This window comes from Ranitomeya imitator, chromosome 3, assembly GCF_032444005.1.
Source record: "Ranitomeya imitator isolate aRanImi1 chromosome 3, aRanImi1.pri, whole genome shotgun sequence".
Taxonomy (NCBI): domain Eukaryota; kingdom Metazoa; phylum Chordata; class Amphibia; order Anura; family Dendrobatidae; genus Ranitomeya; species Ranitomeya imitator.
In genome coordinates this window covers 100,216,200-100,288,288 of record NC_091284.1, presented here as the reverse complement: position 1 = coordinate 100,288,288, position 72,089 = coordinate 100,216,200, and the positions used below count along the sequence as shown (strand labels likewise).

At 42.0% G+C, this 72,089-nt stretch overlaps 1 protein-coding gene across 1 annotated transcript; it reads left to right on the top strand.

Moving 5' to 3' along the window:
* The first annotated feature begins 13,346 nt into the window (after positions 1-13,346).
* On the top strand, positions 13,347-67,707 carry TRAF4 (TNF receptor associated factor 4). Its single transcript, XM_069761215.1, has 7 exons — positions 13,347-13,752; positions 53,848-53,899; positions 55,270-55,374; positions 58,454-58,615; positions 61,626-61,787; positions 63,600-63,755; positions 64,032-67,707. The coding sequence occupies exons 1-7, from the start codon at positions 13,610-13,612 to the stop codon at positions 64,662-64,664; spliced, it is 1,413 nt and encodes a 470-aa protein (XP_069617316.1). The 5' UTR covers positions 13,347-13,609; the 3' UTR covers positions 64,665-67,707.
* Positions 67,708-72,089: the final 4,382 nt, after the last annotated feature.

Below are 72,089 nucleotides of genomic sequence, written 5' to 3'. Positions count from 1 at the left end.
AGCTGGACAATGAGCAAAATGGCTCTCAACGAGATCACCAAGAGTTTTAGGAACAGATAACACAGTAACAAGCCAAAAGGGAAAACCTAGTCAAGCAGGTGGTGCCAGTTTTCTGGGGTAAAACTGCTTGAAATGTTTTATGGTTTTTTTTTTACACAATTTGTGGCTGCGCAAAATTGTTTTTCCCATGTTCATATCAGTCCCCGACAGCTACGACATCTTTTTTTTTTTTTTAAAGGGCTGAGCTTAGTCAGAAGGGGACGTGGTTGAGCACAACCCAAATTTTTTTTCATGATTTACACCACAAAGGTGGTAGAAATTATGACGGTGGTGTAAGCCAGTTTCTGGTAAGGGGGTCGCATGTGTCACAGGGTAACTGCGATAGTGTGGAGCTAGAAGACGGCAGCATCTGATTGCTCCTACTCCGGAGCTGAGAAGAAACACTTCTCCTTAATTTTAATGGGGTTTATTCCTTCTGGCAGAACAGGGGTTAATCAGCCATTTTGGAAATATCTGTGCTAGCAGCTGAGCTCAGTTAGCCACTCCTTTCCCCTTTATAATCTGGACTCTGATACAAAACTTGTCAGAGCTAGCATTTGCTGCATGGCTAATGAAGAGAGAGGTGTTCATAAGAGAAGGAGAGTTGGAGGCATTTTCTGTGACTGTTGCTTGGTTTGCATGTGTGGTAATTCCCTATTCTTCTTTATTTTGGTTTATTCCACTTCCTCCATGCCCCGATGCATTCCTCTGTTATGTGTGAGTGAATATTTTGTATGCCTGGAGTTTTCAGTTAACCCTTGTTTGTGTTGCCTTGTTTGTCAAGGTTAGTGTACTACGATGCACAGTAGCCCCCCTCTTCCCTGGGTGGGGGAAAAGAACAGCCGGAGGGCTAACTCAGGAGGTAAGGCAAGGGTGGAGGCCCCGGCATCATCACCTTCAGAAGTATACTGGGGAGTAGGGTGAGCTATGGCGCTCCCAGTGTGAGGGACATGGAAGGAGCCCCAGGTCTCGGGTCACTTGACAGCTGTGTCGTGACATTAGCTCTGACCATAACCATTTTTTCTGATCCATGATGGATCCAATCACTACTCTGATGGGGCAACTGTAGCAGCTCGGTCTGGAGGTGGCGGATTTACGGACGATTGTTTTGCAGCACCCAAATATATCTGGTGTGGGAATCTCATCTTTCAGGCAAACCATAGTGGAGCCCAAGATCGCTTTTGCCTGACAGGTTTGCTGGGAGCATGACAAGTTTGCTGTGTTTCAGAAGGCCTGTAAACTGTGCTTCAGGTTCCTTCTGGTTTCCTCAGGTACCGAAGAGCAATGTGTGGGGATAGTAATCTCATTCCTCCAGGGGGACCCCCAAGCGTGGTTGCTTTCTCTCCGGTCTGACTCTCAGTCGCTTCAGACGGTGGAGAGATTTTTTCTGGCACTGGGCCTTATATATCATGACCCCGATCGTGTCTCCTTAGCTGAGTCCAACTTCAGCAAGGAGACCGGCCGGCGGAGGTGGACCACGGACACCAAGTGGAATGACTCCGCACTCCGTAGTCAGTTCTGTGAGGAGCTTACAGTAAGGGTGAAGGATGCCTTAGCTCTGCATGAGACTCCTGACTCACTTGAGGCAGCCATGTCTCTGGCAATCTGGGTTCATTGTCATCTGTGCCAGAGTCATAGGGAGTCATCTCTGTGTGTGGTGGGTCCGGGGTGAAGGGAGGTCAGCACTAAGCCTGCTGAGGAACCCATGCAGGCGGGTGCGGCATCTCACTCTGGTAAATTGTCTGTGGTCCGGCGTAAAGGGGGAGTGTGTTTCTTCTGTGGTAAAAAGGGCCATTTCGTTGGCATGTGTCCTTCCCGACCACATAGTAAGCAACCGCTGGAAAACTAGATGACCTGGGTTGCGGGGAGGTTAGCAACCCGGGCGTACTTATCACCTCTGTGGGTAGGACACAGTTTTTTTCTACCAGCTATAGTCCACCTGGGTGGAATTAAGATGGACGTGTCTGCATTTCTGGACAGTGGGGCAGTTAATTTGATCGACGTTATGTTCGTCTAGATCCAAGGCCTCATTCCACGTACTCTGTCCAGACCCATACTCATAATCACCATCGACTCTGCCCCCTTGAGACAGGGGCATTTTACTCAAGTCGTCCGAGACTTACAGCTTCAGGTGGGGGCTATGCACACCGTTGTGTTAGACTGTTTTGTATGCCTGAAGTTTTCTGTTAACCCTTGTTTGTGTTGCATTGTTTGTCGGGTTGGTGTATTATAGTGCACAATCGTGCTCCTCTTCCATGGGTGGGAGAAGAGAACAGAAGGAGGCCTAACTCAGGAGATAAGGCAAGGGTGGAGGCGCCGGCATCTTCACCTTCAGAAGTATCCTGGGGAGTAGGGCGAACTAGGGCACCCCCTTGTGTTAGGGACAGGGAAGGAGCCCCTGGTCCCGGGTCACCCAACAGCTGTGTCGTGACAACATGACAGCTGAAAGATAAGCCAATATTTTTTATTATTAAGAGGCAGAAACTTCAAAGAATTTGGTGCAACTTACTCCAATAAACACTTTATCAAAACTGGCGAACATAAAGCCTGTCTTGACGAATTGGGGCCATAATTTTTCACCATAACTTGTTGACTAGCCACCCTGAGTGTCAAGACATTGTGAGGTAATGGAAATGTGAACCAATACTGACACCAAGGGAAAGGAACTACTGCCACCAGTCATGACAACTACAAAGGATCACTTAAAGGAGTTGTCCACTATTGGACATCCACTTATTAATGAGCCCTAGGAGGTGAAAATCATAAAATAATTTTGTGTAGGCTTTGTTGGATCAATAAAGCCATTGTTCAAAGAATTCACTTTTCACATATCCCATATTCAGCATACACCGTCTACGTCGCCAGAACACAGATTTCAATATATGCCTCTTACATAAAGAGCGCTGCATGACATGGGTTTCTCTCTTTAGATCCATATATCATTAAACCTGCATTAAGCATAACACAATGTATGAACAGTGCCTGGAACTGGAGTGTTGTTTTAAAGGGGTATTCCCATTTTATACATTTGTTCCATAGCCACGTAATATGCCATAAATGTACAGTAGGCTGGGGTCACGCCAATGAGGCCTGCATCTATCTCAAGGAACGTCATTGCTTTCAGTGGAGAGTTGGTCAAAATTCCCCTATAAATTACTAGGAATTTCAATCAGCGGTGCATGCCAGGGCCCCATTATTGAGATAGAAGCAGGTCCTACTGGTGGGATCTGCAGGTACTAACAAGTTATGGCATACCCAATGGATGGGAAGACCTTTTAGGCCGGCGTCACACTGGCGCTTTAAACGGCCGAGTGCAATGCAATAAAATATGGCATTGCACTCGGACCAATGATAAGTTATGGGGCAGCTCCCAGCAGCCGACTTTTTGTCGGCCGTTTTCCTCGGTCCGACCGAGGAAAACTCTCAGCTCACTCGCACCCATATAAGCCTATGGGTGCGAGTGAGACAGCGCACACCACTCGGATAACATCCGAGTGATGTGCGTTATAAGCGGACCCCGGCAATGGAGGAGATGGAGAAATTCATTTCTCCACCTCCTCCGCAGCTGTGCTCCGATCCTCCCTGTGCGAGAGAATCGGAGCACAGACGCATGACACTCGGCTCCTGCTCTGCTGCGAGCAGAAGCCGAGTGTCATTAGCATATCGCATCCGATGATCTCGCATCGGATGCAATATGCCAGTGTGACGCCGGCCTTAGGCCGGCCTCACACTAGCGAGTTTTACGGATGTATGAGCGCATTAAATACGTCCGTAAAACACGCATTCCACACGGCCCAATTATTCTCTATGCCCCAGCTCCTATCTGCCGTATTTTACTGATCCGTATTATACGGCTTTCTACAGCCGTAGAAAATCGCAGCATGCTGCGTCTGTCACCGTATTGCGCAAAAAAAAATCGCCAATGCAAGTCTATGGGGGCCCGAAAAATACGGATTACACACGGACCAGCAGTGTGACTTGCGAGAAATACGCAGCGGTGTTAGAGAGAAAAGCCGGCAATTCAGTGCGGTGTACAGTAAAATCACACTGACAGCTTACAATAGAATAGGTGGAATAAATGTGTACACATAGATTAGGTATATATATATATATATGTATATATATATATATATATACATATATATACAGTTAGGTCCATATATATTTGGACAGAGACAACATTTTTCTAATTTTGGTTATAGACATCACCACAATGAATTTTAAACAAAACAATTCAGATGCAGTTGAAGTTCAGACTTTCAGCTTTCATTTGAGGGTATCCACATTAAAATTGAATGAAGGGTTTAGGAGTTTCAGCTCCTTAACATGTGCCACCCTGTTTTTAAAGGGACCAAAAGTAATTGGACAGATTCAATAATTTTAAATAAAATGTTCATTTCTAGTACTTGGTTGAAAACCCTTTGTTGGCAATGACTGCCTGAAATCTTGAACACAAGGACATCACCAGACACTGTGTTTCCTCCTTTTTGATGCTCTGCCAGGCCTTCACTGTGGTGGTTTTTAGTTGCTGTTTGTTTCTGGGCCTTTCTGTCTGAAGTTTAGTCTTTAACAAGTGAAATGCATGCTCAATTGGGTGGAGATCAGGTGACTGACTTGGCCATTCAAGAATATTGCACTTCTTTGCTTTAATAAACTCCTGGGTTGCTTTGGCTTTATGTTTTGGGTCATTGTCCATCTGTAGTATGAAACGACGACCAATCAGTTTGGCTGCATTTGGCTGGATCTGAGCACACAGTATGTCTTTGAATACCTCAGAATTCATTCAGCTGCTTCTGACCTGTGTCACGCCATCAATAAACACTAGTGACCCAGTGCCACTGGCAGCCATGCATGCCCAAGCCATCACACTGCCTCCACCATGTTTTACAGATGATGTGGTATGCTTTGGATCATGAGCTGTACCACGCCTTCACCATACTTTTCTCTTTCCATCATTCTGGTAGAGGTTGATCTTGGTTTCATCTGTCCAAGGAATGTTCTTCCAGAACTCTGCTGGCTTTTTTAGATGTTTTTTAGCAAAGTCCAGTCTAGCCTTTTTCTTCTTGATGCTTATGAGTGGCTTGCACCGTGCAGTGAACCCTCTGTATTTACTTTCATGCAGTCTTCTCTTTATGGTAGATTTGGATATTGATACGCCGACCTCCTGGAGAGTGTTGTTCACTTGGTTGGCTGTTGTGAAGGGGTTTCTCTTCACCATGGAGATTATTCTGCCATCATCCACCACTGTTGCCTTCCGTGGGCGCCCAGGTCTTTTTGCATTGATGAGTTCCCCAGTGCTTTCTTTCTTTCTCAGGATGTATCAAACTAGATTTTGCCATTCCTAATATTGTAGCAATTTCTCGGGTTTTTTCTGTTTTCGCAGCTTAAGGATGGCTTGTTTCACCTACATGGAGAGCTCCTTTGACCTCATGTTTACTTCACAGCAAAACCTTCCAAATGCAAGCACCACACCAATCAACTCCAAGCCTTTTATCTGCTTAATTGAGAATGAAATAACGAAGGGATTGCCCACACGTGTCCATGAAATAGCCTTGGAGTCAATTGTCCAATTACTTTTGGTCCCTTTAAAAACAGGATGGCACGTGTTAAGGAGCTGATACTCCTAAACCCTTCATCCAATTTTAATGTGGATACCCTCAAATGAAAGCTGAACGTCTGAACTTCAACTGCATCTGAATTGTTTTGTTTAAAATTCATTGTGGTAATGTCTATAACCAAAATTAGAAAAATGTTGTCTCTGTCCAAATATATATGGACCTAACTGTACATATATATATATATATATACATATATATATAAAGAAAAAAAAGAAAAAAAACCAACCAGCACTCTCAATGTGAACACATGCAAGCTGCAAGCTGTATCAGTGAGACACATATACCGTATGTATATATATTAATATTTCATCCAGCGCTAGATAGCTTAAAAGCAGGTAATTCAATTGCCGGATTTTGCTATCTCCTTCCTAAACCCGACATGATATGAGACATGGTTTACATACCGTAAACCATATCATATCCCCCCTTTTTTTTGCATATTCCACACTACTGTTAGTAGTGTGTATGTGCAAAATTTGGCCGTTCTAGCCATTAAATTAAAGGGTTAAATGGCGGAAAAAAATGGCGTGGGCTCCCGCGCAATTTTCTCCGCCAGAGTAGTAAAGCCAGTGACTGAGGGCAGATATTAATAGCCTGGAGAGGTTCCACGGTTGTTGGCCCCCCTGGCTAAAAACATCTGCCCCCAGCCACTCCAGAAAAGGCACAGGAAGATGCGCCTATTCTGGCACTTGGCCACTCTCTTCCTATTCCCGTGTAGCGGTGGGATATGGGGTAATGAAGGGTTAATGTCACCTTGCTATTGTAAGGTGACATTAAGCCAGATTAATAATGGAGAGGCGTCAATTATGACACCTATCCATTATTAATCCAATTGTATGAAAGAGTTAAAAAAAACACACACATTATTAAAAAGTATTTTAATGAAATGAACACACCGTTTGTTGTAATATTTTATTGTACGCTCAATCCACTGGCTGAAGACCCTCGCTCTGTGACAAAGAAAAAATAATGGACCAACAATATCCATACCTTCCGAGGATCTGTCACGTCCCACGTTGTAAATCCATCTGAAGGGGTTAATTTTTTTTACAGCCAGGAGCTCTGCTATAATGCAGCTGTGCTGCTGGCTGTAAAACCCCAGAGAATGAATGGAAACTAGGTCAATGACCTGTAGTTACCTTCATTCGTGGTGAGGCGCCCTCTGCTGGTTGTCCTCATTTGAACTCGAGCCTGGGAACTTTTCTGATTTTTTCCCACGCTCGAAGGACATCCAGCAGAGGGCACCTCACCGCAAATGAAATTAACTACAGGTCATTGACCTAGTTTCCATTCATTCGCTGGGGTTTTACAGCCACGAGCAGCGCTGCATTATAGCAGAGCTCCTGGCTGTAAACATTTTTTAACCCCTTCAGATGGATTTACAACGTGGGACGTGACAGATCCTCGGAAGGTATGTATATTGTTGTTTTATTATTTTTTCTTTGTCACAGAGCGAGGGTCTTCAGCCAGTGGATTGAGCGTACAATAAAATATTACAACAAACGGTGTGTTTATTTCATTAAAATACTTTTTAATAATGTGTGTGTGTTTTTTTAACTCTTTCATACAATTGGATTAATAATGGATAGGTGTCATAATTGACGCCTCTCCATTATTAATCTGGCTTAATGTCACCTTACAATAGCAAGGTGGCATTAACCCTTCATTACCCCATATCCCATCGCTACCCGGGAATGGGAAGAGAGTGGCCAAGTGCCAGAATAGTCGCATCTTCCAGATGTGCCTTTTCTGGGGTGGCTGGGGGCAGATGTTTTTAGCCGGGGGGGGGGGGGGGGCAATAACCGTGGACCCTCTCTAGGCTATTAATATCTGCCCTCAGTCACTGGCTTTACTACTCTGGCGGAGAAAACTGCGCGGGAGCCCACGCCAATTTTTTCCGCCATTTAACCCTCTAATTTAATAGCTAGAACGGCCAAATTTTGCACATACACACTACTAACATTAGTAGTGTGGAATATGCAAAAAAAAGGGGGATATGACATGGTTTACTGTATGTAAACCATGTCTCATATCATGTCGGGTTTTTGAAGGAGATAGCAAAAGCCGGCAATTGAATTACCGGCTTTTAAGCTATCTCGCGCTGGATGAAATATAAATATATACAGTGGGGCAAAAAAGTATTTAGTCAGTCAGCAATAGTGCAAGTTCCACCACTTAAAAAGATGAGAGGCGTCTGTAATTTACATCATAGGTAGACCTCAACTATGGGAGACAAACTGAGAAAAAAAAATCCAGAAAATCACATTGTCTGTTTTTTTTAACATTTTATTTGCATATTATGGTGGAAAATAAGTATTTGGTCAGAAACAAAATTTCATCTCAATACTTTGTAATATATCCTTTGTTGGCAATGACAGAGGTCAAACGTTTTCTGTAAGTCTTCACAAGGTTGCCACACACTGTTGGTATGTTGGCCCATTCCTCCATGCAGATCTCCTCTAGAGCAGTGATGTTTTTGGCTTTTCGCTTGGCAACACGGACTTTCAACTCCCTCCAAAGGTTTTCTATAGGGTTGAGATCTGGAGACTGGCTAGGCCACTCCAAGACCTTGAAATGCTTCTTACGAAGCCACTCCTTCGTTGCCCTGGCGGTGTGCTTTGGATCATTGTCATGTTGAAAGACCCAGCCACGTTTCATCTTCAATGCCCTTGCTGATGGAAGGAGGTTTGCACTCAAAATCTCACGATACATGGCCCCATTCATTCTTTCATGTACCCGGATCAGTCGTCCTGGCCCCTTTGCAGAGAAACAGCCCCAAAGCATGATGTTTCCACCACCATGCTTTACAGTAGGTATGGTGTTTGATGGATGCAACTCAGTATTCTTTTTCCTCCAAACACGACAAGTTGTGTTTCTACCAAACAGTTCCAGTTTGGTTTCATCAGACCATAGGACATTCTCCCAAAACTCCTCTGGATCATCCAAATGCTCTCTAGCAAACTTCAGACGGGCCCGGACATGTACTGGCTTAAGCAGTGGGACACGTCTGGCACTGCAGGATCTGAGTCCATGGTGGCGTAGTGTGTTACTTATGGTAGGCCTTGTTACATTGGTCCCAGCTCTCTGCAGTTCATTCACTAGGTCCCCCCGCGTGGTTCTGGGATTTTTGCTCACCGTTCTTGTGATCATTCTGACCCCACGGGGTGGGATTTTGCGTGGAGCCCCAGATCGAGGGAGATTATCAGTGGTCTTGTATGTCTTCCATTTTCTAATTATTGCTCCCACTGTTGATTTCTTCACTCCAAGCTGGTTGGCTATTGCAGATTCAGTCTTCCCAGCCTGGTGCAGGGCTACAATTTTGTTTCTGGTGTCCTTTGACAGCTCTTTGGTCTTCACCATAGTGGAGTTTGGAGTCAGACTGTTTGAGGGTGTGCACAGGTGTCTTTTTATACTGATAACAAGTTTAAACAGGTGCCATTACTACAGGTAATGAGTGGAGGAAAGAGGAGACTCTTAAAGAAGAAGTTACAGGTCTGTGAGAGCCAGAAATCTTGATTGTTTGTTTCTGACCAAATACTTATTTTCCACCATAATATGCAAATAAAATGATAAAAAAACAGACAATGTGATTTTCTGGATTTTTTTTTCTCAGTTTGTCTCCCATAGTTGAGGTCTACCTATGATGTAAATTACAGACGCCTCTCATCTTTTTAAGTGGTGGAACTTGCACTATTGCTGACTGACTAAATACTTTTTTGCCCCACTGTATATATGTGTCTCACTAACATATATATATATATATATATATATATATATATATATATATATATATATATATATATATATATATATATATATAGACAGTATGTATGTTTTTATTATTTTTTGAGCACATGGATCCCTTGTATATCCGTATGTCGGTTTTGCAAGCCTGCAAGAAAATCTCGCAGTACGGATGCCATGCGGATTACATACGGAGGATGCCATGCGCAAAATACGCTGACACACCCTGCCTACGGAGGAGATACGGACCACTATTTTGGGGACTTTTCAGCGTATTATGGCCGTAAATTACGGACCGTATTTTTATACGCTGAGTGTGAGGCCGGCCTTAAAGTGGTTGTTGGATCAGAGATAACAGCTATCTGAATGTTGCCCCTGCAGTACTTCTCCCCGGGTAATTTTGCCAGAAGAAGCTGCTGACAACCGGACCAAGAAATATAGTAAGCCATGCTGGCCAGTCATGGGAATGGCCGTTCATGTAATATATGCATAGCTTCTGTCTGTCGGAATGGAAGCTGCTGTCATGGAGCCGCTCCCCATACTAGGTTCATACAACAGGGGTCCCTATAATGTCTATATGGCCTTACAGTGCATATGACAAAGCTTGGCTTCAGATGGTAATCTGTCTATAAGTCACCATGACCTGTCTTACCAAAAGAGCCTTGTGGAACCTCATAATGCATTTTATTGCTTTAAACTGGTCATTTTGGCAATTGAAAGGGCCTATTAATAGTCGTACAGTTACAGAGCCCCTCAGGCATCTGCTACTGAGGAGAAAATCAGTCACTCTGGATTTTTTCCCCATGCATTTCTTTTAGTTTAATTGATTAGCAATGCATAGCTCCTAAGTATTGATGGTCAAAGAGGGACACATGGTATATAAACATGGGGACTTTTCGTCTGCGAAATCTGCAGCGGCAAATCATATCAGATTTTATTTGTACTAAAACCTATTGCTATTTGGATCTTCTGCACATTTGCAACTAAAGGGTGAAGAGCGTGCGGCAGCATAGATTGACATAATTATGATTTCCAATCTGCAGCAGCGGCCAATTTTCATAAAATCTCATCATAGTATTGTCATATGAATGGATTTGTCACCCCAAAAATCTCATGCACACTAAACAGACCAGCGGTGTGAATTTAAAATCCGCAACCTGTCAAATTGTGCTGCAGATTTTCACAGCGGATCTGCATTGCAAAGGGAAAAGACAGCTATGGATTAGCAGCATTCGCATAGCAGATATTCCGCGGCAGAAATTCAGCAGCAAATGTGTCATTTGTGAACATACCCTTAGGTCAGGACTACATGGGAATTTTGGCCACGACACAGGTCTCCACTGCTCCATCCCAGAGTAATGCAAGTGAAAGGGGTTGTATTGTGACAAGCAAGAGGCAAAAGGTCAGAGCCCGCTGGATATCATGCAACTTAGGCTACTTTCACACATTAGGTTTTTGCCGTCAGGCACAATCTGGCAAGTTTTGAAAAAAACAGATCCGTTTTTTTTTCCGCCAGATCCGCTTTTTTCTCCTAGAGTTGTATTAGCGCCGGATTGTGCCTGATGGCCACACATTTCATCCGTTTTTTGCCGGATCCGTCTAAAATTATTTTTCCGGCGGCCGGAGAAAACATTCATAGTAACATTTTTTCTGTCCGGCAAAAAAACGCCGAGCGACGGTTCCAGCGATAAACGGATGAAACTGACATGTGAAATGATGAATCCAGTCTCCGAATCTGGCTTTCCATTCATTCTCCATACAATCATGCAAAATTTCTGTTCTGGGGTCTCTCTCTCTCTCTCTTCCTCCCTCTCCCCTCTCTCCCTCTCTTTCTCCCCGGGTTCATAAGGACTCTTTCACATTAGCATTTTTTGCAATCCGTCGCAATCCGTAGTTTTAGGATGCGTTTTTTGCCAATAAACTTGTATTAGCGACGGATCGCGATGGATTGCCACACGTCGCATCCATCGTGCAACGGATCCGTCGTGTTTTGGCAGACCCTTGTCACAAAAAACGTTCAATGTAACGTTTTTTTGTCCGTCGCGTCCGCCATTTTCGACCGCGCATGCGCGGCCGAAACTCCACCCCCTCCTCACTGGACTGCAGAATGGGCAGCGGATGCGTTGAAAAACTGCATCCGCTGCCCACGTCGTGCAAAACTTTCACAACGTCCGTTGGTACGTTGGCCTGACGCATTGCGACGGACCCGTACCGACGGAAGTGTGAAAGAGGCCTTAGAAAAAAATGGATCCAGCAAAAAAAACGGATCCATTGCATCAGTTTTTCACAATTTGGAACGGATCTGTTTTTTTTTTTTACAAATTTGCCGGATCCTGACTAACAGCAAAAACCTGATGTGTGAAAGTAGCCTTATGTGGCGAAGTTGTGGTACCTAGCGGATCACAAGGTGCGTCTATTTACCCGCAATATGCAACAATGTAGTAGAGGCTTGGAGTGTCATTTTTGGCAGAGCGAATTGTCTCGTGGCTGAAGTCGCCCTGTAGCCATCAGCTAGTGGCGCATTGTGTTAATTAGCCACTTTTTTGTCCCACACATCTCTACACAAGAATAGTCACTTATCCACATATCCTAGCAAATATCCAATCATACAGACGATTAATATCTAAATTACATGTAATAATTGAAAAGTTGGTCAAATTTACATATTAAAAAAATACAGTAAAAAATACAGTAGTCCAGCACTTTTTTTGGACTAACTTTTGCTGTAGACAAGAAAGGATCGTGCCCTAGACAATATTTTCTGGACCCCAATATAAAGCAATATGCACACGTTTATTATTTGCAGCAGATTTTTCTATAGGAAAAATGAGAGTGTTGGCTGGAAAAATGTAAAATAAATGTATTTTACATGCATTTTTGATGCGTTTTTACTTGCTTTTTTTCCCCATTAATTTGAATAGATAAAAAATGCTGTAAGAACACTGATAGAATTGACAAGCTGCAGAAAAACAAGGAGAAATAAGCAGCGTGTATGTGAGCTTTCCCAGAGCTCATTCACTTTGCTGGTGCTGTATAATGCTTTTCCGTGTCAAAAATGCAGCTTATGAACAAGCCCTCACAGAGCACATGATAAGCAGTGCGTTTCTTATTAGTTATCAAAATTACGTATTGTTTCCATGTATTTCTATGCAGCTGCACGCTCCGGTCCCGAGTGCCGGCGGTAGTGCCGGGTATTGAGGTGAGAGACTCAGATGAATTTCTCGCATTGCACTCGCAAGTGTGACCCCGGCCTTACACCGATGGCCGACCGCACAATACAATCACTTTTTACCTTTTAACTTTCATCTCCCTCCTATTTCCTCACAGATTGTAGCTTGCGATCAGCAGGACCCTCACTCCTCTCGGGATCTGTTGGACTCTGTGTTATTCTATGATGTCTTTACTTTGTCTGCACGAGTCTCCTCTGTAATGTAAAGCGCTGCGGAATATGTTGGCGCTATCGAAATAGAAAATATTATTATTAGCCGTTCGGAGTGACGTCAAATGTGCATCATGCCGCAATGATGACATCACGCCACAATGATGACATCACACCACAATGACATCACGCCGCAATGATGACATCACGCCGCAATGATGACATCACGCCAGGTTGAATAATCAAAAGAAGAGCTGCAGATGCCCGGAGGTAGGAGGTGGATCTGAGGGCCACCATCCAACAACTACAGGTTAGTAACATGGCCGATGAATGCCACCAGCTCCAGCCCCACAAGAGGGTAATTAGTCTCAATTACAGCAAGAAAGAGAATATTAGCAAGTGAGAGCAGAGTGACACTACTGCCGGGCGGGCAGGATGGGAGTTGTAGTGTGCGGAGCTCTCGCTCCGGCTGTCACTGTGCTGCTGGGGGCTCCGCAGCGCCACCTGTCGGGCACTTGCAGATCGCGCAGTCTCCTCCCTGCCGCCGTGCGGAGGAGGGGCGGACGGGCAGGGCTGGATGTACCTTGAGCAGCTGAGCTGGAGCAGACAGAGCTGCTAGTGCTGGGAGAGACAGCTGGAAGGAGCCGAGTCTGGGGAGACACGGACCCGCTCTGCTGCTCCTTGGACGCCCTGCGCTCCCGTCTGGGTGACATCTACTTTCTGCATGCCCCTAGTTCTGGGGAGAAGTGGCGAGTGACACGGGCGACCTTGGACGTGCTGCCGCCTCCCTCCGCTCCTGCGCCCGGTGTGCTGCTGCCGCTGGTACAAGATGCCGGGCTATGACTACAAGTTCCTGGAGAAGCTCAGGCGCAAGTTCATCTGCCCATTATGTAGCAAGGCAATGAGAGAGCCCGTGCAAGTGTCCACCTGTGGCCACCGCTTCTGTGACACCTGCCTGCAGGAGTTCCTCAGGTAAGCAGAAGGGGGCGCTGCGAGGGTGACAGCTCCTGGGAGCCTCTGTGCTGGTGCCTGTGCCAGTCTGCCATCTCACTGCTGGCCTGTGCCAGTCACACTCGCCCGCTCCCTCAGGCTGTCACTTTATAGGATGTCTGTAATGACCGTCGCTGTGGGCTCATGGAGCCATGTGTCATAACCGCGACCCCTCTGTCACCAAAACGTCCACATCTGTATGTCCGTCACTGTGGGCTCATGGCGCCATGTGTCATAACCGCGACCCCTCTGTCACCAAAACGTCCACATCTGTATGTCCGTCACTGTGGGCTCATGGCGCCATGTGTCAAAACCGCGACCCCTCTGTCACCAAAATGTCCACATCTGTATGTCCGTCACTGTGGGCTCATGGCACCATGTGTCATAACCGCGACCCCTCTGTCACCAAAACGTCCACATCTGTATGTCCGTCACTGTGGGCTCATGGCACCATGTGTCATAACCGCGACCCCTCTGTCACCAAAACGTCCACATCTGTATGTCCATCACTGTGGGCTCATGGCACCATGTGTCATAACCGCGACCCCTCTGTCACCAAAACGTCCACATCTGTATGTCCGTCACTGTGGGCTCATGGCGCCATGTGTCATAACCGCGACCCCTCTGTCACCAAAATGTCCACATCTGTATGTCCGTCACTGTGGGCTCATGGCGCCATGTGTCATAACCGCGACCCCTCTGTCACCAAAACGTCCACATCTGTATGTCCGTCACTGTGGGCTCATGGCGCCATGTGTCATAACCGCGACCCCTCTGTCACCAAAACGTCCACATCTGTATGTCCGTCACTGTGGGCTCATGGCACCATGTGTCATAACCGCGACCCCTCTGTCACCAAAAAGACCACATCTGTATGTCCGTCACTGTGGGTTCATGGCACCATGTGTCATAACCGCGACCCCTCTGTCACCAAAACGTCCACATCTGTATGTCCGTCACTGTGGGCTCATGGCGCCATGTGTCATAACCGCGACCCCTCTGTCACCAAAACGTCCACATCTGTATGTCCGTCACTGTGGGCTCATGGCGCCATGTGTCATAACCGCGACCCCTCTGTCACCAAAAAGACCACATCTGTATGTCCGTCACTGTGGGCTCATGGCGCCATGTGTCATAACCGCGACCCCTCTGTCACCAAAAAGACCACATCTGTATGTCCGTCACTGTGGGCTCATGGCACCATGTGTCATAACCGCGACCCCTCTGTCACCAAAACGTCCATCTGTATGTCCGTCACTGTGGGCTCATGGCGCCATGTGTCATAACCGCGACCCCTCTGTCACCAAAAAGACCACATCTGTATGTCCGTCACTGTGGGCTCATGGCGCCATGTGTCATAACTGCGACCCCTCTGTCACCAAAAAGGCCACATCTGTATGTCCGTCACTGTGGGTTCATGGCACCATGTGTCATAACCGCGACCCCTCTGTCACCAAAACGTCCACATCTGTATGTCCGTCACTGTGGGCTCATGGCGCCATGTGTCATAACCGCGACCCCTCTGTCACCAAAAAGACCACATCTGTATGTCCGTCACTGTGGGTTCATGGCACCATGTGTCATAACCGCGACCCCTCTGTCACCAAAACGTCCATCTGTATGTCCGTCACTGTGGGCTCATGGCGCCATGTGTCATAACCGCGACCCCTCTGTCACCAAAACGTCCACATCTGTATGTCCGTCACTGTGGGCTCATGGCACCATGTGTCATAACCGCGTCACCAGGACGTGTGTCACCCGCTTGTCACCTGGCTGCAGTTTGGCGGTTTTCTTATTCTTGCAAATGGTGCAGATCTTTTCGTTTTACTCTTGGTCCCTCAAGTGTCCAAAATTGGCTTATAGCGTAGACTTCAACTTCCAATCTATCGAACCAGTATTGATCGCCTATAATGGTAAGGTTCCAGTGCAAAACTGCCTCCAATTTTGGGAATTTATAGAAAATAGCCCTTTTTTTTTTTTTTTTTTTTTAGGAAGAACTGTATTGGAGAGATTACGGATGTTTAGAACGATGAGTCAATTTTTTAAGGCTGTATAGATGTCACCGTTTCCATCCAGTATAACCAACATTGATCCCCTGTGATGGGAATTGATAGTTCTTGAAAAATGTGATAAATGCAAAATTGCCTCCAATTTTGGGAATTTGTAGAAAATATCAAAATTACCGTACTCAGGTCAAGTATGGGAGAGAGTACGGATATTCGCAATGATGAGTAATTATTTTAAGGTGCAATAGGAGTGTCAGTTTCCATCAATGACGACCAATATTGATCCCCCTTGATGGGAATTGCTACATTTTGACAAATGCTTAACTGCCTCCAATTTTGGGAATTTATAGAAAATATTAAAATTTTGTTGTGAAAGTGTGTGGCTAAAAGCAATGAAGAGTGATTTCTCCATGCAGAGCTGTTCCCAGTATTGATACTATTCTCCATTACTTTAGTACACTCGGTTTTAACTAATTCCAGTTCTAAACTAACTTTTTTCTCCAATAAATGATGGAAGCGAAGAACCGATGACTTTATTACCATAGACCATAAATAATGGTAATTGATTCTTAGGTGCTTGGCCAGATTTCCACCTGCTGAATTGTATTGACATATTCTTCTTCTTTCTTTTTTTTGTTTTTTCCAGTAAACCCATCCCGGCCCTCAGGAGCTTAGGCTGTTGTACTGGTTTTAGTTTGAGGCAGGTTGGATGAATGTCAATGTAATGAAGTGAATGGAGCAGCAGGACGCTCATTGTGTTGCTTTGTTGCTGGTTGTCAACAAACACAAGGCTGGAAAGTGTATGAGTTGGGATATGAAGCAGAGGAAATGCACATCAACGTGGTGGAAATAGGTGAATAATGTACAGAACAAGGGGCTCTTGTGCCTGTCACCTATATCCTTTGTTCAGATCCCTGCTGCCTCTTACAGTCAGGAGGATTTACTGGATCCTCCACTCTTCTGCTTGTAAAACTGCCAAGATCCATCATCTGTGGTGCCAGGGCTATTCCCCAGGCACTCACTACAGATGCACTAACGCATTTGCTTACACTGTAGTCAGTGGGATTCCTTATTCACTTTTCTTCATAATTGGCTTTGATTGCAAGCTCTTGTCATTTCATGTAATTGAAACTCTGCTTACACTATGCACATTATGAGATGATGGGCAGCAGAGGCATGGCAGGGAGTAAAGATCACCAGGCAGTAAAGATGGGCGCACATTGGTTTGTAATTACATTGGATTAGGGTAATTCACCAACATAAGCCAATTTTCCAATGTACACCAATGGTCAGCGGCTCACAATATTGTAACCAGGTAGATCTACTACTTGGTGTGTGATTGAAATCATTAAAAATGCCCAAAGTTAGAGGCAGAAACTGACCCCAAGTTCTTATCTCAACCGGCAGTATGCTAGAGGGTGAGAAATGAATCGGTGTATGTGTCTATACCCATGTGTATATAGGCTGATATTTATACTCACTTTACTCGCTTTACAGATATGGTCATCGCTGTCCCCATTGGGGCTCCCAATATAATTTCCCTATCAGTATGTCTTTGGGAGTGTGGAAGGAAACCCAAGCAAACACTTTGGTGATATTGTCCTTAGTGGGATTTGACCCCAGGACCCCGGCACAGTGCTAGACACTTACCCATTGTGCTGTTATACGAATATGCTTCAATGACTTCTATCCAAGTACCGGACTTGAGGTTATGTGCACACAGAATTTTTGGAGGAGGTTTATGGAGCAAGGCTGCTAAAAAGAAAAAAAAATTTCTGAAAAATTGCTTAAAAACGCTTGACTGTTCCTATTCATTTCTATTGTAAAACTACTTGTTTTACAATTTTATATTTATTTTATATGTTCAGTCTTTTGAGCCTTTTTTTTCTTCTGCTTCTGGTTTTTTGAAAAGCACCAGGTGGGGAAAAAAGAGTGCAGGTCACTTTGAAGTATCTCCCGGTGGAAAATGCCCCAAATTGGGCACTGTCCAATCAGAAGGCTACAGAGGACGCTTTCTAAAGCACTTTAGGAAACAAAACTCCCTTTTCAACCATCTGAAAAAAAACTATGCTCATTCACTTATAACCACAAAAAAACATTTTACACTCTGAGACTGAGCTTGAGCTCATCTGAGAGCCATTTCTGTAATTTACCCCCAAATGTTACAAGTGGAATACCCTTTTTATTTTGAGATGCTATTATATCTTTCTTTGCCACTGGCAACAGCATATCACGAGTTAATATTTTTACTACTATTTTGTAATTGCATTTGTCTCTTTGTTATAATAGTCCTGGCTGACCTAGATTCCTGCATTGGGTTGTACTTATGTAAGGACCATTGCTCACTTAAAAGTTTATGTAGCTCAGAAAGTTAGCAGGTAGCTGCATGTAGGTGTCAGCTACTGCCCTGGAAAGATGTTTAGGATATGGTGGTGTTTTGGGGATGGGTTGTGGATCCCCCTCGCTATTTGTGACCATTCATTAGTGGTCAGATTTAGAATGTGCGTATATACCGGTATGTAAGGAGGGATGTTAAACCTCCAGAGTATCGATCTTGTAACGTTACGGGTGAGTAACACTACAATCTTCTCTAATGCCTCAGCGGGATCCACCCAAATGCCCCCCAGATATACACCTCATGCTTAATGTTGTCAGGGAGGAGGAGAGCACTTTCATGCTTTGGTTCGGCTACTGATGTCGGCGACTCTGAGAAGCAGTTTACCAGTGTGTAATCCTATAAAATGAGGAAATGAGCATTCTCAGAAAACTTTTAACGACATTAGAAAGTTTTGACCTTAAATCTGTTTCCTTTTCTTTTGATGTCCTGAAACAAAAATCAATTATATCCTTATATTTTAAATTCCAATGATTGTGATCAGGGGATAAAGCATGTGGTGTCTAGCAGTGAAATTGATGAAATCATAAGCACGTATTAACATGTGGCTTTTGTTGCTGGTTTTACTGCAGATTTACCCATTTCAGGACAATAGGTAGACGCCATACCTTTTTTTTTAATTTTTTTTTTTATTATTATTATTTGTGATAAACACAGCATATTCTGATTTTAGTATAAGCATTTACTGTATTTTGTGTGGCCACATGCTTCAGATTTCTGGCAGCATATTATCAACCATCTTCTATCTATATTGAGCTCCAAATGTCAAGGGGAAAGAATGGACAAATATGTTGGTTTTTTAACCTGATCCCTTGTTGCTCTAAATGATAAGTGCCACCAGGCATGACGGCCAGCCACTTATGACAGTCTTCTCTGCAATATTGGGCTGTAGGTCGTTTCATGGGAGTTGAGCCTCTACCAGAAGAGTGTGGCATCTACTTTTACCATCACAATGTTGAAAACACATGACCATTCAACCGAGCCCAGTGTGCAGGTGTATGGGGGATACGGAAGAATAATTGTTGGTTGAATGAGCATTTGGCCAATTATAATCGTATCACCAACTTTCCCTGGGTCTAGTATAACCTTTTTTTGCCTAAACTTACTTTAGATTGATATCCTAGTGAAAAACTACCAAAGAGTCAGTTCTTTTTAGTGCCACAAAAAGGATGTCAAGTGGTTAGGATTTACTCCAAGTGTCCCCTAAAAGGTATCTGCCATGAACCTGGATAGCTACGATCCAAGTCAAAAGCTCAAAATGGTGCTGAACGTCAATGCATGAACAAATGCCTACAAATATGTATATATTTTCACACAAACCATGATACCTTAATGGGTTACTCCCATCATTGAAAGTTATCACCTGTCATCTTTTTTTAAACATAACATTATTACACCAAAAGGTAATTCTGGAAAGTTGGTTATAGCCTTCTATGTGGATTCTTGTTTTTGTTTTTAGCTGTTCATTTTGTCAAGGAATTTCATGCTCAAGAGGGTCTGTAAATCATCAGATTCCTTCAGATATGAAATGTATATTATTTAATTTAAGCTCACTTATAGAGCTCCATTAATGCCACGGTGCTTTACAAACATCATCACTGTCCCTAGCAATATGTCTTTGGTGTGTGAGAGGAAACCTGAGAACCCAGAGGAAACCCATGCATACTTTGGGAGAAGATACAAACGCCTTGTAGATGTTGTCCTTGATCCTTGCAACAAGTTTTCTGGACACAAAATTTAGTAGATATTACAATTCCAGAATCATCTATGAGATTTTATGAAATCTAACCTACACATTCCAGCAAAAATCCGCATTGAAATTTGACAGTTTGAGGCATTGCATCCACAGGAAAGTTTTGCCCTAACGAACACTTGGTAGCCACTAGTAACCAAGAGCTATGTTTCCGACTGTGTAAATTTGGTGCACCTTCCTGTTGTTGGGCAGTTAGACATACCAGGACACAATAACTACTAATAACTTGGGATTCCTCACCCCCAAAAAACTTGAGACTTTGCTGTTTTAAAGATGCCTCAAATTCTTCACTCTGCATGGGATTATTAATAGGGGAGAGGACAGTGATGATTAATATTTAGTGGCTTGTTCATCGTCCACCTCCTCCTCATATGATGCAGATTAACCTTTTAGTGAACCCGAAAAATAAAATATTGAAAAGTTGCATAAAAAGCAATTCCACACTGTCGACTATTGCTCTGTGAAGTGTTTGGATTTTTTTCATCACTCAGCAATGTCGCCCTATAATTCCATCCGCCGAGAATAGATGCAGACAACAGGCTTTAGCTAGCTGACTGTGATACTAAGGACATTTTGGGATTCAAGCTCTGGGAGCTATCCCTTGCTGTTCTGTAGAAAGTTCTCGTTATTACTCTTTGTTCTGTTTAAGTTATGTGAAACTGTTCAACCTCAGCAAATATTTGCTCATATTACAAGCGAATTCATCCGCAATTGTCCTGCTCTACGTTCTTCTGCTTTTCACCTCTTGGAGTGGATGGTGGAGTTTTTGGAAAACCCTGGAGGAGGTCATTCCAAATTATCAGTTTTGAAGGCTACAATTTATAAATGTATTTGTCTCTAAGTTTTAGGACTATATGAGGAGCAGCCTTCATCTTCAGAATGACCGTACGTCCGAGGTGAATAGATTAATGCAGGATGATATGACAGGTTGCATATACTGGTATATATCACACATTGCAGCAGAGTGTCTTAGAAGAGCTGATGGATTGTTAAACTTTAAGTTAATGACCCTCATTTATTTGCCGATGCTTCCAGGTTCTTTATGTCTAGTGTCAATCAGTTTGACTATTTCAAAATTCCGTAATTTAACAAATGAGGCTGTTGAGTTTGAGTTGTGAGACCCTCGGCCAGTCCGTACATCATGGCTCGTACACAGACTGTGTTTCATGGGCACCTTAACTGAATTGTGTGAATATTCAGTATTAGTGTCTGGAAAAGATGCAATACAATAGATTTACAGTTGAGCAACTGGAAGATAAGCATCATATCTAGGATCCATGTTATACAAGGTCATAGTTGAATTTGGTGATTCTGAAAACACAGTTTTATAATGTCCAACCTCTATTTTGCAATGACATTAGAAATTGTTAGTAACTAGTAGCAATTGATTAGCTTATTATTTTATATGTAAGCATCTGCCCTTGAAGTCACAATTGCAGTAATGGGTCCATATTTCAGTGGATTCTAATAGACACTAACAGACTCTATTGCTAGTTTCACAGCAAGAATAGTGCAGCTATAATTCAGACAGTTTGATAGAAACCTCGATGGAATTTTAGAACGTTACAGTCAGAAAAGCCAGAGACCTGCCGCTCACAAAGATAAACTGCTCATTGGCTACCTGCAAGTCAATCAGCTGATGTTTAATGGACTGTTTATACTGGTCGATGTGTTGTCGAGAATGGTCATTTTAGGATAACCATACTTTCAAGTATCTTTTTGGAATAAACTGTCCTATGTGTTTACATGAAGAATGACACCATTTCTGGCCATTATATGACTTGTATCTTGCACCATCGTCAGTTTTTTTGTCTATAGGCTCTTTCTTAGTTTACAATTGACTCTTTGCTGGTGAGAGGAGATTAGCAACTATGATAGCTCCCATGCACACTACACAGGGTTTTCTTGCTTTTTATACCTTTTTAGCCCACAGTATCAGCTGCCGCATGATAGATATTATACAGGAGTCCTGAACTGTGTAGAAGTGAATCAAGCTCTGGGGTGTGGTAAAAGACTTGTTAGAATGCTCAGCATGACCTTCCCGTGTCTCCCTCTGCTTGTTTCCTCCTCACTTCTTCTCTCCCTATCGAGTATAATGTCTGTCATGTTTGAACAAGACAGATTAGAGCTGAGTTTTTATTTGACTGAATAAGTTCAGGAGGCAGGGAAAAGAGGAAGAAGTGGACCATAATTGGCAAAGAAAGCTGATTTCTCTGATGAGATACATTTCAAAGCGTCTTATATTCTCATGCAAAGTTCATTGAAAGTACAGTTACCTTTTATGCTTGCTTAAAAATAATCTTACCCAATGAAAAGACATTTTCCTTGTTCGACTAGAAAGATATTTTATAAGCATTTCTAGTAGATGTAGAGATGATGACCTGGGTTCACCAAACTACGAAGGTTAAAGGCCTTTAAACTTTTTTTTTTTTTTTTTTTTAATGTGGAAACATAGTAGGACTTCCTTAGATGTGCACACAGACTTTCATAAGATGGCATGGAACAATTGTGGTATGCTCCATTGTATTTCAGATATACAGAGTAATTTTCCATACATACACCAGTCAACTGAGCCTTTAGTGGTAGCAAACAGAGTCAGCGCTCTGGACTTTCTGTCCTATGTGCACATACTCTACGTTGCCCCATACACAGGATAGCTTTTGGCCAAATGATGGTTCTACAAATCAGTTAGCCTACTTTCACACTAGTGTCTGTACGGGGCCGTCGCCATGCGTCGGAATGACGTACCGACACAAACTGCAAAAATAATGAACAACGGGGGCAGCGGATGCTGTTTTACAACGCATCCGCTGCCCCATTGTAAGGTCCGGGGAGAAGGGGGGCGGAGTTCCGGCCGCGCATGCGCGGTCGGAAATTGTGGACTCGACGCCCCAAAAAAGTTACATGTAACTTCTATGTGCCGACGGTGCGCCAAAACACGATGCATCCGTCGCACGACGGATGCGACGTGTGGCCATACGTCGCAACGCGTCGCTAATGCAAGTCTATGGAGAAAAACGTATCCTGCAAGCACATTTGTTTTTTTTCCAAAACGACGCATTGCGACGTACAGCAAACAACGCTAGTGTGAAAGTAGCCTTAGTTAGCAGCTCTCTCCCTACTCCTCCATACACAGGAACGCTTGCTCTGCCGAGCACGCCTGTGTTCTCTAGAAGAGCCTCAGTTGACTCCCCTTGTGAAAGATTATCTTTCCGAGAACAGTCTGAAGTTGGACATACCAAGTCTTTATCTCCCCACATCATCTGCTGGAGGGACTGTACAGAGGCCCCCACCCATGCTGTGGATATTCTATGTGGATTTGCATCCACAAGACTTGGATTTTTTTTTTGTGTGCAGAAGTTGGCCCATGGTATCGATTTATAAATATGGAATATTCCAATTTCTGATTTTCACCATGAGCGAACTTTGAAAGTAAGTGGGATGAATATCATTGTAAAATTCGCAGCTATATCCGTATGTTACACATGCGGGTTTTCTACAGATTTGTGTCAGATTTTTATTTTTTTTTTGTCCTGAGTGGACGTCCCCTAAGTTTTTCTTTTATCCTCATTAACAGGTACATTTTGTATTCATTTTTGCAGCACGTACTCATTAGGCTATACGCCCATGATCCGCAAGTAGCAGCGCTTTGGACGCAGTGTATTTTCGTTGCTTCCAAAATGCTGCATTCTGCTGATCGCAGGTATATCCGCATGTGTTCACCGAACTGTACAAACTTACCGCATTCAATACATTCTTTTGATTACATTTCTGTTGCAAGAGAAATAGCCTGCTGCGGTCTTGAAAGACTCACCACATGTCAGTCTCTGCGGGTGATCCCCAGGCGCACATACACGCACAATGGACATAGGATTTCTAGAAATCCCATCCCCTATGCTGTAACATCTGGCCGTTGCGGTTTTGACGCTGCATAAATATTCAGCATCAAAACCGCAGCAGTTCCTGATCGTGTGCACATACCCCTATAATCTATGGTGCTATTCACATGTCCATGTTTTTCACTGACTGTGTGTTTATGCAAAAGTCACAGATTTTTATTTATTTATTTTTTTTCTGAAAGCACGGATGACAAGGACCAATAAAAGTCTTTGGGTCTGTGAAAAACACGGATGGCATCAGTGTGCTGCCTGTTTTTAACACTTCAAAGTATGAGAAGCTGTGTACAGTAATTTATATATAGATTTGTGAAAAACACTGACACACGGACCATACGCTCATGACACACTAATCCAAAACACTGATGAAACCGGTACCACTTAAGGCCCCTTCACATTAAGCGACGCTGCAGCGATACCGACAACGATCCGGATCGCTGCAGCGTCGCTGTTTGGTCGCTGGAGAGCTGTCACACAGACAGCTCACCAGCGACCAACGATCCCGAAGTCCCCGGGTAACCAGGGTAAACATCGGGTTACTAAGCGCAGGGCCGCGCTTAGTAACCCGATGTTTACCCTGGTTACCAGCGTAAAAGTAAAAAAAAAAAAACGCTTCATACTTACCTACCGCTGTCTGTCCCCGGCGCTCTGCTTCTCTGCACTCCTCCTGTACTGGCTGTGAGCACAGCGGCTGGAAAGCAGAGCGGTGACGTCACCGCTCTGCTTTCCGGCTGACCGACGCTCACAGCCAGTACAGGAGGAGTGCAGAGCACAGCGCCGGGGACAGACAGCGGTAGGTAAGTATGTAGTGTTTGTTTTTTTTTTACTTTTACGCTGGTAACCAGGGTAAACATCGGGTTACTAAGCGCGGCCCTGCGCTTAGTAACCCGATGTTTACCCTGGTTACCAGTGAAGACATCGCTGGATCGGTGTCACACACGCCGATCCAGCGATGTCCACGGGAGATCCAGCGACGAAATAAAGTTCTGGACTTTGTTCAGCGACCAACGATCTCCCAGCAGGGGCCTGATCGTTGGTCGCTGTCACACACAACGATTTCCTTAACGATATCGTTGCTACGTCACAAAAAGCAACGATATCGTTAACGATATCGTTATGTGTGAAGGTACCTTTAGGTGTTTAAACACGGACATATGAATGAGGTCAGGGGTGGGGAACCTCAGGCCCGCAGGCCATTTACGGCCCTCGATGACTTTTTATCCAGCCATCGGACAGATTTCTGGAGACCGCAGTTTTTTGCCCGACGGCTATCTTTGATGGCCGCCATCCCATTAATTCCTTCTTGCTCTTTGAGCTCGTTCACGCAATGTTCACTGCTGAACGCTGAGGCGCGTGCAATGAATGATTACGTCCTGACACCAGTGTCAGAGTCAGGACGTATTCTGAGGGCAGGGTTAGGGCACGATTTGTGCGGCCCCCGAATGATGGCAGAAATATCCAAAATGGCCTTTGGCAGAAAGAAGGTTCCTCACCCCTGGTGTAAATAGAAGTTATGCCGTGACCCTCTTGAACATAAAGTGATCATTTCTGGTGGAAGACATGCAATCATTCAATCATTGTTGAAGTTTTCATGCGGCTGTAATTCTGGCCCCAGATAATCATGATCGTTTGTAATGTTTTTCTTCAAAAATTGAGTGTTTGCGGCTTATTATTAATTCTCCAGAGATCATCCTTGGCTGTATGTTGCGCATGAAGCATGGCTGTATTGGGTCTTGAGAGATTTTGCCGTTAAGGCTTAATAATTATGATGTGTTCTCTGTACTGGATAAGCAGAGGGCTGAGCATAAGAGCTGCCTAACCATTTAGTCAGCCCTCCCCCACCTTTGTCTAGGGCCTGATGAACATCCCCTCTCAATCCCTGACTTCATTAAGTGCCACTTGGCTGACACACAATGGCTGCTGGGCTGTGAGTGACGTGGGGAGGAGTTGAATATATACAAGGGATGGAGGGAGGAAGCTTATTTAGCAGCTGCTACTCATATTGCTGCCTGTGCACGTGTGCACTAATACCCCCAGCTCGCCCATCGGCTCTTTATACTCACTTGTCACTCTGATTAATGCATTTCCGCACATTTGTCTGAGATTGTGCATCAGGGTGGGAGTATAATATTCCGCTGGTTCAGCGCAAACACACTTGTATCATAGAAACAAAAAAGACCAGAAGGAAAGAGGATTTCAGATCACACCAATATTCTACTGAAGGGACCATGAAAACAAAATGCCTACTAATGTAGGTGGGCATCGCCAGCCCTACTAATGCCTAGACAGATTTACTATCTGGGGAGTCCAGGAAAGCTGGGTAATAATCTGAACATTTCTTTGTTCTCTAACTTGCCTTTAGGTCAAGAAAATGCATTAAAAAAATAATAATAAAAGCCAGCGTTTTTGTTGCATTTTTATTTCTTTTTGCACTTTTGTTGAATTTTTTTTTTATAAATTTAATATTTTTAATCTGCAAGCTGTGTTCCATTTTAGCCACGTGAATCCTTGATAATGTGAATTCTAGACTCCTTGCAGATTGATAGTTGTAATGTCAGAAGTGCACCATAAAACTCATGTCATATTGACACACGTTATTTAAAAAAAAAATAATAATGCAAATCTGTGGACGAAATACATAGTGCACGCTACAATTTTAATAAAAATCGCAAGTAAATTTAAAAAATGACACCTAAAGAAATAATAGATGTATCTTGCAGTCATGTTTACTTATTGACTTCAGTCAACATCTGTCTGCAGCGTGTTTTACAAAAAAAAATGTACTAAAATGCTTTTACGTCACTAAGGAAATCTACATTGTAAGAATAATTTAAAATTCAGTTTTAGGTGTAAAATTTGGTAATGTATCTTGGCACACAAGTGAATTCTCTTGGGCCTTGTGTGTACGGGTATCGATGGACCATGATGAGCTGGCTTCATTGCCTGTCAGCTATAATACTGGAATGAATGGTGCTATATAAATAAATAATAATAATGGTAATACTAATATATGAGCATGAGAGATGCATCGGAGCAATAGACTGGCCACACGCCGCTCCACTAGAGTGTCTCATTAAATTTGGACGCTTATTCTATTCAATTTTCTGCTGGTGAATTTTCCATCCAGGAGGTAAAGTGTGGGCTCTTTTTTTTTTTTTTTTTTTTTCATTCTGATTATACAGTGGGGCAATTTAAATTTCCCATAGGGATTGTCTGGTATAATTACATGTCGGCTCGCCTCAGGAAACCGCCCAGAAGGTCAGAGAGCGGGAAACGCCATGTAAAGATAACCAGCCACATAGTCTTTATAACCGAGCTTCTGAAAATGACACCATGGCCTATGGGGAAAACTGCCTGGCTCTGATCCATATTAATCCCGCACGGCACATCTCTGAAACCCTTCTCTTCTGTTCTCTGGCTGCGTGCACCAAGCGTGGGGAGCAGGCCCTGTCTTGTGCAAGCCTCAAGTGTTGAATGAGAGCGTGAGGAGCATAGAAGAGACCTGCTCGTACCTGCCCTAATAACGTGATATTGATACACATGGATGCACGTTATTATTCTGAATATCTACGTAGAGGAACCAAGGTGACCTCATGTTCTCACTGACATTGTGTGTAGTCTAGAAGAAGCCAAAGCCATGCCTCAGTATTTCATCTGAGGACTTTATGGTTCCTTTATTGCCGTCTCACCATAACCTCAGTAGAAACGATACCCCTTACACCCCAGTCCAGAGCCTCTCACCTAGCCAAATCAGTTCTCATGCTTCGCACTGACGAGGGTCAACAGCCCGAAACACCGTGTCTGCGAATTGAGATATTGATTTGGCTTTTATCCTAAGTCATATTGCACGACTCGTTAAAGGGTTGATTGTGACTTGTAGGATCGCTACTTCCAACAGGTGGCGCTATAGAGTTTAAGTCCTCTTTTTCTCAGAAGAGGCAATTTGCATAACCTCAGTAGTCATCCTTTCTTACCGTCTCATTCACATTCTCTGTTCTTAGTCGTAAACAAGGAAGGAATTTTGTTAAAGAAACCATTGAAGCCAAGCCGTAATGACGTGAGCAGAGGCAAGTCAGTGTTTGCAGGAAGCAAATATTGAAAATATACATTGTTGGCTCCGAGATGATTGTGCTGCAAAATATACGTGGTTGGTGGCTATTGAGAAATTATGATGGTGTAACAGTTGTCAGACTGAATACAAGAGGCGTACACCGCTTTCTGCATTTCTCCGGTTTCTATCAAATCAGACAAAATAATCAGATGACGTATGTGCAGAGCGTTGTGATAACTCTTGACTCTCTAATGTGAAAGCGCTAGAGCAATGAACGCCCGCAGTAAGGTATCCTAGAGCCCTAACTGTAGAAACAATTCAAGGATAAGAGGAAATGAACGGCACATCCATCCAAAAATAGGTAAAAAATTATTTCATGCTTTATTCAAAACTCATTAAAATCATGGAATTCAAAAAATATGTATAAAATCTGATGCGTTTCTGGTGTCCAAGCGGCCTAAGGCTGCCATCACACCAGCAGTATTTGGTCAGTATTTTACATCAGTATTTGTAAGCCAAAACCCGGAGTGGGTGATAAATACAGAAGTGGTGCATATGTTTCTATTATACTTTTCCTCTGTTTGGTCCACTCCTGGTTTTGGCTTAAGGTTCAAATTGCGTTAGTGGGTATCTGCTAACGGAATCCGTTACATAGCGCCACTAACGCAATGTAACGGATCCATTAGCGCACCCATTGACTGCAATGTATGTAATGCATCCTTAACGCATGCCATTTTTGGCATGCGTTAGCGATGTTCCGTTATTTTGTGACAGACCTCGAACGCTGTCTGCAGCGTTTTTGGGTCCGTTCTCGCTAGCGCAGACCGGGCATCTGCGCTAGCGCGATCGCTAAACGCGATCCCTTTTTGGACATTGCGTTAACGCAGTCCGTTAGTGTATGCGCTAAACGGACTGCACTTACGCAATGTGAACCATAGGATTGTAGAAACAGTTGTGGAGCAGTCAGTGATGCATGATACCAGACACATGGAGTCCCCATGGCTTGTGCCTCATACATAAGAACTCATTTAGATGTCAGGGATTTTTCTTGCATGCAAAAAAAAAATCCACATTTCATCAGCTTTTTTGATGAACGTTGCATCAAAGTTTGGTCCATGTGCAATTTTTTACCATCAGAGTATCATCAGTTTTTTCATAAAAAATATATGATGGAGCTTCTCATATCAAATAATTAACACATGTTATCAGTTTTTTTTTTTCCTTCAAGTACTCAGACTTAAATTTGCAAGTTTGATGTCCAATTTTGGTCCAAATCGCATGTATCCATATTTTCTCTGCAAAAATCCTCATACTTGTGAACAGCCACATAGATTATGATAAGTACGAGTTTGATCTCTGAAAACATAGATGGCACTTGTATGTAAAAATATGATGTCTAAATACATCTTGAGGCAGAGCTTCTGGCCCATCACATTGCATGTTGCATCAGTGGGTCCGTTGGCAGCCCCTTGAGCTCCCTATTGTGAATAGGAGCAGGAGCTATCCAGCATTAAAGGGAACATGTCAGGTCCCCCATGCCCTCCAAGCCAGCAGTATTAATCTCCCTGCCTAACTAGCCCTGTAAACGTTATCCAGTTAACAGTTTAAAAAAAAAAACATGTATAATGTCCCCGTTTCCTATGTTAATTAGGGCTTTTACTAATTGATGGGGCGTTAGTGTCCCCAGACTAGTCAGACCGCTCTTTTTCCATGTTATCACGCCCACAGTGGGCTTGATAACATAATTTGCAGAAGCCGGCCTCATGCGTGGATTATGCAAATCCTGCGCGTGTGCGCCGCTCATTTCGGTAGTAACACTGCGCCTCTGTAGCCGTGTGTACACTTCCCGGCTTCAGAGGAGCACTGCACATGACCAGAAGCCACGTTCAATTAGTCAAAGCCCTAATTTGAATCGGAAACTGGGACATTATAAAGACTTTTTATAAAACCTTTATTTAGCTGAGTAACGTTATACAGGGCTGGTTAGGCAGGGAGTTTACTCATACATAGGTGACTGTTGCTGGGCTGGAGGGCATGGAGGACATGACCGGTTCCGTTTAAATATGGAGCGGTCTTGTCTGCAAAACAGATGATAGAACTTGTGCATGTGGGAAAACGCTCGTGGACTAGCAGATCGACTTTGGTCAGTGTGCTGTCCACAGTCATTGTACACATGGACACCCCACTGACCTTACAAATATATCCATGTGAACGAGGCCTGAGGCCGGAATCACAGTCGGAGTACGGACCACGGTGTTAGGACCGGCCACAGTTTCTTAACCAAGCCTCATATAAATCCGGCCTTAACCCCTTAATGACCGCCAATACGTCTTTTAACTGACCTGAGATATAAGAGAATAGCCTCCCCATACAGATGACAATCCAGCATCTGTTGGTTATGCACTATAGCTGACAACTTGCTGTATCAGCCACGATCAGTATTTGCACCTTCTAAATCTGTTTAACCCCTTAGATGCTGCTGTCAATAGTGACTACATCATTATAAATGGTTAACAGAGTGTGGGGGCTTCTTCTTTATCCCAATTGGTGCCCTCAGATCATGATTTTGTTGTCCTGATGTTTGCGATGGCAATTCATGACCAAATAGCGGCCTTAGAGTCTGACGGCTATAGTAATCTGTTTAGAAGTTAGCAACATTTAGGTGGTAAAAATACACATTTTCATTTCTGTCATGCCACTTTGCATTAATAACTGTAAAGCACCTGAAGGGTTAATAAACTACCTGACAGCAGTTTTTGATATGTCAGGGGGTGCTGTTTTTAAAATGGTATCACGTTTGGGGGTTTCCCAATATATGGGACCCCTAAAGTCACTTCAAACATGGATAAGTCCCTAAAAAAATAAATGTGGTAAATTTCTTTGAAAAATTGAAAAATTGCTGCTACATTTTTAAACCTCCTAAAATGCTAACAAAATAAAATAACATTTTACAAATGGTGCTGATGTACAGCAGACATGTGGGAAATGTTATTTATTAATGGTTTGCTGTTGTATGACTATCTGGATTAAAGGGATAATCATTCAAATTTAGAAAATTGCTAATTTTTTAACATTTTTCTCACATTTTTTATATTTTTTATAAAGAAACACAAAAAATGTTGAACTAAATTTACCATTATCATAAAGTATAATGAGTCACGAAAAAACAGTCTCAAAATCACTGGGATTTGTTGAAGCGTTGCAGAGTTATTACCACATAAAGTGACACTGGTCAGATTTCAAAAATTTGGCTCGGTCACTAAGGGGTTAAACATACAATTTATAACACATTCATATAACCTGTAACCCTTCTGTTCGATAGTGAGTGCGTTATAGCTGTTTTATTTCCACGCTGCCTTCCTTTTATTATGGGAGTTGGGATGGCTTCAGGCCGGGCATTTGTGTGCCATGCACCTGATGACTTTATAGCGTCGTGTTCCAGCCATATATTATATGCCAAGCAAAAATCTTACCCAAGAGTGCAAATGCATTTTACCAAAAACTCATGGTAATTTTTTCACAATTTTTTTTCTTTCCTTAACCACCCTCCAAAATCTACTACGTGCAAACAGCATTTAACGAAGAACAATAGAACCAGGTTAATTGTAGAAAAACTGGCAAGGTATGCTAATAGCCGCCTCCTGGCCTGCCTGTTTTGCATAGGTTGTAGTTCCTCGCCATGAGCACGGTCTGCCTAGCAACAGATGGTGCGGCTGTGCTGACATCTGCTCGGAGTAGGTGTAAGGAGCAGACCAAGGCTTTGTTCTGAATCCTGCGCTCAAACAAAGAACATTATTAGTATTACTATTATTATTATTTTATTTTATAAATGCACAAATAACCGTTTTACACTATTAGAATTTATGACATCTGCACGCATTAGTGTTGCAGCCCGTGCGGTACCTGATTCCTAGTACTCAGATTTGGTCATACTGCTGACTGCTATTTAATTGTAGTAGAATAGTAGCTCAGGTTCAGCCTCCCCAGAGTGAAGACATGAGGGAAGATGCGGGACGTGTAAAGTGATCCTCGGTATCATGTTAATTTCACTGAGAGATCTTACAGGGCTGTGTTCTTGCAATATGTTGCTTCCTTCTGTGTCTGTGCCGAGGTCAAAGGGGCAGTATCACTGAAACTCGCACTAATGGCAGATGCACACCATTTGTTTCTTTACAAGCATCGCTTTTTGTGTGATTTTTTTTTTTTTTTTTTTTTTACAGTTTTCTTAAAATAAATAGAGTAAATATGATATTCTGACATATCATCAATACATGCGAGAACATCACGCTGTCATTTCACACCACTGCTGATTTCCATTCGCGGACACACAAACCCCTTTGGCACTACGCGGAGATCACTGTTATTGGAAACCTGACACAACAATCTAACCCAAGGGCGATCCGGATCAATTTGCGTGTACTTGTTCACTTGTGACCCCTACCAACAAATCGGAGATCAGCTGTGATTTTCTAAACTGCACGGAGTACACAAATTGTTAATACAACACTATACAGGAAATGGGGATATACAAAATGGAATAATAATAAAATCAGGGCACGGCTTCACTGCGGTATAATGCATCACAGATATCATTCTGTGCGGTAGATCCCAGCGTCTCAGAACTCACATCATGGTCACCTGTAGTTTTCTGAAATCTCATCACTATAGACTAATAATAAATGCTATTATACATTGCAATCTACCATGAATGCAATGATCTTTATGGGTACTATTTCTCCATAAATGATTAAAAGCGTTGTCCAACTTAAAAAAATAAAAATAAAATGCAGAATCAACGAATAGGTGAAAATAAACCGAATTAAATTGGTGCATACTCGCATTCTTTATCCTCCATTGGTGCATCGCAGGCTGCTCGGGTGGGACAAATCACGCTACTTTCTTTTGACACTTGACCACTATGGGGTGGTGAGTAAAGAATGTGATTATTATTTTTTTACCCATCCTTTGCTTCGATTATTTTATATTGATCTATTTTTAAGTCAGACAGCCCCTTTAGTCCAAAAACTTCTCATTGGAATGACTTCATTAAAATTCACATGTAGGCATTACACTACAGCTGAGCGAATTTTTCAAAATTCGGTTCTGATTTATGATCGGTGCTGAATTTTTTTACAACAGTTGAGCGTTATTGGAGTCAGTGGGAGTAGAAATGAACGAATATGTTCAGAACCAATCGTCAAACATAAATTTGGCATGAATAGGGTACCAATATGGCATGAATATGGCAAATTCAGATTCTGCGACCGATTCTGACCATAGTCGCCCAACTCTAATTACAACATTGCCTTCTCTTTGCTCTAAATGGACTTTTACTGGAGGACACATGGGGCTCAACTTACCATCCCCACTTCCACCAGTCTATAGGATGGGTTAAATCTGTGTATAATGGACCAAGGGTTTGATTTCTATTTGAAATATTCACCGGAGACCACAGAGCTATTTGACCACTGACATAAGATGCTCTGTTTCATTCAGATGCCCTACAGTTCTGACAAATATTTGTTCTTATAACCAGTGCATCTCTGATAATATAATAGAGCAATTTCTGGTCTATCACTATATGGGAATGCTGAGAAGTCGTTACTCTGCAGACGGTTATTATAAGGGACGCTGCTAGTTACTTCGTATACAAACCATTAGAACGATTATTACATTAAAGCCATTCTCCACTTTGTACAATTCCTTTTTTGATAGTCCTTTGACCATACGCAGATCACAAATAGTCATCCTACCATTACCAACAACTCCCTTATTGGGTTGTTTGAGAGATTGTGTTGTTTGTCTTCTAAATCTAATAATTCCATGAATATGACTGAGCGTATAAGCCATCCCACGGAGACAAGGTGTATCCAGTCGGGACGGTCCTATCGTACGTTGGCTGATCGACAGGCGATTAATGGACTTTTTAGACGGGCTGACCACAATTCTGTGCACATAGAATATCATTGTTATTGGTAGCACATCTCCTGTTTACACAGGGCATAACGGTATTTTCAATGTCGGCCCGAACAATCCAATTACCCAAGAACGAGCGTTTTTTGCTCGCTCCTCGGATAACTGCTGGCACCATTACACAAACCGAAAACTGGCGAATGAGTGTTTAGAAAAACGCTTCTTCCCACATAATGGCTCATGTAGATGGACCTTTAAGATGACTTTCTAATTATTTTTTGGGAAGCATCATTAGATAATTAGATGTCCTATTACCCCCAACCACATTCCCAGAGGTGGCCCTACCACTTTTTGTAGCTCTTCCCACTGAGCTGATTGTGTGCTAAATGGAGGAATACGGTATGTATGTTTTAGCTGGCAATATCCATGACTGGTGTCAGAACCATCAGCAGTGTCTGTATGACCAGTTTAATTACTGCATTTACTTGATAAAGTCTACATTTAAGGGCTCATTTCCACTTGCGAGAAAAACGGATGAGTGCAATCCGATAAAAAATTGGATTGCACTCGGACCAATGTTATTCAATAGGTGACATCTCATTTGTGATTTATTTTTATTTTTTTTCTCAGCCGAAATCGGACTGAGAAAAAAATTGCAGCATGGTGCGATTTGCTGTGAGTCTCGGACGAGACTCGCCAATGCAAGTCAATGGGTGCGAGAAAAAAACCGCACGGAATACGGACCATCCGTATTCCGTCCGTTTTTTACGGATACCTTACCATTCTGTGGCATAGAACACTGTAAATGGTCCTTTAAATGACTGTATAAAAATAGTTGCAGAGAAAAAAAAAACGCATTGCATACGGATGTCATACGGATGTAAAATGAATGGTGCAATTAAAAAATCGCATTGAACTCGCATGACAATCGCATACTTTTCATCCCTTTTTTTCGGTCCAGATTACGGACCGTTTTTTTTTCTCGCAAGTGGAAATGAGCCCTAACAGTCATTAACTATTATAACACACCAGTCTGGATGAAGCTGGCACCAGTCATTTCTAAGAACCACTCCTCAAATCTCATTTTTTTTGTCTTATCAGCTAGGTTTAATGGCTCCATTCACTACCACAGTCATATCGTCTGTGAACAATAGTATTCTGACTTCTGGATAAATGGTTTTTGTCTTTTTTTTTTTTTTTTTTTTTTTAAATCTTAATGCAGTTTAACTCCTTTTCAAAGCAAACTACTTCTGTCATCTGCGACCGCAAATATCCTGGCCAAATCTTCCAGATAGGAGCTGTCAGATGTTGGCAGGTACTGGCAGACTGGTATTCTCCTCCGCTGCAAGAGAACAGAATCTCCTTATTATACTAGTGCCCCCAAATAACCCAGACCATGGGAAATGCTGTCTGCTGGAAACGTGGAGGTAAATGGGAAGGAAATGTGCACGTTTCATCTGCCACATAACAATACAGCACTTTCTCTGGAGGGGGCGTGCAGAATTTTGCTGCTTATCTTGTATGTATGGGAAGAAGTGGTGCGAGGACTGAAATGGAGTTGCTGACCTTGCTCTGTGCAGGTTATTATATGCCATCATTGACCAGGGATCATAAAAATGACAAAATAGCCTTTGCAACAGAGGTCATGTGGAACCACAAGTTCCAGCAAGTATATATAAGATGTTATATATGGCAGCAGCGTGCCTCCTCCGGACTGTGAGTGTAATTAGTAGTCTGGTTATAATAACAAATTATACTATTCTTTATAATAACTACGGGTCATAGGAAAACACTTAGATCTCTATGAGAAGGCCTCACTATGAAGTGAACATGAGGCGAGCTCCATTTCAAGAGTTGGAATTCATAATAATAGTTTATATATATATATATATATAAATATAAATCCCGGTTGATATCATACCCAAGCCTTATCACGAGCAGCCATTTTTATATTCATACAATTTGTAATTTTTTTTTTTTTTAACGAAAAGCTGTCATTGCTTTGTATCATGCCATATCCTGTAGAGAAAAGCAAAAAGATCCCTGGTCCGGTGTCCAGGCCTCAATGCAACTTACTAGGGCCCCGCTGCTTACGTCGTGACTAGGCCTCGCGCATTATCATGACATCACGGGGTCCTAGTAAGCGACAGAGGTGCCCCAGATTCACCATGGAGCAGAATTGAACACTGGCTCGTCTAGCTGCTATGGAGGACTGACCTGGATATCGGAGCAGGGTAGTTCAAATATTTTTGCTCATCTCTTAATATAAGTTTGTTGCAAAGAAAACTGCACAATTGTACAGTAATTGTTTAATATAATGAAAAAATAAGAGGACCTCAAGTTGAACATGGATTCTGATCTATGAAGAAAAGGCTGTATGAGTAGTTGTTTTTTTTTTTTGTTTTTTTTTCTATTTAATTCCTGTTCAGTCTTGTCTTAAGAGTCCAGTGGGCGGTCTTAGTGATTGATAGTCTTTGTTGTATATGCGTGCATACAGAGATGGCTCTTGATCAGAGTAGAACCTTCCACCAGACTCCTAATGCACAGACATTAAAATGTAATAGAATACGATATGATGCTCAGTCTAAAGACACATTCACATGTTCAGTACTTGGTCAGTATTTTATATCCGTGGCAAAAAACAGGAGGGGGTGATAAATGCAGAACTGGTGACTTGTTTCTATTGCACTTTTCCTCTGATTGTTCCACTTCTGGGTTTGGCTTACAAATACTGAGGTAAAATACTGAGCGTGTGAACGTGGCCTGAAAGCAAGAGTAGGCAGGCGAGCTTGGGTAGTAATGAAACCTGGGATCATCCATGAAGACTATGGGTCACTGGTGACTGAGCCAACAATATGGCTGTCCAGATTTGTGTAGATGTATGCTGGGAGAGGGGAACATAGATCACAGATGTCCTTGGCTTTTTCCTAGGTGAGGTGTAGAGTCCTATTATCCCATAAGGAAGCAGCTGCATTATAAAGTGGTTGGTGCGGAGGTGTGAAGACAGATCACGGTAATTGCACAATATTGTAATGAGTGTAATCAGACTTATCTTGCCAAACAAATAAATCCCTCACTTCTGTAATGGCTCATACACAGGTTGATGTCACTGGATATGTTAGGACAGCATTAGAGCCCTTTTTCACACACATCTGGAACATAAGAGCTTCACGCAACACATAGATGTATATCTACCTTAAAGGTGTTGTCCCCGTTTTATTATTTATTATTATTATTTATTTATATAGCACCATTAATTCCATGGTGCTGTACATGAGAAAGGGTTACATACAGGGTTATAGATATCACTTACAGTAAACAGGTTTACAGTGACAGACTGGTACAGAGGAGAGAGGACCCTGTCCTTGCGGACTTACATTCTATGTGATAATGGGGACGAGACAGAAGGTCGGGGTGCAGCAGCTCTAATCAACACTACATTGCATAAGGCTAGTTTCACATCTGCGTTTAAATCCGCAGCGTGTAAAACGCATCCGCAAATGGTGGAAAAAATGCATATAAACGCGTACAAACCTAATATATGTACCACTTACCTCTCGGGGTCCAGCGCAGTGTCTCCGCTGCAGCCTTGGTCTCTGTTATTTGGCTGCAGCAATGACCGCTGCAGCCAATAACTGACATTTCCGATACTCCGTCATGTAGACGATTCGAGCTGCTCAGATCCGCCAAATCACTGATTGGCTGCAGCGATCTCAATATGATGTCAGTGGTCTGTACTCAAATATCAGAGACCAGGGGCAGAGTCCCCAGGATCATAAAGTATAGTTTATTTTTTTTTACAACCAGCTTTACATATCAGGATAAGTTTTCTAAAAGAGGACAACCCCTTTAAAAGAAGTAAATATGAAATACCAATACATTGCACTTGCAGAATAGAGCTAAATGCAATGTTTCCACCCTTATAATTATTGTGCAAACATCACTTGCTGACATAACACCACAGTCTAATGGTTGGCAAATATGCCACCCGGGCAGTTCTTTCATAGGAACACTTGATCTGCTGCAGGGCTTTTCGAAAATAGAACAATGGGTGTTTAATATAAGGTAATATGTTTATTTATAAGGGCTATTAATAACAATCGCATAAATATATGCAACAGCATAAAAGCTTACAAATAACGCTGCGTTTACGTCTGCATTGGAGGCTCTGATTTAGGATTTTCCATCATTTTTACAGCACAATGCTGGACATCATCACATGAACCCAACGGACACCATTATAGTCAATGGGGTCATTGAGTACCTTTTGGTGATCATTAGTGATGAGTGAGCATGCTTGGAAAAATTTTCCGCCTGCTTGGAAAAAAATGCTCTAGTCGCCGCGGCTGCGTGTCTCGCGGCTGTTTAACAGCCACAACACATGCAGGTATTGCATCAAGACATGCAGCTGCGGCGACTAGAGAATTTTTTTCCAAGCACGCAGAAAATACTCAATTAGGACACGAGCATGCTTAGATAACACCTTATCCAATCACGATCTCTCATCACTAGCGGTACTCATGTGACAAATCGCCACAACAATTACATTTTGTCATTGTGCTCTCATGATGGAATACAAGAATAGAAGTGACACACAGATGTGAACTGAGACTAAAGAAGCTTTTTAAAGCTTTTCTGTTAGCTTCCAGAGTTAAGTACACCACACACATTTTTTTCTTCATTACCTCCAGCCAGAGTATTAGTTTTTACATCTCGAGGGAAATATTTAGTTCTCGGTTATTTTTTTTTTATTAACATGATGGCACTGACACACACTGTGATACAATGGTTATTTCAGATCCAGCTGTAGACATTGTACATCTTACATTAAACATGCTCCTTTACTTTAGCGTGTTTTGCCAGTACATTATGGGATGAGATATTTGGAAGAAGTTTGGGTTGAAAAGGTCGCTATTATTTCTGGACTCATTATATGGATCCTCTGTTTGTCTCCGCACTCTGGATATTCTCTACCTCTGACACAAGTAATTGGCGCTCCGTTTTGCTGAGACTGTTTCTTGCTAGGGATCTGGCTGCTCTGCAATGTGAGGTAGCTCAGGGTACGTTATTGGTCCAAAGGTCTAAAATAACAAACACAAAACAAACAAAAAAACTTACATAAATTAAGAGAATGTGACTATACACATCTAGAGCTGTGGGCAGTAAAAGTGACAGATATGGAGACCCTGGTCCTTCTTTATCATATTATTGTACACAGCGTCACCACCTCATAGTGAGCCACTGGATAGAGTTCTGGAATACTGCATATTATCACCATGTTTATTACGTGCTACATTAACTTTCGTTCAAGTTTCTAAATACTAAACAGAAAATATTGTTAAAGTGAATCTGTAAGCAGATTGTTGTATGTAATCCGAGAGCTGTATGATATAGGTGCAGAAAGTCTGATTCCACCAAGGTGTCACTTACTGGGCCGCTCGATGCAGTTTTGATAGAATCCCTGTTTTCCCTGCTATAGATGTATGTTATGAACTGGTGGCCTAGGAGCAGCATGTGACGTACTCTGGAGAAGGTGGTACCTGTACTGACTGCAGACCCTGAACTTAGCACCGCAACTAGAAGTAGCCGTGGGATGTACCTAACACTGCCTAGATACCTCGACACAGCCTAAGGACTAACTTCCCCTTAAGATAGAAACGGGAAAACTATCTTGCCTCAGAGAAAATCCCCAAAGGATAGACAGCCCCCCACAAATATTGACTGTGAGAGGAGAGGGAAATGACATACGCAGACTGAAATCAGGATTTAGCAAAGGAGGCCATTCTAGCTAAAAAGAAAGAATAGGACAGAGTACTATGCGGTCAGTATTAAAACACTAGAAAAAATCCACCACAGAAAATACAAAATCTCCCCATCTGGCTAAAGACATGGAGGGTATATCTGCATCTCCAGAGATACAGCTTGGCTGAAAAAATCCTTACACAGACCAAGCTGGACAAGACAAAACATGAAAATGCACAGAACTATAAGGTCCACAGCATGTGGACAGCAAAACAAAGCCAGAACTTATCTTTGTTGAAAAGAACAGCAAAACAGGAGAGACCAGGTAGGGATGTGAATCCTCCAAAAACAATGGACAACTGGCACTGACTAAAGAATCAAGCAAGACTAAATAGCCCAGTCCAAATTGCAATAAGTGGACACACCTGATAAATGCTGCGATCCAAAGACAGCAGCACTACCACTCATAACCACCGGAGGGAGCCCAAGAGCAGAATTCACAACAGATGTAGCAGTGGTCAGAAGGCGGAGCTGTGTATAACCCCGCCCACACACACCTGATTGGCAAATTCCTGCGTACACTATGCATTGTCAGCAAGCGGCCAATCAGTGGAGGAGGCGGGGTTACATAGATCAGCTGGACTGCCTGGCATGTGACATCTAGTCCTGCAGTGATAATATACTGAAACTACAGCAAGCTGCTGAGCAAGTGACACATCGCTGGAATCAGTGTCTCAGCCCCTACATCATGCTGCTATCTGATTAAATAGCAATAACCTACTGATATATTCCCTTTAAGGTCACAGAATAAGCTAATTGGGGAGATCATAAATTAGAGTTTTGTGCTTCAGATAGGCACTGAAATTATAAGCGTCTAAATACAATGTATGAATATATTCACTAAACGTTATTCTCTACCAATTATCTTATTCCGTGACTTTCTTAGCAATATTTACAATGTATGTGAAGAGGTGTCTTTATTCTATAGGGGACACCCACATGGGACTGCTTTAATTACAAGTTCACCGAGAGCTGAAACACTGTGGATTTTCCAGGTGAAAACTCTGTAATTACAGTAACAGCAAAGTACCAAATCTCATCCACACGCTGCGGGAATTGATCTGTGGTGCAGATTTACAGTGATTAGCATGTCGTTCTATGGAGAGGATTTTTGTGAATTAAAATCTGCAGGAAAATCTGCCACAAGATGATTCTGTGAATTTTGCCACATATGCACAAGGCATCTTATTTCCCTTTCAGTTATTCTTCATGCGGACGGGTCTATCTCTTCAAACCAATAGGGCACATGCCATAATGCTTCTGTCTTTCCTTGAGCCACCGGACTTCTGGTAAACCATTTAATAGGACAATGTATGGTTGTGATAGACGAAGAAAACCTATATCATGTATAATTATTACGATTAATCCGTTTTTAATATTCCTCTGGAATCATTTATTTAATTTACCATAGTCCCTTCCATATAAGAAGTGGAATCTCGGACTACATTCCCGGAAGTTATGGAGTAAAGAATTCCTCTCCGAAGTAGGAATGGGTAATAACAAAACTCCAAAAATGAGAAAACCCCTTTTGCTACAATAACTACTTGTCCTTCTATATCCCGGCAATGTGTGCAGGGCTGAGCTGAGAATTTGACTTGCAAAGTGGCATTAATATGAACTCATTAACATTATCCTCCCGTGTGATTCAGGGCTCTTCAGACGACCGTGGACAGACAGTTTTCAGTTATATGATTAGCTGAGAGGTAACTGACAATTACACCGTCTGTTTATTGTCTAGCCCCTAGCAAAACAGTTTAAGATGGGCGATGCTTGTATTACACAGGGAGGGGCATTGAAGAACAAAGGAGTTAGAATCCACCCTAATTATGCACTGTAATCCCCTGCCTGAATAGTGCATGTAAATATATATTGGCCCTGGCTACCAGCTACATTGGACATATAGCAGTTATACATTTTATTTTTGACCAACGTCTTGCTTTAGTTACATTTCTGTGAACTGTATGGTAGCACTCGATAGGACCGGTGCCTAAGTATTCACTTATGTAATGGTTCCACTTGGGTTCCCTCGGTCATGTCACATAGCAGGTGATTGGCAGGAATAAGATTTGGCCATTCTTCGTGAAAGTGGAGATTCCAAAGAAGAATTCCCACAGCATTCTTGGGTGTGGAGACGAGCAGCTGCCTGGCACAGCCAATGAGGATGTGTATTTTGTAGGACTTAAGAAGAGTGTTTTACATCTGCTGTTTTCATCTCACGGCCTCCTGATGTTAACAATTACTGGGCCTATGGGTCAACTGTTAAGGCCATCTCTGGGAAGAAGAAGAAAAAAACACATTATGATTGCGTTTATTTCCAAATGTGCTATTAGTTATCACATATGGTATAAGACATTTACGCATCATTTCTACTTTGTAATGTTTGCGCATCTGTCAACTGTTCCATAATATTCCATAATATCGAAATCCGTGCAGCCAGTATCTCTGCATCCTACTGAAAAATTCCACAAACTGGCAGAAAAAGGACGAACAGCTTTGGGATTCTGGTTCTCCTGAAGGAGATTCAGCAGGTGTAGAGAGTCCTACTGGTAAATCTCTCTCTATACAAACTATTTCTATACCTACCGAAGGCACTAAAGGCGACCTCTTCTGCCTCCTATAAGTAGCTATTCTTTGAGTCTATGTCTAATCCATTAAATTTCCATGAAACATACGAGAGATGTCAGTCAAACCAGAAACGAAAATATTATAGAAGAAAAAACAGCCAGCTCACCAATGACGATCGCAGGTGCACGGATCTCCGTAGCAGGCAAACGAAAAAATCCTCAGAAGAAAAGGTAAATGAGATCCAGCTCCTTAAAACGTGACATTTATTGAATCCAAACGATAAAAGTTACACGCATGGGTAAGTCATACAGGCTCCCTCCGGTATGAAGCCCCTGTAGCTGGAAAGGCTAAACGGCAACGCGTTTCGATCCGGAGATCTTTTTCACAGCCATATCCTGATCTGGTAAAATTATCCTATATAGGGAGACCCCTCCAATCAGGTTATCCTAATAGGTCACATGACACTATTCCAGGTCCTATTAAGTAAAATCATTCAACAAATCTAAAATAGACATGTAGTAAAACTATATCACCTCCTATCTAACAATAATGTAACATTGTTTCATTCCGCTTATTTAACCCCATCGGTGATCGGGTATTTAAATGGAATATCCAGAAAGCCTCTCGCGTTAAAAGCCGCCTCCTGGCGTCTCCACCCCGCGGAGGAACATACACTTTTTCTATTCCCTGAATTTGGAAACTAGCAATGCTGCGATTATGATGGATCACAAAATGACTAGATGCTGCCGATATATTTCTATTACCACCCTGTATATTTTTGATGTCGTAGAGATGTTCCCTCGTACGTGTTTTGAGCTTCCTAGTAGTGCACCCTACGTATGATAACTTACAATCTGTACAATTGATTTTATATACCACATTGGCATGATTGCAGTTGATATACTGTTTTATATTGAATTCCATTGTGCTTTCCATATTTTGGAACACTTTAGATACAAGGGCATGTTTACATGTACTGCACTTGTTTGTGCCGCATCTGAAAAAACCTGGGTAATTGAGCCATGTTTTCAGACCCTTATCAGGGCGAAATATATTAGATGCCACTTGATTCCCAATGGTAGGAGCCCTTCTAGATACTATATTAATGCCCGCACTTAATATATCATATAACTGATCATCTTCGTATAGTATGGGTAAGTATCTATGAATAATGTCTTTGATTTTTCCGTATTGTGGGCTATATTGAAAACAAATATATGGTTTGTTCTCCCTATTTTGATTTATATTTCCATAAGTTGTAATTAATTCCTTTCGATCTTTCTTTTCCACAATTTTTTTCGCCCGATTTATTGTCCATTGGGGATATTTGCGATTTTTAAGTTTTCTCTCTATTTGTTCATATTCTCCTATAAGATCCCCCTCTACACTACAGTTTCTTTTTATTCTAGTGAGTTCACCCACTGGGATAGCCTTTATGGTATGTTTGTTATGGCTACTATTGGCATGAAGGATAGTATTTCCTCTGATCGGTTTGTGGTATGTTTTGGTGATGACATGTTTGCCAATTTGACCCGTCAATTCCAAATCCAAAAACGAAACACCAACTTTATCCCACTTGTGGGTAAATTTAATATTATATGTGTTGTCGTTGAGGTAATCTATAAAGTGTGGTATGGCAGATACATCACCCCCCCAAATAATGAGGGTGTCATCTATGTATCTGCCATACCACTCCACCTGGTCCAAAAACGGATTGGTAGCCGAAAAAATGTATTCCATTTCCCAAAACGACATCACAAGATTTGCGAGGGAGGGTGAATATTTTGCACCCATAGGTACTCCCGTTAATTGAACAAAAAATTGGCCATCAAAAAGAAAGAAATTATTGGTTAACAGATATTGGATAACCCCTAACATATATTGGACTAAATCCTCTGAGTAGTTGCTAAATTTAGCGAGATGGTATTGAATTGCTTTTAGGGCTAGGCTATGTGGAATACTCGTATAGAGTGATATAACGTCACAACATAGCCAGGAGTAATTGTCCTTCCATATTTTGTTATCCATAATTCGTAGGACTTCTTTGGAGTCCCTAATATACCCAGGATTGCGTTTCACTAGGGGTTGGAGAAGGGAATCTACCCATTGGCACAGTCTTTCATTGCAAGATCCAATACCGGATACTATGGGACGCATGGGGGGGATCCCTTCTGTCTTGTGAATTTTGGGTACCCCATAAATAATTGGAAGAACTGAATCCATTGTCATCAGATATTCCTTTTGTTTATTGTCTATTATTGCCAAACTATGTCCCTCCATAATAATTTTATCTCTTTTACTTATAATTACTTGCGAAGGATTACACTTTAATTTTTTGTATGTATTTTGGTCAGACAACATTTCCAACATTTTAGCCTGGTAATCACTAGTATTAAGCACCACTACCACCCCTCCCTTATCCGACATTTTAATCGTAAGCTCTGTCATGTCTTTAAGTTCCTTGATTGCATTTTGGAGTTTTCTAGATATATTTCTATGGTTGTTCTCGCCAATCTTATTACAGTTGTTATGTAATTGTCTCAGTTCTTTTTCCACTCCCTCTTGAAACCGATCCATACATTCTGATCTCCTATGCACTGGGTAATAGTAAGGATTTTTAGTGTGGAAATTCCGGGAGCAATTAACTTTATCTACTTCTACCTCCCCATTGGAACTTAGATCTTGTAATGTGACCAAGGATACTTGTTCCCTAAAGTCCATATTAATAAATTCATTTTCCACTGTTGGTTGGGAGATAGTTTCTTCCTGAGTTTGATGCTCCCCATCATAATCATCATTAAATTTCTGATAAATTTGTTAGTGTCCATAATAGTCGTAAATAGATCAAAATTTCGATCCGGAACAAAATTTAGACCCAAGGATAACACCTGGGTCTGCTCCACCGTAAGTTTTTTAGATGATAAGTTGAGAACATTGGTATATTTGTCTATTTCCTCTGTATCTTTTTGTTGCGCGTCACCATGCCGCTTGCATCTATTTACGACTATTATGGACACTAACAAATTTATCAGAAATTTAACTATTAAAAAACATTTCTTATGTGGAGATTATGATGGGGAGCATCAAACTCAGGAAGAAACTATCTCCCAACCAACAGTGGAAAATGAATTTATTAATATGGACTTTAGGGAACAAGTATCCTTGGTCACATTACAAGATCTAAGTTCCAATGGGGAGGTAGAAGTAGATAAAGTTAATTGCTCCCGGAATTTCCACACTAAAAATCCTTACTATTACCCAGTGCATAGGAGATCAGAATGTATGGATCGGTTTCAAGAGGGAGTGGAAAAAGAGCTGAGACAATTACATAACAACTGTAATAAGATTGGCGAGAACAACCATAGAAATATATCTAGAAAACTCCAAAATGCAATCAAGGAACTTAAAGACATGACAGAGCTTACGATTAAAATGTCGGATAAGGGAGGGGTGGTAGTGGTGCTTAATACTAGTGATTACCAGGCTAAAATGTTGGAAATGTTGTCTGACCAAAATACATACAAAAAATTAAAGTGTAATCCTTCGCAAGTAATTATAAGTAAAAGAGATAAAATTATTATGGAGGGACATAGTTTGGCAATAATAGACAATAAACAAAAGGAATATCTGATGACAATGGATTCAGTTCTTCCAATTATTTATGGGGTACCCAAAATTCACAAGACAGAAGGGATCCCCCCCATGCGTCCCATAGTATCCGGTATTGGATCTTGCAATGAAAGACTGTGCCAATGGGTAGATTCCCTTCTCCAACCCCTAGTGAAACGCAATCCTGGGTATATTAGGGACTCCAAAGAAGTCCTACGAATTATGGATAACAAAATATGGAAGGACAATTACTCCTGGCTATGTTGTGACGTTATATCACTCTATACGAGTATTCCACATAGCCTAGCCCTAAAAGCAATTCAATACCATCTCGCTAAATTTAGCAACTACTCAGAGGATTTAGTCCAATATATGTTAGGGGTTATCCAATATCTGTTAACCAATAATTTCTTTCTTTTTGATGGCCAATTTTTTGTTCAATTAACGGGAGTACCTATGGGTGCAAAATATTCACCCTCCCTCGCAAATCTTGTGATGTCGTTTTGGGAAATGGAATACATTTTTTCGGCTACCAATCCGTTTTTGGACCAGGTGGAGTGGTATGGCAGATACATAGATGACACCCTCATTATTTGGGGGGGTGATGTATCTGCCATACCACACTTTATAGATTACCTCAACGACAACACATATAATATTAAATTTACCCACAAGTGGGATAAAGTTGGTGTTTCGTTTTTGGATTTGGAATTGACGGGTCAAATTGGCAAACATGTCATCACCAAAACATACCACAAACCGATCAGAGGAAATACTATCCTTCATGCCAATAGTAGCCATAACAAACATACCATAAAGGCTATCCCAGTGGGTGAACTCACTAGAATAAAAAGAAACTGTAGTGTAGAGGGGGATCTTATAGGAGAATATGAACAAATAGAGAGAAAACTTAAAAATCGCAAATATCCCCAATGGACAATAAATCGGGCGAAAAAAATTGTGGAAAAGAAAGATCGAAAGGAATTAATTACAACTTATGGAAATATAAATCAAAATAGGGAGAACAAACCATATATTTGTTTTCAATATAGCCCACAATACGGAAAAATCAAAGACATTATTCATAGATACTTACCCATACTATACGAAGATGATCAGTTATATGATATATTAAGTGCGGGCATTAATATAGTATCTAGAAGGGCTCCTACCATTGGGAATCAAGTGGCATCTAATATATTTCGCCCTGATAAGGGTCTGAAAACATGGCTCAATTACCCAGGTTTTTTCAGATGCGGCACAAACAAGTGCAGTACATGTAAACATGCCCTTGTATCTAAAGTGTTCCAAAATATGGAAAGCACAATGGAATTCAATATAAAACAGTATATCAACTGCAATCATGCCAATGTGGTATATAAAATCAATTGTACAGATTGTAAGTTATCATACGTAGGGTGCACTACTAGGAAGCTCAAAACACGTACGAGGGAACATCTCTACGACATCAAAAATATACAGGGTGGTAATAGAAATATATCGGCAGCATCTAGTCATTTTGTGATCCATCATAATCGCAGCATTGCTAGTTTCCAAATTCAGGGAATAGAAAAAGTGTATGTTCCTCCGCGGGGTGGAGACGCCAGGAGGCGGCTTTTAACGCGAGAGGCTTTCTGGATATTCCATTTAAATACCCGATCACCGATGGGGTTAAATAAGCGGAATGAAACAATGTTACATTATTGTTAGATAGGAGGTGATATAGTTTTACTACATGTCTATTTTAGATTTGTTGAATGATTTTACTTAATAGGACCTGGAATAGTGTCATGTGACCTATTAGGATAACCTGATTGGAGGGGTCTCCCTATATAGGATAATTTTACCAGATCAGGATATGGCTGTGAAAAAGATCTCCGGATCGAAACGTGTTGCCGTTTAGCCTTTCCAGCTACAGGGGCTTCATACCGGAGGGAGCCTGTATGACTTACCCATGCGTGTAACTTTTATCGTTTGGATTCAATAAATGTCACGTTTTAAGGAGCTGGATCTCATTTACCTTTTCTTCTGAGTCAAACCAGAAACACATTGCTTATGACTCTGACACCAGTTGGTCCTCCTTGACGATAACCAGTACCACTTGCGTCAGTGTTGAATTGCATCAATGGCATCTCGGCCAACTACCCAGTACTATGCTTTGTACTGATGAGGAGCAAAAACTCCCAAACAGCAGTCTACTGATAGGAGTTGGTAGTTTGGCTGTAAACCCTAGTCATGTTTTCAAGGCTCTTTAATGGGTTGAATATTGACTACAGGCTAACCACCTATAGGGGGCAGCAGAGAGTTTCTTATTTTTGGGTGAGTGCTAATTTGCATACAGGCATCATTGAAGAATCAGTAACGATGAATTAAAAATAAGATGTGTCTGTTATGGGGCATCAACAAGAATGTCTCTTCCAGACACCTGCCTTTATCTACCTCGTTTGCCCTTTGTACTGGGTGTGCTATATTACCAGCAATGTTATGTGTCATATCTAGAAAGTGACATGCTCGGGGACAGCCCTGTTCCCCTGACAGTAGACAGCTGTAGATCTGTAAGGTGTGTACAGAAATGCTGTGGGTTCCGGCCGCAGCTCATGTCTACGGCCGGTATTTCTGGTCCTGGTTCTGTCATCGCTGTGGTTTTCTGGTCTCGGCTTCTGATCTCTGAGGTGGGTACACAAATTCTCACTGAGGACTGAACTTCGTTCCAGTTCAAGAGGAAAAAAGAATGTCAATGTTTGCTTTAAAGTTACAGTAACCTATGGGTCCTTGTATTTGGCCATTTGGTAGCTTTGTGCGGCTGTTTATTTTCTCGGCAAGGGATGAAGTTAAATATTAGCTTGGTGGGGGTATCCTAGCCAGTGGGTGGTGGTGGGGAGAGACATCGAGGCTGACCTGAGTGCAGATTACTATCCCAAGTGCTCCTGTATTATTGTATGAAGTGCCAAGACGCGTTGCACATTTTTGGTCTTTTAGGTTTTTTTATTGTTTCATGTATTACCATTTTGGGTTTCATTCTATGGCAGTTTGTGGTCTTCCCTTGGCCGTACTTAGGCCTATGTAAGAATAAAAGTTGGAGTACATTTTCGAGATGTTTAGTTAGGGGGAACGAAGACCTCTCATTACAGGGCACCTATTAAAATACATAGACTGATTCCATTTTGGCTTGGTTCACACCATGTTACTAAGCGAGATGGTACGAAAACCCCTACAGCTTCACTGCAATTGTGGTAAAATGCACTGCAGTAGAAGTGTGAACTGGATTTTATTTCCATATCTCAAATATGGATTGTGCAGTAGGGAATCCCTTTGTATTAGCTTAAAACACCTTATTAATAATTTTTCGATATAGAAAATATAGTACATAAAATATACACCTTTTTGTTGTTAGTCAGTAATCCAAACAATATGCAGTGGAAAATTAGTAAATTAAATAAATACCCGCAGCACTGTGGAAAACATGCTGGTTACATTAGAAAAGAAAGTACAAATAATAAGAATGCTATTTACAACACACTTCTTTTATTTTTTACAGTTCAGTAATATCCACTTGGGGCTTGTGAAGTGCCTGATGCAGTCAGGAGAAGAAGCTCTGTACACGGAGCCCATTGTGTGGAGCACAGCGGTGCAGGGTGGACAGTATTTGCTTATGGAGGGAGGAAGTTACGAGAGGGGAGAGATTCAGAACAGAAGTGTTCAGCTGCCAGCTGGCAGGACAGATCATGGCCGCATCTGCACGTCAGCCCAGATGTGCTCTGTGATTGGGATCATATTGAGTCATTTGTAGCTTGTACAAAAGTCCGATATTGCACACATTTGAATCATTTTTTTTCTTTGGTTTTGATTGTACATCTTACCGGTTCTACATGTACACGACAATGGATGCTGGAATCCTGTGATCTATTAAGTGCACACATTTCCTTCGCATTGCTTTGATGGGATCGAATAAGCAGCTACACGTACACATACTGTAAATGTTGGATCTACAGCCATCCCTTCTAGTAGTGACGGCCAAAAAGGTAAATTAAAATCTCATCTACCGTTTCAGGGAGAAGTAAATCCTGGTGTTAGGTGGCCATGCTGATCTGGATCTTCCAGACTATATCTACCAAGCTCTATAGGACAGAGTAGGGCACAGGAGGAACAGCATGGTGACACATGGAGAAAACATTAATATCGTGTTTTGTGTAATAAGTAACTAGGACTATTCTTGGGGCAGAGTCTGCAAACTATCCAAACCTGACATCCATCCCTAAACAGCTGTTTCAGACTTCATGCCCCTCATTAGTGAAGAGCAGGATATGGGTGGGCAGGATGGGATGCCTTTGATGTCGCTCTGGAGGTATCAGTTCTCATTGAAGAGATGCAAGTGGTATAAAGAAACTTTTAGACGATGCTCCCTAAAAATGGCTGCAGATTAGATTACCTATCCTACAGATGGAAGAAGACTGTTTTATATTAGCCAAACCAGAGACACATTTGTAGCACTTGTACTTGTTTCAGGGTTCCTGTACCTGACTAATGGAAACTTGTTGGCTAAATGAGAGAGCTCCCCTGCCAAAGTAAAACCTTCTGCTCAGGAAACATTGCCTGTAAGAAGTCTTCAAACATTTCCTTGGTCATTTCAATGAAAACAACACCCCCCTCCCCCCCCCCCCCCCCCCATAACAGGGTTCCAGGGAACCTGAGAAAAAGGGACATGCAAAGATTAAAAAAAAAAAATATATATATATATATATACATGTGTGTATATATATATATATGTGTATATATGTATATGTGTATATGTATATGTATATATATATATATATATATATATATATATATATGTATATATGTATATATATATATATATATATATATATATATATATATAATTACTGCAAATGTTGAGCCGCTCCTAAATTAGAGTCTTAAAAGCACAGAATGACTGTTCAAACCAAGCACAGGCGCTCGGTGCAGCCTTGGTGTGGCCAAACAGTCCAGTGCTCCTTCCTACCTACTTGATTTTCCACGATCACCACCCCCCCATTCTTCTTTGATAGGCATGTCTGACTTTATACAGCCTGAGAACTGTGGAGATAGATGGGAAACAAGTAGGTAGGAAGGTGCACTGGACTGTTTGGCCCTGCCAAGGTTGCACTGACCACCTGTACTTGGTTTGAACAGTCATTCTGTGCCGACTTATTATACTCTCTTTAAAGAATACATTCCTTTTGCTTGTTTTCCATCAAGTGGTCAAACATAAGCCACCTATTCATCTAAACCTGTCAGGATAGTAGCCATCACCCTTTAATACTGTGGGAAATTGGATGACAACCCCTGCGATGTTCTGGCTGCCATATTGGTTAATTTATCATCCAACTTTCAAAAATGTAATAAAATTGTTATATTGGCAAGTTAAAGAGGTATTCCCATCTCCAAGATCCTATCCCAATATGTAATATGTGTAATAATAATAATTTTTTCAAATACCTCCAACTAGAAATGTAGTATAGTTCTTCTGATTCGCCCTGTCTCTTACCCCATGTGCAGGGCTTGGGTATCCATGGTTAAAACCATTAGTAGCGAACTGTCACTATGAGTGGTCGTAACCATGGATACCTAAGCTACTGTAATGCCCTGCACATGGGCGAATCAGAAGAACTATACTAATTGAAGGCATTTGTTAATATTACTATTACTACACCAACTACATATTGGGATAGGATTTTAGAGATGGAAATACCCCTTTTAAGCAATTTCTAAAGTGTAAGGTTCTGTAACACAAATCTATTGCTGTGCTGCCTTGATAAACACTTCCATGGCCAGCACCAGCATTTACTTTTCTAAGTTGCTTCAGTGTACCGGCAGGAGTTAATTTTCTTTGTATAATAAGGATAGTGCTGTCACATGTGTTAACCTCATGCTACCTATGAAGTGCACGGCAGCTCCAGTTCTGGGTTATGCCGCGCCAAATTGCTTCTGATGCACTATTTATTTTACATAACTTCCAATAGTATAATCTCCTTCTAATTATCTCCAAGTAACGTCTAAGGCAGCGGTGCTTGATACCCATAATTATATTTTATTACGTTACATAAAATGGCCTAGGGGCCAACTATCAGATGTCGCTGCCTCTGTAAGTTCTCTGCTCGTTGCCCTCATTAAATAGAACAAGTGCACCCAAGATGTGGAGTCATTTCTGTGCTAAAAAGGGATGAAAACCAAACTCATTTGCTGAAAAGAAGCCGGATTATGGCTGTGGGTTATATCAAAGCAGCTAAAACACTATCTATCCTATAAATATATATTCTCCCATGTCTTGGGCATTTTTGGAAAGGGCTCAAAGCTGAATTGTGGATTTAGATTTAGATCAGCGCTGGAGGAGGAGGAAACATTAGCCGCGTTTATGGTGGCCAGTAACGTGTGTCATTTTCTTTTCGCTGGATCATACACATGGGAGACCGATCGTCCCGTTCTGTACATTTTATATGTAGTTCATTCTGGAGATTCGGTCGTTTGTTGAATGCCGCGTGAGGTGCACGGATTGTAAATGGCTTCCTATGAAGTTACTTATCTGGCGTTTCAGAATAAATAAACTTTGAAGATCTGCTAGAAGTGATGAGCAGGTCTCTCCCTCTCATATGCCTGTCAATCACCTGCAGCAGCGCTGGGAAGAGCCGGCCAGGGGCGATGTCCGACTAGTCTGGTCCATGACTATTGTTCCCGGACGGATTTTGTAAAATAGATTTTCTCTAAAGGTACTGTCACACTAGACGATATCGCTAGCGATCCGTGACGTTGCAGCGTCCTCGCTAGCGATATCGTCCAGTGTGACAGGCAGCAGCGATCAGGCCCCTGCTGGGAGATCGCTGGTCGGGGAAGAAAGTCCAGAACTTTATTTCGTCGCTGGACTCCCCGCAGACATCGCTGAATCGGCGTGTGTGACACCGATTCAGCGATGTCTTCACTGGTAACCAGGGTAAACATCGGGTAACTAAGCGCAGGGCCGCGCTTAGTAACCCGATGTTTACCCTGGTTACCGGGGACCTCGGGATCGTTGGTCGCTGGAGAGCTGTCTGTGTGACAGCTCTCCAGCGACCAAACAGCAACGCTGCAGCGATCCGGATCGTTGTCGGTATCGCTGCAGCGTCGCTAAGTGTGACGGTACCTTTAGCGACGCTGCAGCGATACCGACAACGATCCGGATCGCTGCAGCGTCGCTGTTTGGTCGCTGGAGAGCTGTCACAGAGACAGCTCTCCAGCGACCAACGATCCCGAGGTCCCCGGTAACCAGGGTAAACATCGGGTAACTAAGCGCAGGGCCGCGCTTAGTAACCCGATGTTTACCCTGGTTACCAGCGTAAAAAAACAAACAGTACATACTTACATTCAGCTGTCTGTCCCTTGCCGTCTGGTTCCTGCACTGACTGCTGGCCGTAAAGTGAAAGCACAGCGGTGAGTCACACAGCGGTGACTCACCGCTGTGGCTGTGCTCTGCTTTCACTTTACGGCCAGCAGTCAGTGCAGGAACCAGACGGCAAGGGACAGACAGCTGAATGTAAGTATGTACTGTTTGTTTTTTTACGCTGGTAACCAGGGTAAACATCGGGTTACTAAGCGCGGCCCTGCGCTTAGTTACCCGATGTTTACCCTGGTTACCAGTGAAGACATCGCTGAATCGGTGTCACACACGCCGATTCAGCGATGTCTACGGGGAGTCCAGCGACGAAATAAAGTTCTGGACTTTCTTCCCCGACCAGCGATCTCCCAGCAGGGGCCTGATCGCTGCTGCCTGTCACACTGGACGATATCGCTAGCGAGGACGCTGCAACGTCACGGATCGCTAGCGATATCGTCTAGTGTGACAGTACCTTAACTCACCCGGATGCAACTTATGCTGGCTTGGGCGGCATGAATCGCCTTACAGGTTTACTTTAAGGCACAAATAAAAAATTCAATATTCAAACAATTTTACCCCATTAACAAGGTGAAAATACAATAATGAGTCAGGTCCATGCGTTGCAGTATATAATGCTTTGGTATATCGGGCAGACGTCTGTGCACGCGTCATTTTAACTGTATATTTTCTTTGTCTGCAGTGAAGGTGTGTTCAAGTGTCCAGAAGACCAACTAGCACTGGACTATGCAAAGGTAAAGACGACTTTTAAGGCTTAGAATCTGAATAACTGTTTGTCTACTTGAAAGAGAAGTGCACTTATTTCCTTTCTTAATGGATACGCTCCAGTTCACCTTGAAGTCTATGTCACAGCAAATCAGGCAGAACATAGTGGTCGCCATCTTACCCGCCAGTGATTTGGAGCATTCAGCTGTCAAATGCATGAATGTTTTTGTCAAAAATATCACCAGTAAATAGAAGCCCTTGCGTTGTGGTTATGTAATGTTGGCGCTAAAAGCCTCTTCTTGGTTCCGTCCTATCTGGGACAGGGGAATGATGACCCGTATGATCTCCAGGGCAGCTCCGAGAAGTTAATCACTCAGTAAATCTTCCTATTCATGCAGCTACACACAAGAATATGTAATTATTTCATCATTTCGGGATTCTGTAATAGCTGGATAATCCCCTCTCCGTTAGGAGAATTTATTAAGAAGTGGATAACTCTTCACCGGTCACTACTTGGGAGATATCTGCCCAACAAGGTACTAACGGATCCCATCATTACTAGTAGTGATGTTTTCGGTCCCTGGAAAGATTTAGTTTGTTCCGGAAGGGGAACACACACACATCTCTTTACATAATAGCAGTTATTTGTGTTCCACTTAAGGATCTGTCTACAAAAATAGCCCCTCTCCGTGCCGGCAAGTAGTGCTCCTGCCAAAGAAAACTTCTCCAGAACCACGATGCAGAGCCCCGGAGACTCTTCGTCCCACAACAATGGCCGTCTGTTCCTGGCTCTTTTTTAAATGCAGCCCCATCAGGAGCATAAACCATGCTTTTGTATCTTACGTCCTAGCCAAACCCAGCACAGACTGTAGATAAAGCAGCATCAGTACAGTTTTGAGATGCACTGGAGAAAGGGGTCTTTGTGGTGACTGCATTAGGGGAGAGCCTATGCTTCTATGTACCAGTTTTTAGGCTGAATGGCTGATTTGAATATATTCTGTCAATCCAGGCGACCAGTGTCTGACAAGCCCGAGAACAAAGCTGCCCCCTTTTTTCAGCTAAAAAAAAATACCCTTCCTGTCACACGTGCTCGGTACAGAAGATGGAACGTCTCACCACAATACAACTTTCTTTTCTCTCTGCAAATTCCATGACAAATGCCCTGTTGAGTGATCGAGGCACAGCTGAGCTGGCAGCTGTCATGTATGTTTTATTACACATGGCCAAGGACGAGTGCCAATGGCATAATGCTGGCCACACTTGGCATATAGCAGGTGCAACCCTGATGAAAATGGAGTTATTGTGTCTTAAAAATGTATTGACTGAGTAAAATACTCTGCTTTGTTCACTTTTTCTTATGAGGATTTTTTTTCTTTTCTCCTAATTGTCCATGGAGTAGATTTACCCTGATCGTGAGCTGGAAACTCAAGTGCTCAGCCTGTCCATTCGATGTATACATAGCGAGGAGGGGTGCCGATGGAGCGGGCAAATAAAACAACTCCAGGTGAGATGATGGGAGACCAAAGCTAAGACAATGTATAAGTCGCCTTACTAGAAACTTGCTGTATTAAAACCTTTGTTAACGTATTGTAACTTTGCAACTTGTGTGTTGTAGTCATCACAATTTGCGTATGAGCCATATCGCAGTCCCTTTCATTACATTGTGATGTTACATCGCGATACTGCAGTCGTTTCCCATCCAATAGGCCCAAGATTACCTTAGTCAAAGGCCTCCTTATGCTCATATGCTAAAGCCTTATTGAGTAGTATGCATTTACATTTTTTCTCAGCCAGCTTAGACCCAGGAATCTAATAAAATACTATTCCCAATATTACTAGTGAGTTACAACATCAGAACCACCTATGTATTAACCCCTTAATGACCACCAATACGTCTTTTAACTGACCTGACATATAAGAGAATAGCCTCCCCATACAGTTAATAATCTAGCATCTGTCGGCTGTACACTATAGCTGACAACTTGCTGTATCAGCCACGATCAGTGTTTGCACCGTCCATATCTGTTTAACCCCTTAGATGCTGCTGTAAATAGTGACTACATCATTATATGTGGTTAACAGAGTGTGAGGGCTTCCTCTGTATCCCAATCAGTGCCCTCAGATCATGATTGTGTGGTCCTGATGTTTGCCGTGGCAGTTCATGACCAAATAGCAGCCTTAAGGTACCTTCACACATAACAATTTTGTTAACGATATCATTGCAACGTCACGCTTTTTGTGACGTAGCAACGATCCCGCTAACGATATCTTTGTGTGTGACAGCGACCAACGATCAGGCCCCTGCTGGGAGATCGTTGGTCGTGGGGAATGATCAGGACCTTTTTTTGGTCGCTGATCACCCCACTGTCATCGCTAGATCGGCGTGTGTGACGCCGATCTAGCAATGTGTTCACCTATAACCAGGGTAAACATCGGGTTACTAAGTGCAGGGCCGCGCTTAGTAACCCGATATTTACCCTGGTTACCATTGTAAAAGTAAAAAAAAAAAACCACATACTCACATTCCAATGTCTGTCACGTTCCCCGGCGTCAGCTACCCTGCACTGTCAGCGCCGGCCGGCCGTAAAGCAGAGCACAGCGGTGACGTCACCGCTCTGCTTTACGGCCGGCGCTTACACAGTGCAGGGTAGCTGACGCCGGGGGACGTGACAGACATCGGAATGTGAGTATGTAGTGTTTTTTTTTTTTACTTTTACAATGGCAACCAGGGTAAATATCGGGTTACTAAGCGCGGCCCTGCACTTAGTAACCCGATGTTTACCCTAGTTACCCGGGGACTTCGGCATCGTTGAAGACTGTTTCAACGATGCCGAAGTTGTTCCCCTGATCGGTGGTCGCTGGAGAGAGCTGTCTGTGTGACAGCTCCCCAGCGACCACACAACGACTTACCAACGATCACGGCCAGGTCGTATCGCTGGTTGTTATCGTTGGTAAATCGTTTAGTGTAACGGTACCTTTAGAGTCTGACGGCTGTAGTAATCTGTTCAGAAGTTTAGAGGCATTTAGGTGGTAAAAATACACATTTTCATTTCTGTCATACCACTTTGCATTTATTCCTGTAAAGCACCTGAAGGGTTAATAAACTACCTGACAGCCGTTTTCAATATGTCAGGGGGTGCTGTTTTTAAAATGGTATCACGTTTGGGGGTTTCCCAATATATGGGACCCCTTATTCAGGGGTGTCAAACTGCATTCCTCGAGGGCTGCAAACAGGTCATGTTTTCAGGATTTCCTTGTACTGCACAGGTGATAATTTAATCACCTACACACATAATGATTGCAGCACCTTATGCAATGCTAAGGAAATCTTGAAAACACGCATGGTTTGCGGCCCTCGAGGAATGCAGTTTGACACCCCTGCCCTAAATGCACTTCAAACATGGATAGTTCCCCCAAAAAATTAATTTTGTAAATTTCCTTGAAAAAATTAAAAATTGCTGCTACATTTTTAAACCTCCTAAAATGCTAACAAAATAAAATAACATTTTACAAATGATGCTGATGTAAAGCCGACATGTGGGAAATGTTATTTACTAATGTTTTGCTGTGGTATGACCATGTGGATTAAAGGGATAATCATTCAAATTTTGAAAATTGCTAATTTTTTAACATTTTCACAAATTTTTGATATTTTTTATAAATAAACACAAAACATATTGACCTAAATTTACCATTATCATAAAGTATAATGTGTCACGAAAAAAACAATCTCAAAATCACTGGGATTTGTTGAAGCATTGCAGAGTTATTACCACATAAAGTGACACTGGTCAGATTTAAAAAATTTTGCTCCGTCACTAACTTCTTGGTATACAGGTGCACATTAGTGATGAGCGAACGTGCTCGGATAAGGTGTTATCCGAGCATACTCGGGTGCTCACTTAGTGTCTTTGGCGTGCTTGAAAAATATGTTCGAGTCCCTGCGAGTGCATGTATTGCGGCTATTAGAGAGCCGCAACACATGCACGGATTGGCTAACAGCCAATGGACATGCAGCTGGGGGGTCTCGAATGTCTTCAGCTTGCTAACCTATTATTCGAGCATGCCGAAGACATTGGGTAAGAACCAGAGCATGCTCAGATAACACCTTATCCCAGCACGTTCATTCATCACTAGTACACACAGAGATACTGTGGTATAGCCCATTTAATATATGTGTACTAGTGATGAGCGATCGTGCTCGGATAAGGTATTATCTGAGCATGCTCAGATGCTAACCCAATGTCTTTGGTGTGCTCAAATAATATGTTCGAGATCCCATGGCTGCGCGTCTCACGGCTGTTAGACAGCAGCAACAAGTGTAGGGATTGCCTAACAGCTGTAGGGTCTCGAACATATTATTCGAGTGCACCGAAGACACTCGTTTAGCACCCGAGCATGCTGGATAAGACTTTATCTGAGCACATTCGTTCATCACTAGTACAGATATGTATTAAATGGTCTATCCCAAAGTATCTCCGTCAAGGAATACCTAGTCTACTTCATACTAAGTATCATCATGACGGTGTGAAATCTGGGGAAAAGACTGCGGTTTTTCATTGATGATTACTTTTGCCCATTAGACTCATCTCAACACTTGTGCCTTCAACGTGATTCCATGTCCAAACCGCTGCAGCACCAAACTGATCCGCAGAGATTTACCAGAACACATGCAGCACGACTGCCCGAAACGCAAGGTTCGCTGTGAATTCTGCGGTAATGACTTCACTGGAGAGGCTTATGAGGTGAGCGTTCACTAAATTACATCTGGTGGCTTCAGCAGCCCTGATTTGCAATCATGGTACCCATACACCTCCAAAAGCTGACGAGCTGAAATTGGCGGGTCTAGGCGACTTCTCTCTAATGTGTAATATGGCCCCAAAATTATCTATGCACAATAGATCTACAGTTGTGGCCAAAAGTATTGACACCCCTGCAATTCTGTCAGATAATACTCAGTTTCTTCCTGAAAATGATTGCAAACACAAATTATTTGGTATTATCTTCATTTAATTTGTCTTAAATGAAAAAACACAAAAGAGAATGAAGCAAAAAGCAAAAAATTGATAATTTCACACAAAACTTCAAAAATGGGCCAGACAAAAGTGTTGGCACCCTCAGCTTAATACTTGGTTGCACAACCTTTATCCAAAATAACTGCGACCAACCGCTTCCGGTAACCATCAATGAATTTCTTACAATGCTCTGCTGGAATTTTAGACCATTCTTCTTTGGCAAACTGCTCCAGGTCCCTGATATTTGAAGGGTGCCTTCTCCAAACTGCCATTTTTAGATCTCTCCACAGGTGTTCTATGGGATTCAGGTCTGGACTCATTGCTGGCCACCTTAGGAGTCTCCAGTGCTTTCTCTCAAACCATTTTCTAGTGCTTTTTGAAGTGTGTTTTGGGTCATTGTCCTGCTGGAAGACCCATGACCTCTGAGGGAGACCCAGCTTTCTCACACTGGGCCCTACATTATGCTGCAAAATTTGTTGGTAGTCTTCAGACTTCATAAGCCATGCACACGGTCAAGCAGTCCAGTGCCAGAGGCAGCAATGCAACACCAAAACATCAGGTAACCTCTGCCATGTTTGACTGTAGGGACCGTGTTCTTTTCTTTGAATGCCTCTTTTTTTTCTCCTGTAAACTCTGTTGATGCCTTTGCCCAAAAAGCTCTACTTTTGTCTCATCTGACCAGAGAACATTCTTCCAAAACGTTTTAGGCTTTTTCAGGTAAGTTTTGGCAAACTCCAGCCTGGCTTTTTTATGTCTCAGGGTAAGAAGTGGGGTCTTCCTGGGTCTCCTATCATACAGTCCCTTTTCATTCAGACGCCGACGGATAGTACGGGTTGACCCTGTTGTACCCTCGGACTGCAGGGCAGCTTGAACTTGTTTAGATGTTAGTCGAGGTTCTTTATCCAACATCCGCACAATCTTGCATTGAAATCTCTTGTCAATTTTTCTTTTCCGTCCACATCTAGGGAGGTTAGCCACAGTGCCATGGGCTTTAAACTTCTAGATGACACTGCTCACGGTAGACACAGGAACATTCAGGTCTTTGGAGATGGACTTGTAGCCTTGAGATTGCTCATGCTTCCTCACAATTTGGTTTCTCAAGTCCTCAGACAGTTCTTTGGTCTTCTTTCTTTTCTCCATGCTCAATGTGGTACACACAAGGACACAGGACAGAGGTTGAGTCAACTTTAATCCATGTCAACTGGCTGCAAGTGTGATTTAGTTATTGCCAACACCTGTTAGGTGCCACAGGTAAGTTACAGGTGCTGTTAATTACACAAATTAGAGAAGCATCACATGATTTTTCGAACAGTGCCAATACTTTTGTCCACCCCCTTTTTATGTTTAGTGTGGAATTATATCCAATTTGGCTTTAGGACAATTCTTTTTGTGTTGTTTCATTTAAGATACATTAAGTGAAGATAATAATACCAAATAATTTGTGATTGTAATCATTTTCAGGAAGAAACTGAGTATTATCTGACAGAATTGCAGGGGTGTCAATACTTTTGGCCACAACTGTACTATGAGTACTGTTTTACAATTGTATTGTGGAGATTTGGATTTTAATATATTTGTATTAAATCTCTGATTTTCTCAAACAACGTGGATGTGCCATGACTCTCTCCATTTTATTGGATGTTTTCCATTTAGCTTATTTTCAAATGCAGCCATGATTGTGCTGACATTAAACTCGAGGGTCTTTTAGGTCAAGACATTAACGTTGGTCCCATTTCCCTGACTCTCCCCTATATAGCCTTGTGATATAACTGTGAGAAGACGAAAAACAAAAATTTCTAAATTCTGTGAGTCAGTGGAAAACGGATAAAATATATATGGATGAATCTAAAAATATTACATACCATTTGTCCAAGTACCAATCTGATAAAACATTGAATAGCTCTTGTCTGATATGGGCTCGCTTACACGAGTATACAAGTTGTACATACAAATGGTTATTGTTATTGTAAAACTTTCTGTGATGATAATGAGGCTACTGAAGTCTTTTATAAATAAAACAGGAAACATTAGACTATAAAATAGCGGGGTGGCCAGTGTGAAAATTGCAAGAGGTCACTTTTTTTTAAATTTAGATTGTGATACATAAAATGGCAAAAATAAAAAAAATAAACATTTAACACTAAATCCTGATTTTAGCAAAAGGACATCTTTTCAGATCTTATATACGTACAGTCATAGGTTAGCCATTGATGCCTTTTTTTACAAACCGAGACGTGTGTAGTCATTTTTGGCTAAATAGTATATTGAAATTATGACCATAGAAGTCGATCAGCTAAATATGATGATGATCCTTCCCCTCAGCGTGAAGAATGGAAACACCATTATTATATAAGTGTAATTATTAGTATTGATGTTGCGTTATTTGTCACTTTACTGAACGTTTCTGTTTCTTGATTCTTCCATTAGCACATTTACATTTTTCGTTGATGCAATATAAGGCAATTTTCAAGATCCTCTTAGAAAATCCCCCCTTGTCATGCCAACCACATAGGCTGAGCTCAGCATTTAGTCTGATATTTCACATTTTCAGCTAATGACTTACACATTTACCATTTAGAGCGATAATCTTTGATGTATTAGCGGTGTCAAACATTTAAATGCCTCTCGTCTTTCTCACGCCGAGAACATCTTACTCATTTGTCTCCTCTACGAAGACGGGGAAGCTTTTTTTTTTTTTTTTTCTTTCCATTAACCCATTCTGTTTTCTTTGCTAAACTAGGATCACCAGGGCTCCTGTCCCCAAGAAAGTGTGTATTGTGAGAACAAGTGTGGCGCTCGGATGATGAGACGCGTCCTGTCCCAGCATTCACTGGCCGAGTGCCCCAAGCGCACGCAGCCATGCCCTTACTGCAGCAAGGAGTTTGTTTTCGACACTATCCAGGTAATGATGAGCACACCCTATAATCTGGGACCGCTGGGTATGTGCAGAGAGGAATTGCTTTGCTTTCAAAAAGTATTTCCAGTAAAAGAAAAGTTTTTCTTATGTTATAATCTGTGCGTTCCAAGCAATGATGGTGAAAATTGGGTTACATGTTGGTGACATAGGTGAGCAGTGCATCAAAGATACCTGCCATCAAAGGAATAGAGTAAGGCCGCCATTGTACCAGTTCATTAATCAATGCAAAGAGAACATAGTATTCAATAAATATGTATTAGGGCTTCTCAATCTTTCTCCCAGGACCTCGGGAGTCAGAACATGGAGATGCCCGGGGCTCACACCTGATTAAAGTTTATCTTAACGTAGAAAGGGCACAGACATTACAACAACAGTAGTAGATTTCCATTTGTGCATTATTTTTGGGTTGCGACATCATAGCACAGAAATAATGCACAGTGTGATGTCATAGCACAGAAATAATGCACAGTGTGATGTCATAGCGCATAAATAATGCACAGTGTGACATCTTAGCACAGACATAAAGCACAGTGTGACTAAAAGCACAGATATAATGAACAGTGTGATGTCATTGCACAGACCTAATGCACAGTATGATGTCATAGCACAGACCTAATGCACAGTATGATGTCATAGCACAGACCTAATGCACAGTATGATGTCATAGCACAGACCTAATGCACAGTATGATGTCATAGCACAGACCTAATGCACAGTATGATGTCATAGCACAGACCTAATGCACAGTGTGATGTCATAGCACAGACATAATGCACACGGTGATGCCATAGCACAGACCTAATGCACAGTATGATGTCATAGCACAGACCTAATGCACAGTGTGATGTCATAGCACGGACCTAATGCACAGTGTGATGTCATAGCACAGACCTAATGCACAGTGTGATGTCATAGCACAGACATAATGCACACGGTGATGCCATAGCACAGACCTAATGCACAGTATGATGTCATAGCACGGACCTAATGCACAGTGTGATGTCATAGCACAGACTTAATGCACAGTATGATGTCATAGCACAGACCTAATGCACAATGTGACGTCATAGCACAGACGTAATGCACAATGTGACGTCATAGCACAGACGTAATGGACAGGGTGATGTTGGCACAGAGACATAATGCACAGTGTGATGTCGGAGCACAGCGATAATACATTGATGTTATTTTGCTCATTATGCCTGTGCTGTTGTACCACTGTGTATATCGCCCCTGTGCTGTGACAGCACTTTATACCACTGCTTAGAGATTGTTGTTTGCATGGTTCTTAAGTTGTCCCATTTTTTTTGTAGCTACATTTTTCCGTACTGTGACATCACTGGATACATTCGCCCTCTATATTAGGATGAGGCACTTGGCTGATATTTGGAGATTAAAAAAAAGAATCTTCATAGTGTGGTGGAGCCACATTCCAAATGTTTCTATGGGGTCTGATAATTACTTGTTACATTCTTAACAGAAAAAAAAGTAAATTAAGTACATAAACCTGACATTAGCGCAGCTAGATAATAACGTATTCTCCAACTGCACTACCAGCTGGGTAGGGCCTGACCAGTGATTCCAACCTAAAGTTTAAGAATTACTGGCAGAGTATACTTTTTTCATAAATCCTGGACACTTTTAATATTAATCTATAAATATACATATACATATATGTGATGGATGCTATAAAACATCACATTGCATAACTTGCAGTTGCAGTAATCCATTAATTTTCTTAACAAATTTCAAGTGTGTGATTAAAATCAGTATTTTCTTGTATTCCATTCTTTGTAGAGTCACCAGTTTCAGTGTCCGCGGTACCCAGTCTCCTGTCCCAACCAGTGTGGCATTGCCAGCATTGCCAGAGAAGACTTGAGCGGCCATCTAAAGGACAGCTGCAGTTCTGCTTTAGTACTTTGTCCTTTTAAGGAATCTGGCTGCAAACACCGGGTAAGATTGCAATGTAATGCTTTATGGCTTTCTATAAGGGTATGATTACAGATGGCATAACCTTCCAGAATTTAATCCGTACATCTGAATGGAGCCGTTTCTGCAGCATGTGCCATGGATATTTCTGCAGGTCTTGTTCAGATGAATGAAACAGTTGTGGGAATGTCCATTACAAATGTGTTAAATATAACCATATTCTAATGAGAAATGGAAGGAATGCTAATAATAATATAGAAATAGTAAATCCTGCTTTTTTTTGTCCCCTTTTTTTCCCAGTGCCCTAAGATTGGTATGAGCAGACATCTAGAAGAAAATGTGAGAGCCCACCTTAGTATGATGTCCTCCTTGGTAAACCGACAAAGACAGGAGATTCTGGAGCTGAGGAAGCAGGTGGAGGAGCTGTCTGTGAGCAGCGAAGGGATACTCATATGGAAGATCAGTGACTATTCTCGCAAATTGCAGGAAGCCAAGGTTCGAGGCAACTTTGAATCATTTAGCCCACCCTTTTATACGCACAGATATGGCTACAAGCTCCAAGTCTCTGCTTTTTTGAATGGCAACGGCAGCGGTGAAGGCAGCTACCTTTCTGTATACATAAGAGTTCTCCCTGGCGAGTATGACAACCTGCTAGAATGGCCTTTCTCATTTCGTGTCACATTTTCATTACTTGACCAAAGTGATCCTTCCTTGTCCAAACCCCAACACATTATAGAAACCTTTAATCCTGACCCAAACTGGAAAAACTTCCAGAAACCAAGTGGTTCTCGAAATTCCTTGGACGAAAGCACCCTCGGCTTCGGATATCCTAAGTTTATCTCTCATGAGGACATTCGAAAACGCAACTATGTACGTGATAATGCTGTATTCCTTAGAGCATCAGTGGATATTCCCCAGAAGATCATTGCATAATTGTAATGCGTGGACATTTATGAGAGATGACTTGTTCTCGCACTAAAATGAGTAGTGGTTTCTCCAGTTTCAGTTCTTGAGTTGCACCACTACCTGAGATGGCCTGGCTTTGAATTAGGAGGATGGTTACAAAAGAGGTACAGATGTTTTGTCCTCCAGTAAGTGTACATTTTCTTTTGAGTTTATTTGACCAAGTCAACTGTGAAGCCTTGGAGATACGAAGATGGTTGTAACAAACCATTGCTACATTTTTTGGGGGAGATGATGATGATGGTTCTTCAAACCATTGCTACATTTTTTGGAGATGATGTTCCAAAACAAACTGTGTAACAGTGTATGTGACCAAAAGTTCACCCTTGTTCTTCTCTTTTGGCAACAATGTAACAGCTGCTGCAAAACTGGGACTACATTTGTCACCTGGCTCCTTTCAGTGACAACGAATGGGGAGAATGTTTCTTTGCATCTCACAATACTGGATTTTTTTTGCGTTGACTTACAGTGCAATAAACTGTTGAATATTATGGAGGAAAAGGAGAACTGGATTCATATTATCTGAGCTGCAAAAAAAAAAGGGCCCTTTCAGGCTCTTAAGGTGTTTGTGAGGTCAGCACCTAAGAGCAAAACTAAAGTCCAGGTGCTAACATAAAGCCAAAGTGTCCAACCAAGGAGCGAGGACTGTGAGGTGTACCCCATGCAATACAACAGAGACGGGTCTACCTCAGGGGCGTTTGTGGTGCTGGCACACATGCAAGGAAGCTTGTATAACTTTTAGCCGAAGTGAATTATTTGGCTGCCATGGGTCCAAGGGTTTACAAAAAGACATTGGCCAAGTGCACTGACTGCAGGCACGTCAAATGACAAACCGACGAGAGTCTTGAGGCCCTTTGTCACCCAATGTGGCCTCCAGGAGCAGTCCATTTGTATTCTGAGCAGCAGCATTTTTTTTACTCGAATTTTATAGCCTTTTTACTCCTTTTGTAATTGACAGTTTGATAATGATACGTACTGGACAGCTTTGGGAATTGATTCTAATGATTTCGTAGCTGGGTTCTTGTGTTACTGATTATTGTATGATGAGAATGTTCTGTTTGATGTGACGTCTCTAATGTGAGCCTCGCCGCTCTGTACATTTCAGTGAATAAAATCCAGTCGTGAAATAACTGAGACACGCGCACAGCACGGCCTCTCCTGCCGTCACAAAATGACCGTGTGCGTTGAGCATCACAAGACCGACTGACCTCCAAATAGTGACCTGGATCTTGTAATCACATTTCTAAAAACCTTACAATCATTATCGTTAATGTGGACACATGACCCTCACTACATTTCTTACTTGACAGCTACCCATTCATCAGACCGTTCACCAGGACACCAGCAGACTCTATGCACAAAGTAATGAGTCCATTTACATTTGTTTCAGTACTTTCCATTTTGGCCACTGATACAAGAAGCACAATCAAGATTGAATAAAATCCGCTGTCAGGTTTTTATATGCAATCTGCAAGCATAATGATGTAAGGGCAGAGACCCTGATTCCAATGGTGTATCACTAACTTGTCTGCGTTTTGCTGTTTCAATAGTGTGTTTTATTTAGTGAGTATCACTAGAGGACTAGTTATCTCGTGCTTCCTAGTCCAACCACACCCCCAGCACTGATTAGCAGTCGTGTTAGCTAGGTTATACGCAGCTAAACAGTATGAGCTCTGCTAGATCTGCACCAGAGAAAACCGTGACTCTATCACAACTACTGCAACCAGTGAAGTGATATATCGGTGGAATTGGGGTCTCTGTCCCTACATCATGCTGCTGTCAGATTACATAGCAAAATCCTGCTGACATATTCCCTTTAATTAGCTTTTGACTATGATACTAATTCCACCTGTGATAGACTAGACTACTATTGGCCTTACAGAAAATGCCCCAACTGGTCTGTCCAAATAGGTTGATCTCAGAGGATGACATACCCTTTATTTTTTACAGAATTTTTCTCAGGTCCTCCATAGATCTATCACTTCGGTAACGGGATGACATGAGAACAGTGAGCAGATTGTACAGTCTAAATACCTTAAGAAATTTTCCAACAAGAAATATGGCAGACTGAATTCAGGAAAATGCAGTTTTATCGGGTCTTGTGTATATACAATAAGTCTGTGCCTCTTGTATTATTCAGGACACTCCAGAGTTTCCTCTACATTTCCAGTGAATAGATGGATTTTTCTATAATACTGGTTCAGTCCCCCATTGCATTAAATGGTGCATAGACCTCTAAGTCCCTTAAAGATGTTCTCCATATTACCCACGTATTTAGCCATTGTAAAATAAAAAGTTTATTATTTTCATGCGTTTGTGGACATTTTCACTGTCTATTTTTATCATTTCCTATTAGTGTTCATGGTCGTGACTGTGAATCCTATTTATCCTCCTTCTTTATGTGTAATTGGCCACAGAAATTAGAGAAACGTTAACAGCATGAGACAAGAAGTGTAGTTCCATTAATCCATATTTGTAAGTCATTGGTGTAAAACCATGTAGAAATGTCATGTGCCAGAAGCCCCCATAGACCCCATTTAGGTAACTTAGATGTGCGATGCACATGAGCATCTTGCACAGATATACTCTGTGGATATACACATTTTGTTATAGGAAAAAATAATTATATAAAATAATATATTAAAATCTGTGAATTCCCCTCTCCCCCATGGAACTCATTACATTGACCAATGTACCTACCAAGTGCCAATAGTATAATAGCTGTAAAATATGGCAGGGCTAATGGACGAGCCGTGTCCGGAGCAATGGTGCTATGTGGCAATGATCTGTTTATCTCAAAACAATCTGGATCCTGTTAGGAATTGAATATCGTGGAACATTGTGAGATGGCTCTGATACCAGCGTCATCTGTGTTATGTAGCGTGTCTGAATTATTCTTGTTAATTATTTATTGTCTAAACTATCTGTGCTGAATGAAGAATTAATGTATTGGATGGAGGGGCAACTGATTGCCTTTATACTTTTGTATAATAAATCCTCTCCATGATGAAAATTCGTGTCTTTTTTTTTTTTTGTGATTTATTAAATTTGTAAGTGATTACTATTATTTCTTCTAGTGCCAACATCCTTGGTCGCACTGTACAAGTCATACTAGGGAGAAATTGTTTTCCTATTGAGGTAGATGGTCAATGACTAACATTCCAGAAAACCATGTCACCTGGTTATATTGTTTCTTTGGACCATGGGAGCATATTAGGTACTTGAATGTAATTTAAAAGAACAAGTGTCATCCAAGAAGTATTGTTTCTCCTTGCGGAGATTGACATGCTAAGCATGCCGAGATGAGGAGACTTAAAGCCGCAATGCTCCTGTGGGAAATATGCTAATTATGCAAATTGTCTCTCCAGAGAGGAAGAGAACTAGAACTCTAGTGCCACCTATTGGATTGCTACTTCCAATAGGCGGCACTACAGTTCTAGTTCTCTTCCTCTCTGCATAATTAGCAAAAGAACATGTGAAAACCTACAAATGTTACAAAACAAGTTTATGTAAATCGGGTTTTCACATGGAATAACATTGCCCATTGTTAGTCCTTGCAGTTGGTAAGCAGAAAAGTGCAATGTAGAAACCATACTTTAAAGGGAATCTGTCACCTGAATTTGGCGGGCTATGTAAATGCCCTGTTTTCGGTCCGATGGGCGGTGTTTCTTCTTTTTTCCTCCACCACATCCTTCCCTGCTGTCTGCAATGTTTTCTGGAATTGGAGTAGGTGTCCTCCATAGTTAGCGTGTGCCCAATGCAATCTTATCTCGCGCACGCGCAATATGCTTTGCCGGCAAAGCAGAAAAGCATTACTGCGTATGCGCCGGCGCACTATGTCCCGGAACACAGAGAAATACTTCTGGAACATTACTGCATGCGCAGTAATGCTTTTTGGCTTTGCCCGCAGATGGGCAAAGCATATTGCGTGTGCGCGAGATAAGATTGCATTGCGCACACGCTAACTATGGAGGACACCTACTCCAATTCCGGAAAATATTGCGAACAGCGGGGAAGGATGGGGTGGAGGAAAAAAAGAAGAAACGGGGCATTTATAGCCCGCCAAATTCAGGTGACAGTCCCTTTAATGGTGACTATAGATGGCACAGCCATTACAGTGCATGAGTAAAGAAAACTTACTATGTGTTCAGTTCTTTTTTTTTTTACCACTTCTTGAACAGTCTGCTCTTTTTATATTTTCTTCCTCCTGCTACTATTTTACATCGCTCCATCCTTGCTCTTGTCCTGTACATCGGATATATTTTTTGTTTATAGATGAATAGAGCAGATTCTCCGTAAAGAACCATCTGAAACGCAGCATTCTGTATAGGCCCTACTGTCCTTAATAGCATCTAGAAAGACCTCATTGTTTTCTGGAAACTGATAACATAATCCTCACATGTGCCATGACCACGTTTCTAAATACAGATGTCCCCATTAGTATTGAAGTTAACGATAATGGCTCATTGGGGAATTAGCACCTTTCATCAGTAAGTCATTATGTTGCTTTGTGTCTGTTCTCTCTAGTTTTATCTATGGAAGGTGTGAAGAGGTAGGGGAGAGGGAATATTCATCTTGGGGACTATGGTAGAGATCAATCATTTACAAAATGTTAATAATTTTGGCATGTTTAGATCGCCATTGTATAAAAAAAATCAGGCCAGTCACATCTGCAAAAAATAAAGTATTTTTCTGCATAAAACCAAACACACTTTCAGTTTACCGCTTGTTACCTATATCAAGGACAGTTGCAAATTGTATTACTTTTGTTTCGTTTATAGCTCATTGCCTGGAGGACCGACTACCGCTGCTGGCTAGCTGACAAGCATTCCGGTAGAGCTTGTAAGGGCTGTGCATTTTCTCCTGTCGAGCAGCGGTGGTCAGTCTCCAAGTCAACAAGCTGTAAATAAGTGTATTATCTCAAAAATAACTAAAAATTGTAATAAGAACATAAATTATAAAATTGCCTGTATTTACAAGCACTATCCAACAATAGTCATTTATGAATGTGAAAAGCATCTTTTAAAGAATAACAGTTGTTTTAATTTTACTTTCATAAATCAATAGTGCACATGGAAGTGAGAAACTGAGAGAGGGGAAGATAGTTGCTACTGATAAAATTTTATGAAAGACAACCCAAACAACCAATCTATGAATTACCAGAGAAGCACCACGCAGGTAATAGATTATAAAATGCCTTTATTAAATGTTAATTGGCAAAATTAAAAACACAAAGCAAACATCTGTGCGCATAACAGGACTCCGAAACAACACATACGATTGCTTCACAATTTAGATGGTAATGGTCGACCCTATTTATATATGGATAATTAATTCCCTCAGGAGTGCAGTTGCAAATTGTGCAAAAATAACCATAACTGTGTACATAAAAAGAGGAGTGTATCAAATCCGGATGTAGTATGCTATATCATACTAAATATGCAGTGTGCAAAGCAGCATTTCATGTATCAGGATCCAGATATAGTACAATATAGCCCCAAAAAATGGTACAATGTGCAAAGCAGCAATTCATATACCAAAATCCGGCCACACAAGAGGTTATGAGCCTAAAGTACAATGTGCAAAAAAAAAAGGGGGAATGAAAAAAAAGTGGGAGTGATGAGACAATGCTCAATATTTACCTTTCAGGGTCGCCACGTCCCGTAGTTGCGCATCCCGACGCGCGTTTCGGAAGTTATCCTTCGTCACCCCCTGAGGAAGGGGTGCTTTGCACACTGCACATTTAGTATTGTATAGCATGCTACATCCGGATTTGATACACTCCTCTTTTTATGTACACAGTTATGGTTATTTTTGCACAATTTTCAACTGCACTCCTGAGGGAATTGGCTATCCATATATAAATAGGGTCGACCATTACCATGTAAATTGTGAAGCAATCGTATGTGTTGTTTCTGAGTCCTGTTATGCGCACAGATGTTTGTTTTGTGTTTTTAATTTTGCCCATTAACATTTAATAAAGGCATTTTATAATTATTACCTGCGTGGTGCTTCTCTGGTAATTCATAGATTGGTTGTTTGGGTTGTCTTTCCTGGTTGGTGGTATCCACTTCTTTCACGGAGCATTGGATTCATTTTATTTGTATTTCTTCCATATGTTATATAATTATATATTTTAATTGGAGTAATTTTCGGTGCATCTGTGTTTTTAACATAAGATTTTATGTAGAGGCAAGGAGGAAGGAGCTAGAGGCACAGCTTCTCTCTCCTAATCACCCTCCTGACTAAAGGTACCGTCACATTACGCAACGCTGCAGCGATCTAGACGATCCCGATCGCTGCAGCGTCGCTGTGTGGTCGCTGGAGAGCTGTCACACAGACCGCTCTCCAGCGACCAACTATGCGAAGTCCCCTGGTAACCAGGGTAAACATCGGGTTACTAAGCGAAGAGCCGCGCTTAGTAACCCGATGTTTACCCTGGTTACCAGTGTAAATGTAAAAAAAAAAAAACACTACATACTTACATTCCGGTGTCTGTCCCCCGGCTCTCTGCTTCCTGCACTGACTGTGAGCCACCGCTGTGCTTTACAGCTGGCCGGCGCTGACAGTGCAGAGAAGCACAGCGCCGGGGGACAGACACCGGAATTTAAGTATGTAGTGTTTGTTTGTTTTTTTTACATTTACACTGGTAAACATCGGGTTACTAAGTGCGGCCCTGCGCTTAGTAACCCGAAGTTTACCCTGGTTACCAGTGAAGACATCGCTGAATCGGTGTCACACACGCCGATTCAGCGATGTCTGCAGGGAGTCCAGCGACGAAATAAAGTTCTGGACTTTCTGCTCCGACCAGCGATGTCACAGCAGGATCCTGATCGCTGCTGCGTGTCAAACTGAACGATATCGCTAGCCAGGACGCTGCAACGTCACGGATCGTTATCGTTGTTAAATTGTTCAGTGTGAAGGTACCTTAAATAAAATCTTATCAGTAGCTATGGTTATCTCCTATCTCAGCAATTCAGCAATCTGTATTTATTGACTACAGATTTTACCTGTGAATTGAGAATTTTTAAAATGAATCCTCAGTTCGAGAGGAGGAAGAAGCAGATTTCTCTGAAAAGATATATTACAAAGTTGCTCATTTTGATATGCATTACTGATATATGACATAAAAATTAAAAGGATGGCTACTCTTTAAAGGGAATCTGTCATCAGATTTTTGCTATATAATCTGAAGAAAGCAGGTGATGAGGGATGAAACACAGATTTCAACCATATGTCACTCATTGGTCTGTGTGCTGTTGTTTACTTACAATGAAAGTTTTATCACCAAGACATTATCACTGTCAGGACTGCTGCTTATGTGAACAGTTGTCTGGTCACGCCCCCTCCTCTGATAAGCAGCTCACTGTCTGTAGACCATGTACACTAAAAGCT

Excerpts from the sequence above, each read along its gene's own strand:
- TRAF4 (XM_069761215.1), top strand. The coding sequence starts at position 13,610 with ATGCCGGGCTATGACTACAAGTTCCTGGAGAAGCTCAGGCGCAAGTTC. Across the intron at positions 55,375-58,453 it reads GGCAAATAAAACAACTCCAG|ACTCATCTCAACACTTGTGC; the intron begins GTGAGATGATGG and ends TTTGCCCATTAG. Across the intron at positions 63,756-64,031 it reads AATCTGGCTGCAAACACCGG|TGCCCTAAGATTGGTATGAG; the intron begins GTAAGATTGCAA and ends TTTTTTTCCCAG.